General features: G+C 45.8%; 11 non-coding genes across 11 annotated transcripts; 5 read left to right on the top strand and 6 right to left on the bottom strand.

Moving 5' to 3' along the window:
* Positions 1-23,521: 23,521 nt before the first annotated feature.
* On the bottom strand, positions 23,522-23,603 carry trnas-uga (transfer RNA serine (anticodon UGA)). Its single transcript has one exon. It is a non-coding gene; the product is annotated as a tRNA-Ser (tRNA).
* Positions 23,604-26,842: 3,239 nt separating this feature from the next.
* trnas-uga (transfer RNA serine (anticodon UGA)) lies at positions 26,843-26,924 on the bottom strand. The gene has a single exon. It is a non-coding gene; the product is annotated as a tRNA-Ser (tRNA).
* Positions 26,925-28,884: 1,960 nt separating this feature from the next.
* Positions 28,885-28,958, top strand: trnat-agu (transfer RNA threonine (anticodon AGU)). Its single transcript has one exon. It is a non-coding gene; the product is annotated as a tRNA-Thr (tRNA).
* Positions 28,959-30,164: 1,206 nt separating this feature from the next.
* trnas-uga (transfer RNA serine (anticodon UGA)) lies at positions 30,165-30,246 on the bottom strand. The gene has a single exon. It is a non-coding gene; the product is annotated as a tRNA-Ser (tRNA).
* A 1,940-nt stretch (positions 30,247-32,186) lies between these two features.
* On the top strand, positions 32,187-32,260 carry trnat-agu (transfer RNA threonine (anticodon AGU)). The gene has a single exon. It is a non-coding gene; the product is annotated as a tRNA-Thr (tRNA).
* A 1,206-nt stretch (positions 32,261-33,466) lies between these two features.
* trnas-uga (transfer RNA serine (anticodon UGA)) lies at positions 33,467-33,548 on the bottom strand. Its single transcript has one exon. It is a non-coding gene; the product is annotated as a tRNA-Ser (tRNA).
* A 1,909-nt stretch (positions 33,549-35,457) lies between these two features.
* trnat-agu (transfer RNA threonine (anticodon AGU)) lies at positions 35,458-35,531 on the top strand. Its single transcript has one exon. It is a non-coding gene; the product is annotated as a tRNA-Thr (tRNA).
* A 1,207-nt stretch (positions 35,532-36,738) lies between these two features.
* On the bottom strand, positions 36,739-36,820 carry trnas-uga (transfer RNA serine (anticodon UGA)). The gene has a single exon. It is a non-coding gene; the product is annotated as a tRNA-Ser (tRNA).
* Positions 36,821-38,769: 1,949 nt separating this feature from the next.
* On the top strand, positions 38,770-38,843 carry trnat-agu (transfer RNA threonine (anticodon AGU)). The gene has a single exon. It is a non-coding gene; the product is annotated as a tRNA-Thr (tRNA).
* Positions 38,844-40,049: 1,206 nt separating this feature from the next.
* trnas-gga (transfer RNA serine (anticodon GGA)) lies at positions 40,050-40,131 on the bottom strand. Its single transcript has one exon. It is a non-coding gene; the product is annotated as a tRNA-Ser (tRNA).
* A 1,960-nt stretch (positions 40,132-42,091) lies between these two features.
* Positions 42,092-42,165, top strand: trnat-cgu (transfer RNA threonine (anticodon CGU)). The gene has a single exon. It is a non-coding gene; the product is annotated as a tRNA-Thr (tRNA).
* The last annotated feature ends 29,300 nt before the right edge of the window (positions 42,166-71,465 follow it).

Below are 71,465 nucleotides of genomic sequence, written 5' to 3'. Positions count from 1 at the left end.
TGCAGTTTTCTGATTTGTAACACGTCTGTACATTTTATTTCTGTTAAACTGTATTCCTGCCCCCGCTCTTCATAAAGAACAGAGGGTCCCGCGCCATGGGCATTCAAAAACATTTCAATTATGGCCAACCTCCTGTAATTGCTGGTTTCACCCACTAGTGCTCTTTCCATTTAACCTCTATTTGTTTCAATCGCACACTTCAAAGGAACTGTTAAGAGTAAGACGAAGCACTTCCGATCCAACTGAACCGTAACAGCGGGCGACTAGTTCACATTTAAACCCTCATTGGCAGCTAGGTAGCGCTCCCTGTCACTCACGCACTACAACAGTTTTGGGAACAGCACGAACCAGCATTAAAATAAATCTCAGTTCTTCAGTTAACAAGATTCTCCAAGGAAATTTCGTGAACAATCCGGCCGCTGTCCATCTGAAGTTCAGTCCTGCTTTCACAGTGATTATCTGTCGATCTCTCACACAGATCTAAATGTATCGACTGGTTGTACATTGGTGCGAATGGGACATGTACCCCCATGAGCCGCGGTGGTAGCAGAGAGAACTTAATCACGTAAGCACATGAAAGTGAATGCTAGATTAAGTTAATACCGCAGGCAAGTGACAATGAAATGGAAGGAGGGAAGTATAGAATGGCTACTGATTGTGGAAGAGTTAAAACCTGGGAGAAGAGGTGGGTTTGAATTATGGAGCATCAAGCTCAGGCTTGTGAGAGCGCGGGGTTTTAAAGGAGTAAAAAGGTTTTCACCGCCAACAAAACATAATTTTTCATGTCATAAAGATTGATTTTTCTGTCAGTTCCATTGGCAGGTGCCGCAGAGGACAGAAGATAAAAAGCGAGCTGTGACATGATTTAAGTTTGAGCCGAGGTTACTGCGGCCACAATGCAGCGCACTAACCATGATATGATCAATGATCACAGCGCCACACCTCAGCTTCGCGTATTTTTTCTGGCTACAGCATAGTTGCGCACGGCACGGATATTTTTGCTGTTAACTATGAATAAAATGCGACGTATGTTTGCAGCTGTAGATGTTTCTGTCCTGTTACTTTCATAAGAAGATAGAAACATCACAAGGCCATTCAGGCCCTCGAGCCTGCTCCGCAATTCAATTAGATCATGGCAGATCTGTAGCTGAACTCCATCTACTTGCAATGATTCCATAAACCTTCACATCCTCGCCGAACACAAATCTATCGATCTCATTTGGAAATTGTCAATTGAAGCCCAGCCTGAACAGCTGTTTCTGGAAGCGAGTTCCAGATTCCCACTACCCTCTGTGTGAAGAACAGCTTCCTTATATCATCCCTGAACGTGGTAGCTCTAATTTTACCGTTAGGCCCCGTTGTGCTGGACACTCCCAACAGAGCAAATAGATTCTCTCTCTCTTACACCTATTTGTTTGCAGCTCTAACGGAAGTTCACACCCCAGAACATTAATTGTCACTCAGATCCTGTCCTGCTAATTTGGATTTTGAGTTCATGCCTCTTTCCCTGATTGTTATTTGCGCCCTGTCTCTGCAATTGGATTTGTTGCAGATTACTGGCAGCAGGCAGCAGAAGCAAGCGGGATATGGGCGCTGATAGGGAATGTTGCTTCTCATGGCTGTCTCACACCCCGCGGGAGCTGGCGGGGGTTTGAAAGCCTTCACGTGCAACACAGTTAGAATTGATGACGTTGTGTCTCAAAGTACGACCCTATAATGGAAGAGCCTGTATATGGGGATATTTGAGACGCACACAGGATTTCGGGAAACTGCCTAACTCCAGATTATAAGACCGCCTGTTCGAATGACGCCCAGATCACGGCTACTTTTATACCAGATGTGCGTCTGAATAAATCTAAACCGCTCACAATAAACACTGAACTTTCAATATTTAGCGGACGAGTTTCTCCGAGCGATCAATCTGATCCTCTCATTAATTCTTTTCTACAAACTTTGGGAACAGACGGAAGTGGAAATGATTTACAGGGAAATCACGTAAACATATCTTCAAGTCTCCCAGTCACCCACAAAGAAGCTCAAACTCACGGATTCAGCACCCTCCGATGTAATCGGCTTTGTTGCGCAATGAATAGCGCGTTGAACTTCGAAGTGTTAAGAGTTGGAAAAGTTATTCAAAGGCTGTGGGTTCGAGTCCCACCAGAGTCGCTGTTCAGTCAGGTTTCGATGATGAACTTCTGAAGCAAAACCACTTTGATGTCCTTCATAGGACTGAGAATAACCAATGAGGTCGTTTCGAATTGTGAACAATTAACATGTCAGCAATCTGCGCACTTTCTGCAACTGTAAAAAGACATCATTTGAACCTGAGAACCACTCCCATATCAATCAATGGAAACCCCCCAAGCGAGAATCAAACCGGAGAACCAATGAGTCGCTGGCAATGACGCCATAACATTTCATTCAGACCGCTTCTGTCCGTCCAATATTGCTTTCCTTAAAATGTACAGCAATATCTGCGGTACACTAAACATTTCAAGTCAAAATATCATCCTCACCTCACCAGGTTCTGTTTGAAAGTTCGAATTTCACTTTACTTAATTACTTACCCTGCCGTCTCAGTCACTATTTCTTTCTTAACCGTTTCCTGCTGGTGTGGCAGGTTCGATCAGACTTGGCAGTTCAAGAAAGCCTGAGACGTCTAGCTGTGGAAAACACAGAGAGGCAAGATAGAGAGACGGAAACATTGAGAGATGGTGTCTACCGGTATGATTCTCGCACAGAAAAATCCACTGACTTAAATGCCAGAGACGAGGACCCAAATCGCGGATGAGCCCCGTTCTTTAGACGAAAATCCCCAAATCCCTCAGTTTGGCGACATTGCAGAAGATTTAAAATAATAACTGGCAAAAATGCTGCACCGAGCTTGTGTCCAGTACACGCAAAAAACCCGCGATTTTGTTATTAAAAGCAGGAATTCAGTCTCAGGTGTACAGAAACTGTATAATGTTAACCCGCTTGTTTACAGAAGCCTGCTCCACATTTTCCACACTGTCAATCTGGGAGCGCGAGCAGGACATATCTACAAGCCAGCAGCACAAACTCATGGATTCAGCAACAACTCATAGATGGAGAATGAAAGATAAACACAACCAGAGAAAACTGCAATACATTTAGCTCAGGAAAAATGCTTTGGCACAAAAGCAAAAGACTGCGGATGCTGGAAATCTGAAATAAAAACAGGAAATGCTGGAAATACTCAGCAGGTCAGGCAGCATCTGTGGAGAGAGAAAGGGAGTTAACGTTTCAGGTCAATGACCCTTCGTCGACCTGAAAAGTTACCTCTCTTAAAATTCCGTGGCTCAGTTGGTTAAAGTGCCTGTTCAGTAAACACGTGTTTCTGGCTTGCACTCCCAGCTTTGTTTTATAATTAGTGAAATTAAGCAACAAAATAACTCTGTATCTGAAAACCACACAGACCAGAGCGTGGAAATATCAATTTTAATAAAATGACCTGCAATTTTTTCAATGATTGGTGCGAAACATTAGATCGGAGGAGAGCTCATCGACCTGAAACGTTAACCCTGTGTTTCCATCTCCACAGATGATCCCGGACCTGCGGAGTGTTTACAGCATTTTCTGAATAATTTCATTTCCAGACTCTGCAATATTTTGCTTTGTGTTTTATTCTTTCATTAAAAGAATCAGGACCGTAACAACAGAATTGAATACTAGGCTCTGTTGGTCCAGAGGTAGAATTCTCGCCTGCCATGCGGGTTCCATTTCCGGCCAATGCAAAGTTTAAATTCTGACTGAAGTATGTCGGTAATCCTTTAAAATTAAAGAAGATTCATGAAACGCACTACAAAGTATACAATTTTAAAAATATGGATCAAACTTTCCGTCATTCTTCAGTTAAAGAAGGTAAATCCATCCTCTCACATCCGTGGGACAAATCTCAGGCAAAGAGCTCCGAGCTTCCTTAAGAATTTCTTCACTCAGAGGGTTGTGAATGTTTGGAATTCTCTGCCCCAGAGGGCTGTGAATGCTGAGTCTTTGAGTATATTCAAGGCTGAGATAGATAGGTTTTTGGACACTAGGGGAATCAATGGATATGGAGATCACGCAGGAAAGTGGAGTATAGGTCGATGATCAGCCATGATCTTACTGAATGGCGGAGCTGGCTCGAGGGGCCGAGTGGCCCTCTCCTGCTCCTAATTAGTATGTTCGTACAGATAACCCGTGAGTTTACACATCTTCTCGATTGTGCCAAATTCTTAGTCACTGCGTTGAAATCAAATCTATTTCCTGCACATTATACTTTGCCTGATAGTTGCTGCTTTAAGAGTTAAAACTGGCCCCACTTTCGTCCTGTCAATAAGTAACACTGAAGGGCTCCTTTAAAACTCGCATCCGTTATTGCAACACGGTGGGCCTGAGGAAGCTAAGTGCCTACGTGAAACAGCTAATAAGGAGAAAGCTTCCGCAAACACCAATTGTACCATCAGCTCCGGTAGAAATATCACACCGCAAAAGCATTGGCTGCTGCAAGTGAGGCTCGAAATCACAACGCCGGCATTTCCAGAACCTCTACTCTCATAGAAATATGGCACGCTAAACGATTGCACCACTAGAGACGTGCACTGTGGGTTGGAGTTATCCATGCTCATTTACTTAACTTTTCAGATTGCTTAATAGTGCGGGGGGCTGCGGCACTGGTTACTGTTGTTTAATTGAGGAGCATTGGCTGGGGTTATATGACAGAGTGCAGCAGGAGTTACTCTGATGTGTTCGCGAGCTGATGAATTTACCAAAGGCTGCACCAGATTCCTGGCGTCATAAACATAGAACATTTTTACTCAACTCCTAAAAGTGCAGTCTATAAAATGAGAACGGATGTAAATTTATCACATGCATAACACAACATTTATTTTAAAGTTTTGCCTATGACTCGTTAACCATGTGTGTATTTCGATCAGTCCGAAACAGAAAGTTATCGGTTGATTACTGGCGATTACCAGAAACGTTTTGCACAGTTTAATGAGTTTTGCTTAATTAATAAATTAGCAGTTTTCGAAAAGTTAATGGAACCCATGTCGCACGAATAAGAGCATTTATAGATGACAGTTCTCTTCTGAGTTGTGCCTACAATTATTTAGAGAGCAGCGGTTTCCAAATTGCAGCGATTGCAGCCTCAGAGAGCGTAAACTGCCCATCGCTGCGAAACAAGCTATCACTGAAGCGGGCGCTTGGAGGGAACCGGACGGACAGGCGGCCTGAACGTTGCTGCTGTCGCGGCCTCACTCACTCCAGGAGCTGGGGAACAGTAAACCAACACAATGGGTTTGTTGCCGGGCCTCAAATGCGGCTCCGAACTGTTGCTATTGACCGAGGCAGCGCTGCAGGATCCGGTAATGATCTCCCACACTGTCGGTGTCTCTGTAGAGTTTGAGTGTGTACAGAACTGTATAGAGAAAAGGAGAATACTGCGCGGCTGTTCATGTATTTTATTGATCTCTGCCTACAAGTGACGATTGAACCGGGGACCTGTTGTACTTGGGACGAAAGTTACACTTCAGAAACCGCTGCTCTCTAAATAATGAGAGGAACAGCCCAGAACAGCAACTGTTCATCTATAAATCTCTTATCCATGCGACGATGGTTCCATTCCACGTCGAAGAATTAACTTTCAGAAAACTGTTTATTTTATTAATTACACAAAACTCAATAAACTGTGTGAAAAGTTTGTTTTAATCGCCATTAATCAACCGCTAACTTTCTGTTTCCGACTCAGCGAAATACTCACATGGTTAACGAGTCATAGGCAAAACTTTAAAAAGATATTGTGTTCTGCACGTGATGTATTTTCATCCGTTCTCATTTTACAGACTATATATTAGGAGTTGGGTAAAAATGTTCAGTGCTTAGGACACCAGGAATCTGGTGCAGCCTTTGGTAAATTCACCACCTCGTGAATACATGAGAGTAACTCCTGCTGCATTCTAGCATATAACCCCAGCCAATGCTCCTCAATTAAACAACATGGTGGTGCAATAAAGCATGAGAGTTTTAAAGGAGCCCTTCAGTATTGCTTATTGACAGGAGGGAAGGTGGGGTCAGTTTTAACTGTTAAACCAGCAACTATCAGACAAAGAAAAATATACAGGAATTAGATTCGATTTCAACGCAGTGAGTAAGCCATTGACACAAAGGAGAAGATGTGTAAACTCACGGGTTATCTTTACATGTTTCCTACATCATTTTGAACACAAACAACGATTCACCTGAACACGTTGTTCAGGATTATAACGACGCAAGTTGCGTACAGAGAATCGCCCAAACCCCATATCCACAATTATAGATTCATTTAACTGCCGAACTTCAACATTGATGGAGCGAGATCGTCCATACAGGATGTTCAATTACCATTGCCCTGATGGACAGTATCACACACATAATTGGCGTCAAACATCCGACAAAATCTGAGCTCAATTTCAGAGTAGGACCGAGGGGTTTCGTTATCTGGAGAGTACATCGGGCTCTCGGTGGCGCTCAACAACAATAAAAACAACAACTTGTATTTACATAGCGCCTTTAAAGTAGGAAAACGTCCCAAGGCGTTGCACAGGAGTGTTTTAAGTCAAAAAATTTGAAACCGATCCACACAAGGATAAATTAGGGCAGTTGGTCAAAGAGATATGTTTCAAGGACCGTCTTAAAGGAGGAAGGTGGGATAGCGAGGCGGAAAGGTTTAGGCAGGGAATTCCAGAGCTTAGGGCGGCAACAGAAGGCTCAGCCAGCAAAGATGGAGCGATTATAATCAGGGATCCTCAAGAGGGCAGAATTAGAGGAGCGCAGATATCTCGGGTGTTGTGGGGCTGGAGGAGATTACAGAGATAGGGAGGGGCGAGGCCTTGGAGAGATTTGAAAACAAGGATGAGAATTATGAAATCGAGGCACTGCTTAACCGGGAGCCAATGTAGGTCAGCGAGCATAGGACTGATGGGCGAACGGGACTTGGAGCGAGTTTGGACACGGGCAGCCGAGTTTTGGATGATCTCAAGTTTATGTAGGGTGGAATCTTGGAGGCCAGCCAGGAGTGCGTTGGTATACTCAAGTCTAGAGGTAACAAAGACATGGATGAGGGTTTTAGCAGGGCATGAGCAAAACAAGGGGTGTATACAGGCGATGTTACAGAGGTGGAAGTAGGTGGCCATCGTTTTCCCGCGGATATGTGGTCAGAAGATCAGTTCAAGGTCAATTATGACACCAAGGTTGCGAACAGTGATGTTCAGCCTCAAAAGATTCTTTGGGAGAGGGATGGAGTCAATGGCTAGGGAACAGAGTTCGTGATGGTGACCGAAAACAATGGCTTCATTCTTCGCTCCTGGAGGTTCTTCTGGAGCAAGTTCCAAATAATGTTTCCACCCGGGATCGAACCAGGGACATTTCGCGTGTAGAGGTGAACGTGATAATCACAACACGATGGAAACCTCTGCTCCGTTTATTATCGGCAAGTCAGATGACGTGTTCAGGGACAGGGTGAATCGCTGAATTAGAGGGCGGGGATCCTGCGCTGTTGTTGAGGCGGTCTGGCTGTTGCTGCTTCCACCTCTCGCACTCGGAGAGCCTGAGCCACAGTCCGTACTGATCTCACTCCTATAGATCCCAACTTTACTCCGTTCACTGTGGTGCAATGGTATCGCAGTCTGAAGCCAGTTCATGAAAGCTGCGTGTTCAAAATCATGCGCAGTTACAGAAACCGCTCCTAAATTGATAAAAAGAAACAGTTTGCAAGCTGGGAAACTCAGTGTTTTTCAGAATTGTGCTCTTTTTCTGTTACTTCCCAGTTACACATTCAGTTTTTATTTGGCAATTTTTATTTTATATCGGAACAATGTTTAGGGGATGTGATGTATTCATTGTTGGTACAGTAACTCTGTCACCCAGTGTGAGAAGTGAAACACAAACCGCCCAGCCTGGGGCTCGCACCCATTCGAGGTGAGTCTTTCTGTCCGTCAGCTCAGTTGGTTAGAGGCGGTGTTAATAACGCCTTTACAAAATAATACAGAATGTCAGGGGAATTTATTTTCAATAACATCCATTGCACCTTTGCACTGGGGTGGAGTAACACATCTTTTTGTTTATTTGTGTTTCTTCGGTTTGCTGAAAAACGTTTAACTGGCCGTCTGTTCCCGTTAATGGTCACAAGCATTAACAGACAGACAGAGCGTGTCGGACCGCCCGAGATGTGCAAAAGGCATCAGTTTAGGACAAATGCATCAAATCAAATGTTCACCCGGTACCGAGAGAGAAAAAACCAGAGAAAATGGCAGAAGTAGATCGAGAAATAAAAACTAAATACAGAGGATATAAATATGTCCCACTCTAGATGTCACTCAACCATCATAACAAAAACAGATGATCTGGTCATTGCCCCATTGCTGTTTGTGGGAGCTTGCTGTGCGCAATTGGCTGTCGCGTTTCCGACATTTCAACAGTGACTCCACTTCTGTAAAGTGCTTTGATTGGTCCGGTGGTCATGAAATGCAAAATAGAAATGCAAGTCTTTTTTTCTTTATTGATTCAAACCCAACCCTTCAGTTCCGGATAAAGAATTTCAGAGTAAATCATTCAGTTCGAGATTCAGACCAAAGAAAGTGACAGGAAATACCATAAAACTGCCAAAACCAGAGAATGAATCAGGAACCTTTAGATCTTTTTCAGTCTAACGCTCTCCCAACTGAGCTATTTCGGCCTCACAGCAAATTGCGCTTAGTGTCATTCATTGGAAAAAAATATCTCCCCGGATGGAATTGCCCCGAACCTGCAACACCAGCAGAAAAGAGTAAAGAAAGAAATAATGACTGAGACGGCAAGGAAAGTAATTCAGAAAAGTAAAATTCGCACTTTCCAACCGAATCTGGTGAATTGAGACTAATATTGTTGACTTGGAATATTTAGTGAACCGCTTGATATTGTTGAACATTGTGTAAGAAAACGGATTGGATGGACAGAAGCGCTCTGAAACGATGGCTGATCAGCAGTGGGTGGTAGCGAAATCTTACGGCTTCGTTTCCAGCGGCTCGTTGGACTTGGGGTTTGATTCACGCTCGGGGGGTTTCAGTGATTGATATGGGAGAGATTCCCAGGCTCAAATGATGTCTTTGTACCGTTCCAGAAGGTCGGATTGTCTTTTCTCCAGAGAATGTTTGAGCTCCAGAGGACAGAATGCACAGGGTTTGTCCACACAACACACGTGGAGTAAAGAAAATATTGCCAGGAGGTGCGCAGATTGAAGCTGACATGTTAATTAATCACAATTCAAGCGGCCTCATTGGCGATTCCCAGTTCTTGAAACATAGAAACATGGAAGATAGGAGCAGGAGTAGGCCATTCGGCCCCTCGAGCCTGTTCCGCCATTTAATGAGATCGTGGCAGATCATCCAAATTCAGTACCCTGTCCATGCTTTCTCCGCATATCCCTTAATCCCTTTGGCCTTAAGAAATATATCTAACTCTTTGAAAATATTTAATGAATTGTCCTCAACTGCCTTCTGTGGTACAGAATTCTACAGGTTCACCACTCTCTGGGTGAAGAAATTCCTCCTCATCTCAGTCCTAAATGGCTTACCCTTTATCCTTAGACTATGACCCCTGTTTCTGGACCCCCGCCATCGGGAACATCATTCCTGCATCTAGTCTGTCTAGTCCTGCTAGAATTTAACACGTTTCAATGAGATCCCCTCTCATTCTTCTAACTTCTAGCGAATATAAGCCTCGTCGACCCAATCTCTCTTCGTACGTCATTCCTGCCTTCCCAGGTATCAGTCTGGTGAATCTTCGCTGCATTCGCCCCATGGCTAGAAGATCCTTCCTCAGATAAAGTGACCAAAACTGCACACAATACTCAAGGTGTGGCCTCATCAAGGCCCTGTACAATTGCAGCAAGACATCCTTGCTCCTGTACTCGAAACCTTTCGCTCTCAAGGCCAACATACCATTTGCCTTCTTAACTGCCAGCTGCACCTGCATGCTTACTTTCAGCGACTGTTGCACAAAGCACCCAGATATCGCTGCACTTCCCCTTGTCCCAATGTATTGCCGTTCAGATTATAACCTGTCTTTCTGTTTTTTCCACCAGAGTGGATAACCTCGCATTTATCCACATTATACTGCAGCTGCCATGCATCTGCCCAATCACCCAACCTGTCCAAATCATACTGGAGTTTCTCTGCATCCTCCTCAGAACACACATGCCCACCTTGCTTTGTGTCGTCTGCAAACTTGGAGATATTACATCTAGTTCACTCATCTAGATCATTAATATATATTGTGAATAGCTGGGGTCCTAGCACCGATCCCTGCAGTACCCAACTAGTCATTGCCTGCCACTCGGAAAAAGACCCGGTTTTTCCAAATCACAGAAACCTCACAGTGCAGATAGAGGCCATTTCGGCCCATCGAGCCTGCACCGGCACATATCCCACCCGATCCCCGTAACCCCTACACCAACACATAGCCCACCCTATCCCCGTAACCCCACGTATTTAATCCCCCTAACACTAAGGGTCAATTTTATCATAGCCAATCAACCTAACCTGCATATCTTTGGACTGTGGGAGGAAACCGGAGCACCCGGAGGAAACCCACGCAAACACGGGGAGAATGTGCAAACTCCACACAGACAGTCACCCGAGGCTGGATTCGAACCCGGGTCCCTGGCGCTGTGAGGCAACAGTGCTAACCACTATGCAAATCTTTGCTTACTGTCTGCCAACCAGTTCTCTATCCAAGTCAGTACATTACCCCAATCCCATGTACTTTAACTTTGCACGCAAATCTCTTGAAGGACATCAGTGAACGAGTTGTGGTGTTGCTGCAAAATGTCGTCACCAAAAACCTGAGTAAGCAACGACTCTGATGGGACTTGAAGCCACCACTTTTGAATGTTTTGTTCCAATAATTAACTAGACGTGCAATGCGCTATCCAATGCGCCGTGGAGCCTACTATATATTACATTTCTGAATCCGTGAGTTTGTGCTTCTCTGTGGGTTACGCGAGCCTTGAAGGTAAGTTTAAATGATTTCCCTGTAAATTATTTCCAACTCCGTCTTTTCCCGAACTTTGTACAAACGCATAAATGAGAGGATCACACACATCGCTCCGAGAATCTCGTCCGCTAAACTGTGAAAGGTGAGAGTGTTTATTGTGAGTAGATTCCATTTATTGAGACACACATGTGATGTAAAAGTAGCAACAGGAGGCCTTATGATCTGGAGTGAGACTGGTTCCTGAAAGCCAGTTGTGTCTTAAACATTTAGATTTTATTCAATATATGGTCATATTCTGAAGCACCGCTTCACACATTCTGACTTTGTGACACATGAAGATTTTCAACCCCCCATCAGCTCCTGTCGCTTCTGCCGCCTGCTGCCAGTGATCTACAACAAATCAAATTGCAGGGGCAGGGCGCAAAGAATTATCAGGGAAAGAGGCATGGGCTCAAAATCCAAATTAGAGGGACAGGGTCAGAAGGACAGTTAATGTTCTGGAGTGTGGACTTCGGTCAGAACTGCAAACAAATAGGTGCAAGAGAGAGAGAACCTATTTCCTCTGGTAGGAGGGTCCAGCACAATGGGGCGAAGCAGTAAAGTTAGAGCTCCCCCGTTCAGGGATAATGTAAGGAATCTCTTCTTCACACAGAGGGCAGTGGAAATCTGGAATTCTATTCCCAAAACAACTGGTCAGGCTGGGGTCAATTGACAATTTCAAAATGAGATCGATAAATTTATGTTCGGCGAGGATGTGAAGGATTATGGAATCATCGCAGGTAGATGGAGTTAAGATACAGATCTGCCACGATCTAATTGAATAGCGGAGCAGGCTCGAGGTCCTAAATGGCCTCCTCCTATTTCTCTGCTCCTATGACAGTAACAGGAGAGAAACCTCAACCGCTGCAAACATACGGCACATTTTATTCATATTTAACAGCAAAAATATCCGTGCCGTGTGCAACTATGCTGTGGTCAGAAAAAATACGCGAAGCTGACGTGTGGTGCTGTGATCATATCATGGTTAGTGCCCTGCATTGTGGCCGCAGTAACCTCGGTTCAAATTTAAATCACATCACAGCTCGCTTTATATCTGCTGTCCTCTGCGGCACCTGCTAATGGAACAGACTGATAAATCAAATCTTACCACATGAAAAAGATGTTTTTTTGGAGGTGAAAACCTATTTACTCATTTAAAACCCCGCACTCTCACATGCCTGAGCCTGATACTCCATAATTCAAACCCACCTCTTCTCCCAGCTTTTTCTTCTTCCACAATCAGTAGCAATTCTTTACTTCACTCCTTACATTTCATTGTCACTTGCCTGCCGTATTACCTTAATCTAACATTCACTTCATGTGCTTGCGTGGTTAAGTTCTCTCTGCTACCACCGCTGTTCATTGGGGCACATGCTCCATTTGCACCAGTGTACAACCAGTCGATACATTTAGATCTGTTTGACCGCTTGACAGATAAACGCTGCAAAAGCATGACTGGACTTTAGAAGAACAGCGGCCGAATTGTTCACGAAATTTCATTGGAGAATCTTGTGATATCTTGTTAACTGAAGAACTGGGTTTTGTTTTGATGCTGGTTGGCACTTTTCCGAAAACTCTTGCAGTGCGTGAGCGACGGGCAGCGCTACCAAGCTGCCAATGGGGGTTTAACTGTGAACTATTGGCCCGCTGTTATGGTGCAGTTAGATCGGAAGTGTTCCGTCTTAATCTTAAGGGTTCTGTTGAAATGTGTGATTGAAACAAATATAGGATACATGGAAAGAGTTGAAATGTCTTTGAATGCCCGTGGCGCAAGGCCCTGTGTTCTTTATGAAGAGCGGCAGCAGGAATAAAGTTTTACAGAAATAAAATGTACAGACTTGGTGCGAATGAGTAAACTGCGCTGGTCTAAGATAGATAAAAGTTTGAAATTAAATTCATTTCCAAAGGATAAAGTTAACCCTTTCTGCCAGCTCCCTCGTCATTTCCTTTTTCAGTTAATATTTCAAACGGTGTAAGAACATAAGAAATTGGAGCAGGAGTAGGCCATTCGGCCCTTCGAGCCTGCTCAGCCATTCAATGAGATCAGGGCTGATGTTCTGCCTCAACTCCATTCACCGGCCCTATCACCATATCCCTTGATGCCCTTACTCGTCAGAAATCTATCGACTTCTATTTTGAATATACCCAACGACTGAGCCTCCACAGCCCTCTGGGGTAGAGAATTCCAAATATTCACCACCCTCTGTGTGAAGAAATGTCTTCTCATCTCAGTCCTGAATGGCCTATCCTTTATCCTGAGACGGTGGCCACTGGTTCTAGACTCCCCAGCCTAGGGAATCATCCACCCAGCATCCACTTTATCAAGCTCTGAAATAATTCTGTATGCTTCAATGAGATCCCCTCTCATTCTTCTGAATTCAAGAGAATAGAGGTCTAGTTTACTCAATCTCTTCCCATAGGACAGTCCCGCTATCCCAGTAATCAATCTCGTGAACCTTCGTTGCACCCCCTCTATGGCAAGTATATCCTTCCTTCGGAAAGGAGACCAAAATTGTACACAGTACTCCAGGTGTGGCCTCACCAATGCCCTATATACTTGGAGTAAGACTTCTTTACTCCTATACACAAATCCTCTTGTAATGAAGGCCAGCATACCATTTGCCAACCGAATGGCTTGCTGCACCTACGCATTCACTTTCAGTGACTCATATACAAGGACACCCATGTCCCTTTGAGCATCTGCATTCCCCAATTTTTCACCATTCAGGAAATACTCTGCCTTCCTGTTTTTTCTACCAAAGTGGATAACTTCACATTTATCCACATCATATTCCACCTGCCATGTTCTCGCCCAGTCACTGAGCCTGTCCAGATTCCCTTGAAGCCTCTTCACATCCTCTTCACAACTGACACTGCCACCTAGCATTGTATCTTGAGCAAATTTGGAAATGTTACATTTAGTCCCCTCATCTAAATCATTGATATAGATTGTGAATAGCTGGGGCCCAAGCACGATCATTGAGTGACCACACTAGTTACAGCCTGCCATCCTGAAAAAGACCCGTTTATCCCTACTCTTTGTTGTCTGTCTCTTAACCAGTGTAAAGCCCGTGTAGATTGGAGTTCGCTCTCAGTTTTCCCATCGATGTGAAAATGAAACACGAGGTGGCGAGGATTGCCCCGAACAGCAGAGCTGGGCACTGACTCGATTTCTATTGCTGCAGGAGTTGTTCTGTTCCTGTAAATATTTCCCTCAACATTAAAAGGCCTGTTTTAACTCACAGCGTTTAAATGGGCGATTTTATTATATGTTAGAGAGTTTCCATCAAATAGATTTTAATAAATCTGCAGAAAGATGAGGTTAGGACTGGAACTGGTATGATGACGATACACAGAGTTAACATCAAATTCAGGCTCATTTTGCAATGGGGCAGGAAATCGCAAACAGTTGCTGATATGTGGCACCGTGATCGTATAGTTGTTCGTACTCTGCGTTGTGGCCGCAGCAACTTCGCTTCGAATCCGAGTCATAATACAGGTTTTTCTTCCTTCCACAATCAATAGCCCTCCTTTACTTTCCTCCTTCAATTTCGTTGTAACTTTCCTGTGGTATTACCTTAATCTAACATTCACTTTCACCTACTCGTACCGCTAAGTGTGCTCTGCTCCCACCGCTATTCCTGGGGCACATGTCCCATTCGCCCCAAACTCAAGTCGATACCTTTAGACCTGAGGGACCGCTCGACAGACAAGCTGTAGGAATGCAGCTTCGGCCTTTGGAACCAAAGCAGCCCGATTTTACAAGTAAACTCCTTGGGGAATGAAGTGAACTGGGGAGGTTAACTGAAGAACTGTTTTGTTTTTTAGCTGGTAGTTGGCGCTTTTCCCTTGACAGTTGAGGAGCGTGAGCGATGGGAAGCAGTACATGGCTGCGGATGAAGGGTGAAATGTGAAATATGCAATTTTTGCAAACTGGTTATCAAAATGCATAATGCACGCTCAGTAGGGAACAAAGAGAGGAAGGGACGCTCCGGATGTAACAGACAGGGTAAGGGACGCTACGGATGTAACAGACAGGGTAAGGGACGCTCCAAATGTGCCAGACAGTTTAAGGGACTCTCCAGATTTACCAGACAGTGTAAGGGACGCTCCGGATGTACCAAACAGGGTAAAGGACTCTGCGAATGTATCACACAGAGTAAGGACGCTCCGGATAGATCAGACAGTGTAAGGCATGCTCCTGATGTAACAGACAGCGTAAGGGACGCTCCGGATGTATCAGATAGGGTAAGGGACGTTCCGGATGTACCAGCCAGGGTAAAGGACGCTCCGGATGTATCATACAGATTAAGGGACGCTCCCGATGTACCAGAGAGGGCAAGGGACGCTCTTGATGTACCAGACAGGGCAAGGGACGCTCCAGATGTACCAGACATTCTAAAGGACACTGCGGAATTACCAGACAGGGTAAGAGATGCTCAGGGGGTTCTAGAGCGGTTAGGGTGCACTCAGGACCTATCAGACAGAATAAGGGACGGTAAAGAGGTATCAGAGAGGCTGATGGATGCAGAGTTATTACTTTCTAAACCTCACATTTTCTAATTATCAATAAAAGCAAAAGTTGAATCCGAATGTAACAGGTGGTCTGCCGTCTCCCACGTGGGGGCAATAAGACCGTAGAAAGGGGCCGGCCTGGACAATTGTAGCGCTGAGAAATAGATTTATAACTTACACTGATTCCCCCACCCAATACATTAATAAATAATACAGATATGTCTAAATATATTTGTAATGAACAGAGGTGCAAAAGCATTTACATCTAACACAATAGCAACTCACAAATACATTTGTATCTAACATGAACATACACAAATATACTTACATCCATCACAGGTGATTGATTGCTAAAAGTACTGTAATTGTTTGTCTTTATGTGTCCCAGAAATTCGGGTCGGGGGCTTCCCGTGGGTGCAAGCCCCCGACCTACACTTACCTTGCGCGCCGGCAGTTGAGCTTTAGGGCTCCGTGGATTTCCTCTCTGTGGCCCGGTCCAGCTCCTGGCGCGCTGTGCTTGCGTGTTCCAGCGGCATAGTTAGTGCGATGCGTCCCCTTGCCATGGGCAGCCAATCCGAGGAGGGAAAAGCCCATTCATAAGATTGACAGAAAGACCTGTCAAACTTATGAATACTCCGGTCCCCAAAACAGTAGTTAACCTTCAAATAAATTTTAACAAATCATCACACTTTTTAAATAAACTTTAAATTACATTAAATAACTATTTTAAAAATAATTTAAATTTTTGAAAAAAATAATTTTATAAAAAAACGGGGCTAAAAATAAACTTACCTTACTTTAAAGTATTTAAAAATAATAAACCTCTGGAAAAAATGTTTTCATTTCAATTAATTGACCACTTACGTTTAAAAAGCAGGCCTTACGCCTGCTTTTCAAATGTGTAAATCCTACAGGCTTACCCTTGCGTGAAAACCTGTAAAAAAAAACTATGTTCAAAGCGCACGCGCCGCCTCCCCTGCGCGCGCGTTCCACCTCTGAACCACTTCGTTCAGAGGATCGGAAGTGCCGGTTTCCCGCGCATGCGCGGTGCATGCAAGATATCGGCCCTTCCATCGCATCTACGCGTGAGTACCCCTTGCATACTCACGCGTTGGGACCCGAATCTCTGGGCCTACAATGGGCCAGAAATTCGGGTCGGAGGCTTCCCGTGCGTGGAAGCCCCCGACCTGCAGTTACCTAGCGCGCCTGCCGTTGTGCTGTGGACCCGCGTGGGATTCTGATCCTGGGCCTGCTCCAGCTGCTGGCGCGCAGTGCTTGCAAGTCCCAGTGGCGCCATTAGTTCGAAGAGTCCCCTGGGATCACGTGGGCAATGGAGAGCCAATCGTAGCACGGAATCTTTATTATCAGATTTGACAGGAAGACCTGTCAAATCAATGAATAGAGATCTGCCCGAAAACCTAACTAAAACTTCAACATTTTTTTAGAAAACATCACAATTTTAAAATAACTATAAATTACATAAAATAACTATTTAAAAAAAAAATTAAATTTTGAAAAAAATAATTTCTGTTTTTAACGCGGCTTAAAATAAACTTACCTTTCATTTAAGTATTTAAAAATAATAAACGTGTGGAAAAAAGTTTTAATTTTATTTAATTCACCATTTACCATGTTAAAAGCAGGCCTGGCACTGATTGTTTAATCTCGGCAATGAGAATTTCACATACATAAAGCAGATATTTTAGATCAGATACAGCGTTAAATCTCATTGCTCTAATGCATGTGTGTGAATATGACATTAAATGTGTTTCAATACATAAGAAATAGGAGCAGGAGTAGGCCATACGGCCCCTCGGGCCTGCTCTGCCATTCAATAGGGTCATGGCTGATCTGAATGTAGACTCGCGTCCACTTCCCTGCCCTCTCCCCGTAACCCCTAATTCCCTTATCTGCTAGGAAAATGTCTATCTCCATTTTAAATTTATTTAATGTTGCAGCTTCCACAGCTCTCTGGGATAGCAAATTCCATAGATTTACTACCCTCTGAGTGAAGAAGTTTCTCCTCATCTCAGTTTTGAAAGGGCAGCAACTTATTCTAAGATTATGCCCCCTAGTCCTAGTCGCACCCATCAGTGGAAACATCCTCACCGCATCCACCCGATCAAGTCCCCTCACAATCTTATATGTTTCGATAAGATCGCCTCTCATTCTTCTGAACTCCAATGAGTAGAGTCCCAACCTACTCAACCTTTCCTCATACATCAACCTCCTCATCTCTGGAATCAACCGAGTGAACCTTCTCTGAACCGCCTCGAGAGCAAGTATATCTTTTCTTAAATATGGAAACCAAAACTGCACGCAGTATTCCAGGTGTGGCCTCACCAATACCCTGTGTAACTGCAGCAAGACTTCCCTGTTTTTTACTCCATCCCCCTTGCAATAAAAGCCAAGATTTCATTGGCCTTCCTGATCACCTGCTGCACCTGCATACTAACTTTTTGTGTTTCATGCACCAGGACCCCCAGATCCCTTTGTACTGTAGCACTTTGCAGTTTCTCTCCATTTAGATAATAACTTGCTCTTTGATTTTTTCGGCCAAAGTGCATAACCTCACAGTTTCCAACATTATGTTGCATCTGCCAAATCTCTGCCAACTCACTTAGCCTGTCTACGTCCTTTTGTAGGTTTTTTATGCCCTCCTCACTCAATGCTTTCCCTCCCATCTTTGTATCGTCGGCAAACTTGGATATGTTGCACTCGGTCCCTTCCTCCAAATCGTTAATATAGATTGTAAAGAGTTGGGGTCCCAGCACTGACCCCTGCGGAACACCACTAGTTACTGATTGCGAGCCGGAGAACGAACCATTTATACCAACTCTTTGTTTTCTGTTAGATAGCAAATCTTCCACCCATGCCAGTATATTACCCCCAACCCCGTGATTTTTTTATCTTGATCAGTAATCTTTTGTGTGGAACCTTGTCAAGTGCCTTTTGGAAGTCCAAATACACTACATCCACTGGTTCCGCTTTATCCACCCTGTATGTTACATCCTCAAAGAATTCGAGCAAATTGCTCAAACATGACTTCCGCTTCGTAAAACCATGCTGACTCTGTCCTATTAAATTATGTTTATGCAAATGCTCTGTTACTGTTTCCTTAATAACGGACTCCAACATTTTGCCAACCACAGATGTTAGGCTAACTGGTCTATAGTTTCCAGCTTTTTGTCTACTTCCCTTCTTAAATAAGGGTGTTACATTAGCAGTTTTCTAATCTGCTGGGGCCTTTCCTGAGTCCAGGGAGATCTGGAAAATAATCACCGATACATCCACAATCCCTACCGCCACTTCTCTCAAGACCCTAGGATGTAGGCCATCAGGTCCGGGGGATTTATCCGCCTTAAGTCCCATTATTTTACTGAGTACTATCTCCTTAGTGATTTTAATCGTGTTTAGCTCCTCCCCCCCCCCCCATTGCCCCCTGTTTGTCCAGTGTTGGGATATTTTTAGTGTCCTCTACTGTAAAGACTGATACAAAATACAGTAGGGGGATTTAAAGCAGATTCGGAGCCAATGGTTTCTAAGGTGATCTTACCTGTGGCTCGTTAGTTCAGTATTTCTGTTTCCAAATGGTAGAAACAACCTTTAATAAAGTCCCCTTTACCGCATGTCCTGCCGAGCTCCCAGATTGACAATGTGGAAAATATGGAGCAGGCTTCTGGAAACAAACGGACTTACACATTGACCTCACAGTTTCAGCACTTCTGGGACGGAATTCCTGCTTTAAAGAATAAAATTGCCGTTTTATTGCGATGTACTGAACACAAGCTGTTTTTCTGGCAGTTATTATTTGAAGATTTGTGGAATGTCTCCAGGCCGAGGAAAGTGGTTCTATTAAAATGTTGGGGCGCGTCCAGAATTTGGACCCGGTACCTCTTGCATTTTAATTGATGTGAATTCCCAAAATGATAACCACACCCCTAGACCAAAGAACCACTAACCTTGCACTGATTGTTTAATCTCGGCAATGAGAATTTCACATACATAAAGCAGATATTTTAGATCAGAGACAGCGTTAAATCTCAATGCATGAATGTGTGAATATGACATTAAATGTGTTTCAATACAGTAGGGGGATTTAAAGCAGATTCTGTGCCAATGGTTTCTAAGGTGATCTTACCTGTGGCTCGTTATTTCACTCTCCCCTTCCTCCCACACGCTGACGGTTTTTAAACCTTGTTTTATTTCTGCTTCTCTGGGCCAGAGCATTCCACAGTCCCACAAGCCTTTTTACAAATACCCTTTCACTGCTTGACTTCTCTGTTTATTAGTTATGAAGCACCTTGAGGTGCAATGGTGGCGTTTCTGACGTCAAATTAAAAGGCGGCGATTTGGAAACACGTTGGGGTCACAGTTTCTTTTGCACAGAATTGAACCGGAATCTTTCAAGATGGACTATTGTATTTGCTGCATCACAATAAAACATATCTTGTTATAAAGGCTGGCTCATTAGCTCCCCAGTGTCAGAGGAAGGATGGTCTGATCTCCTCATTTATTTCATGTAAGACACAAACACAGGGTAATCATTCAGAATCACCTCACAGATTGACACAGATATAAACAAAGCGGTAGATACAGATAGCAATGAGACACATGGCGAAACGGACAAGAGTTCTGTACACAATTAAACTCTACAGAGATACCGACAGTGTGAGAGATCATTACAGGATCCTGCAACGATGCCTCGGTCAATAGCAACAGTTAGGAGCTGCATTTCAGATGCAGCCTATTACCATCTCGTCTAGCTTCTAATCTCTTTTACTTCTTTTGGTTCTTTTATTCTTTTGTCCGATCGCAGCCCTGCCTTCGATCTAGTTCCTTTTCTCTCCAGTTTTGAAGAAGGGTCAAACCCGAAACGTCAACTCAAATTTCTCTCCACGGATGTTGCCTGACCTGCTGAGTTTTTCCAGCATTTTCTGTTGTTATTTCGGATTTCCAACATCTGCAGTATTTTGCTATCATCCCCATGAGTTTGTTTGCTGTTCCCCAGCTCCCAGAGTGAGTGTGACCGCGACAGCAGCAACATTCAGGCCGCCTGTCCGGCCCCGCTCTCTCCAAGCGCCCTCTGCTGGTGGAAAGCAGCAATTGCAACCTCAGAGAGCGTAAACTGCCCATCGCTGCGTAACAAGATATCATTGAAGCAGAGGAGCGCAGAGGTTTACATCTGTAGCGTGTAGGTAATATGACCGACTCATTGTTTTGGAACAGCTGAACCTGAATCGTTCTCTGGCAGATGTTGCAGATTTACGTATGAAAAGTGCCCTCGAGGTACAATCGACAAATTTGGAGATGACGTGCAGTGGGACAAGTTAAAGGATCAGCACAGTTAATGCCGAGAACAAATTAAACAATAGCTCAAGCTGATGAATCTTACACTGGTGAAAATCATCAGCGGAAATTTAGAGGAAGCGACATTGAGAAGGGCTGTACTGCGATTCTAACACTTCTCCAAGCACATTCCGGGCAAATCATTGACAGTAAAAAGACGGTTTGGAATGGAAAAGGAACTGCGGGCACGCGTGACAGAGCATTGGTATTGGGAATGCAAAACTGCTGTCTCCAATACTCTGCTTACCTGAATCAGTCAAAATGCAATGGACAATACATGACAAACCTATTTGAATATACATTTGATAATCAGTTGATTCGGTCTGTATTCCAGACAGAGTGACACTTCAGTGAATGGGTATGAATCTCGCTTGAGGGATTGTAGATTGAAATTTGCGAAAGGTCCCGCGTGAGCCCCTTTTTAACGTTGGCGTCGTACTTCTGCTCCCACATGACACAGATCAGCCACAGCCTCTGCTCACTGCCCGCCGGCTGCAGAAACATTGTCTCCAGATTACAAACTGATTCTAGGTCGGAGATCAATATTCAGGGTAGAGCCTAAACACAGCGGGTGGGATCAAATAATAAAGCATTTATTTTAGACCAGAGGCAGCGATAAATGTCCTATATTGCTCACATGCATCAATTTGTGAATCTGACATTAAATGGGTTGAAATACAGTGCGGGGATTTAAATTAGATTCGGGGCCAATAGTTTCCAAGTTGATCTTTCCTGTGTCTCTCTTGCCTCTCTGCCCCCTTCCTCCCACAGGCTGCCGGTTTTTAAACCTTGTTTTAAATCTGCTGCTTGCTGGGCCAGTGCATTCCACAGTCTCACAGCCCTTTCTACAAATACCCTTTCAGTGCTTGACTTCTCTGTTTATTAGTTATGAATCACCTTGAGGTGCAATGGTGGCGTTTGTGACGTCAGATTAAAAGGCAGGCTATTGGAAACACGTTGGAGTCACAGTTTCTTTTGCACAGAATTGAAACTGAAACTTTTGAGATGGAATATTGTATTTGCTGCATCACAGTAAACAATATCGTGTTATAACTGTTGGCTTATTTGTTCCCCAGTGTCAGAGGAAGAGTTGTCTGATCCCCCCATTTATTTCATATAAGACACAAACATAGGGTAATCATTCAGAATCACCTCACAGATTGACACTGAGATAAATTAAGCGGGAGATACAGAGAGCAATGGGACATATGGCGGAATGGACAAGAGAGCTGGAGAAATAAGAAACGGCCTGAGAGTCCAGAAGACAGTGACCGGAAGCTGATAGACATCAGTGTGTGGGGGCGAGAAATTATGCCAGCATTCGGTCCCGTGGCTTAGCTGGTCAAAGCGTCTGTCTAGTTAACGGGAAGATTCTGGGTTCGATTCCCAACTGGGCCTATATTTAAAGAATCTCCAGGGGTGAGTTTCTTCTCGTGTGAAAAAGCTACAATTCCTTTAAATGTAACTGTGCCTGCATCAGTTCCCATTTTGGATGAAGGCTCCAGTGGCTGACGAGGCCTGCGTTGAATTTCACCGCTTCTGTATTTCTGGCGGTGCTGATTTTGGTCTCTTCACCAAAAATCCATGGTTCCTTAGCAGTGCCATGCGATACTTTGCAGAGCTCCAGTTGTTGATGTGTGGTGCCGTGCTCGTATAGTGATTAATAATCTGCATTCTGGCCGCAGCAACCTCGGCTCCAAACCGAAACATAACGCAGACTTTTCTTCCTTCCACAATCAATAGCTCTCCTTTACTTTCCCCCTTCAATTTCATTATAATTTTCCTGCGGTATTTCCTTAATCTAACATTCACTTTCAGCCACTTAAACTGCGAAGTGTGCTCTGCTATCACCACTCTTCCTGGGCCACATGTCCCATACGCCCCAATCTGAGTTGGTGCTTTCAAACCAGTCGATACATTTCGACCTGCGGGACCTCCCGACAGTCAAGCTCTGCGAAAGCAGAGCCGGCCTTCGGAACCAATGCAGCCCGATTCAGAAAATTCCTTGGGAAATGAAGCTTCAAACTTTTCAAACAATTCGTTTTATTGACATAATAATACAAGTTTTACAGAGAGATACTTGGACAACCTCAGTGGTGCAACTCAGAACTCAGAATGTTCAATTCTTCTGCTTCGGGAGAGGGAGAGATGAATTATGAGTTGGTGTCCTCCTTGTTTTTTTTCTGGTCAGTCTTCCAGATCTCCACTCCGTTTTCCTGTCTCCTGGCCTGTCTCCTGGAATGTGTTCTGCTTTTCACTTTAGAATGGCTGCTCTTGTAACATTGCTGCTGACAGAAACATGCCTTCCAGTGACTTTCCATTCTCTCTCTCCCATGGTTTCACAGACTGATGCTACCGGACAGCAGCGAGTGTATGGGAAGGTACCTCAGAGACTGTCGAGGCCTCCTTATTGGGAGCTTCCAGACAATCTGCTGATAACTTTTGGAATTCGGTCAGCAAACCTTCTTGATGTAAGTGATCCAGTTGTCTCGGCAATCCTTTAGTTTCCTTAAAACCGGCATTGAAAATTCCAAAATCCTCCAAGAGGGAGCAGATGGAAGAAAATAAATTATTTGAAGTAGTTAATTATCATAATTAGAGAGCCCACTGCGAGCAGGGCTCGAACCTGCGCGGGGAAACCCCAGTGGATTTCAAGTCCAACGCCTTAACCACTCGGCCATCGCAGCCGCGAAAATGTCGGCTCCAAGATACTAAATCTTCAAATCGCTGACCCTGTTTATTGTTGGCGATGACGGTTTCGTGATATATAATTTGCTGCAAATTCAGCAAGTCCAGAAGAATCGCAGCGATCATTACAATAAAAGAAAACTTCCGATATTTAACGGTATGTATGATGTTGAGAACAGTATGGAATATTCTGCAGGGTAATGAAAATAAACAGCAGAAACATTGTGTTCTGCTCCCACATGACACAGATCAGCCACAGCCTCTGCTCCCTGCCCGCCGGCTGCAGAAACCTTGTCTCCAGATTACAAACTGATTCTAGGTCGGAGATAAATATTCAGGGTAGAGCCTAAACGCAGCGGGTGGGATCAAATAATAAAGCAGTTATTTTAGACCAGAGACAGCGATAAATGTCCTATATTGCTCGCATGCATCAATTTGTGAATCTGACATTAAATGGGTTTAAATACAGTGGGGGGATTTAAAGTAGATTCGGGGTCAATAGTTTCCAAGTTGATCTTTCCTGTGTCTCTCTTGCCTCTCTGCCCCCTTCCTCCCACAGGCTGCCGGTTTTTAAACCTTGTTTTAAATCTGCTGCTTGATGGACCAGTGCATTCCACAGTCTCACAACCCTTTCTACAAATATCCTTTCAGTGCTTCACTTCTCTGCTTATTAGTTATGAATCACCTTGAGATGCAATGGTGGCGATTGTGACGTCAGATTAAAAGGCAGGCTATTGGAAACACGTTGGAGTCACAGTTTCTTTTGCACAGAATTGAAACTGAAACTTTTAAGCTGGAATATTGTATTTGCTGCATCACAGTAAACAATATCGTGGTATAACTGTTGGCTTATTTGTTCCCCAGTGTCAGAGGAAGAGTTGTCTGATCCCCCCATTTATTTCATACTAGCTGGGGAGCCCGGCGTTGCCGGGGCTGTTTTGGGGCAGGCGGTTTAAATCGAGTGCCAGGCTTTGGGGCCCTGTCTGTGTCCCTTTGTGAATCTGGTGCTGGGCAACATTTTAAATCGAGTGGCAGGCTTTAGGGCCCTGTGTGTGTCCCTGTCTGTCTACCTTTTAAAAGCTTGCAAAATGAAAGTGAAACTACTTATGGCTTTGGGGCCCTGTCTGTGTCCCTTTGTGAATCTGGTGCTGGGCAACATTTTAAATCGAGTGGCAGGCTTAGGGCCCTGTCTGTGTCCCTGTATGTCTACCTTTTAAAAGGTTGAAAAATGAAAGTGAAAGTACTTATAAAACGTTTTTGGTAAATCTTATGTTACTTTTAAAAGAGATACTAACTTTGAAAGTCGTTATAGCTGGAAGCTGAAGTCATTTGAGCTGGAAGCTTAGTGAAAGAATGGCTGCCACATCCCCGAGATGAAAACGAATAGTCCCGCCCACACACACACCGATTGGCCAACCATCAGGGGACCGTACTGTAGGATTGGTCAATCGTGACGGAACAGGATTGGTGGAACCTTGATGTCAGTCAATCAATGCTAGCAGATAATGAGTTTAATTTTGAAGGTTTTTTGCTGAAGGTTTTTTGCATAAGGCGCGAACACTTTTCCTCCGACTGAAAAGTAAATACGCTTAAAACCGTCTCTGAAGCGTAAGCTTTCTTTGGAGGTAACGCGCGCGTAGGTACGCCCTGTAACTTTCGAGCGCATAGCCCGACAGACGCACAGGCGATGACAGAATGACAGACAGAATGACAGACAGAATGACAGACAGAAGTACCGATTTATATATATAGATAAGACACAAACATAGGGTAATCATTCAGAATCACCTCACAGATTGACACTGAGATAAATTAAGCGGGAGATACAGAGAGCAATGGGACATATGGCGGAATGGACAAGAGAGCTGGAGAAATAAGAAACGGCCTGAGAGTCCAAAGACAGTGACCGGAAGCTGATAGACATCAGTGAGTGGGGGCGAGAAATTGTGCCAGCATTCGATCCCATGGCTTAGCTGGTCAAAGCGTCTGTCTAGTAAACAGGAAATCCTGGGTTCGATTCCCAGCGGGGCCTATTTTTATAGAATCTCCAGGGGTGAGTTTCTTCTCGTGTGAAAAGGCTACAATTCTTTTAAATGTAACTGTGCCTGCACCAGTTCCCATTCTGGATGAAGGCTCCAGTGGCTGCGAGGCCTCCGTTGAATTTCACCGCTTCTGTATTTCTGGCGGTGCTGATTTTGGACTCTTCATCAAAAATCCATGTTTCCTAAGCAGTGCCATGCGATACTTTGCAGAGCTCCAGTTGTTGATGTGTGGTGCCGTGCTCGTATAGTGATTAATAATCTGCATTCTGGCCGCAGCAACTTCGGCTCCAAACCGAAACATAACGCAGACTTTTCTTCCTTCCACAATCAATAGCTCTCCTTTACTTTCCCCCTTCAATTTCATTATAATTTTCCTGCGGTATTTCCTTAATCTAACATTCACTTTCAGCCACTTAAACTGCTAAGTGTGCTCTGCTACCACCACTCTTCCTGGGCCACATGTCCCATACGCCCCAATCTGAGTTGGTGCTTTGAAACCAGTCGATACATTTAGAACTGCGAGACCTCCCGACAGTCAAGCTCTGCAAAAGCAGAGCCGGCCTTCGGAACCAATGCAGCCCGATTCAGAAAATTCCTTGGGAAATGAAGCTTCAAACTTTTCAAACAAATCGTTTTATTGACATAATAATACAAGTTTTACAGAGAGAGACTTGTATAACCTCAGTGGTGCAACTCAAAACTCAGAATGTTCAATTCTTCTGCTTCGGGAGAGGGAGAGATGAATTATGAGTTGGTGTCCTCCTTGTTTTTTTTCTGGTCAGTCTTCCAGATCTCCACTCCGTTTGCCTGTCTCCTGGACTGTCTCCTGGAATGTGTTCTGCTTTTCACTTTAGAATGGCTGCTCTTGTACCATTGCTGCTGACAGAAACAAGCCTTCCAGTGACTTTCCATTCTCTCTCTCCCACGGTTAAACAGACTGATGCTACCGGACAGCAGCGAGTGTATGGGAAGGTACCTCAGAGACTGTCGAGGCCTCCTTATCTGGAGCTTCCAGACAATCTGCAGATAACTTTTGGAATTCGGTCAGCAAACCTTCTTGAAGTAAGTGATCCAGTTGTCTCGGCAATCCTTTAGTTTCCTTAAAACCGGCATTGAAAATTCCAAAATCCTCCAAGAGGGAGCAGATTGAAGAAAATAAATTATTTGAAGTAGTTAATTATCATAATGAGATAGCCCGCTGCGAGCAGGGCTCGAACCTGCGCGGGGAAACCCCATTGGATTTCAAGCCCAAAGCCTTAACCACTCGGCCATCGCTGCCGCGAAAATATCGACTCCAAGATAGTAAGTTCTCAAATCGCTGACCCTGTTTATTGTTGGCGATGACGGTTTCGTGATATTTAATTTGCTGCAAATTCAGCAAGTCCAGAAGAATCGCAGCGATCATTACAAGAAAAGAAAACTTCCGATATTTAACGGTATGTAAGATGTTGAGAACAGTATGGAATATTCTGCAGGGTAATGAAAATAAACAGCAGAAACATTGTGTTCTGCTCCCACATGACACAGATCAGCCACAGCCTCTGCTCCCTGCCCGCCGGCTGCAGAAACCTTGTCTCCAGATTACAAACTGATTCTAGGTCGGAGATAAATATTCAGGGTAGAGCCTAAACGCAGCGGGTGGGATCAAATAATAAAGCAGTTATTTTAGACCAGAGACAGCGATAAATGTCCTATATTGCTCACATGCATCAATTTGTGAATCTGACATTAAATGGGTTTAAATACAGTGGGGGGATTTAAAGTAGATTCGGGGTCAATAGTTTCCAAGTTGATCTTTCCTGTGTCTCTCTTGCCTCTCTGCCCCCTTCCTCCCACAGGCTGCCGGTTTTTAAACCTTGTTTTAAATCTGCTGCTTGCTGGACCAGTGCATTCCACAGTCTCACAACCCTTTCTACAAATACCCTTTCAGTGCTTGATTTCTCTGCTTATTAGTTATGAATCACCTTGAGGTGCAATGGTGGCGATTGTAACGTCAGATTAAAAGGCAGGCTATTGGAAACACGTTGGAGTCACAGTTTCTTTTGCACAGAATTGAAACTGAAACTTTTAAGCTGGAATATTGTATTTGCTGCATCACAGTAAACAATATCGTGGTATAACTGTTGGCTTATTTGCTCCCCAGTGTCAGAGGAAGAGTTGTCTGATCCCCCCATTTATTTCATACTAGCTGGGGAGCCCGGCGTTGCCGGGGCTGTTTTGGGGCAGGCGGTTTAAATCGAGTGCCAGGCTTTGGGGCCCTGTCTGTGTCCCTTTGTGAATCTGGTGCTGGGCAACATATTAAATCGAGTGGCAGGCTTTAGGGCCCTGTGTGTGTCCCTGTCTGTCTACCTTTTGAAAGCTTGCAAAATGAAAGTGAAACTACTTATGGCTTTGGGGCCCTGTCTGTGTCCCTTTGTGAATCTGGTGCTGGGCAACATTTTAAATCGAGTGGCAGGCTTAGGGCCCTGTCTGTGTCCCTGTATGTCTACCTTTTAAAAGGTTGAAAAATGAAAGTGAAAGTACTTATAAAACGTTTTTGGTAAATCTTATGTTACTTTTAAAAGAGATACTAACTTTGAAAGTCGTTATAGCTGGAAGCTGAAGTCATTTGAGCTGGAAGCTTAGTGAAAGAATGGCTGCCACATCCCCGAGATGAAAACGAATAGTCCCGCCCACACACACACCGATTGGCCAACCATCAGGGGACCGTACTGTAGGATTGGTCAATCGTGACGGAACAGGATTGGTGGAACCTTGATGTCAGTCAATCAATGCTAGCAGATAATGAGTTTAATTTTGAAGGTTTTTTGCTGAAGGTTTTTTGCATAAGGCGCGAACACTTTTCCTCCGACTGAAAAGTAAATACGCTTAAAACCGTCTCTGAAGCGTAAGCTTTCTTTGGAGGTAACGCGCGCGTAGGTACGCCCTGTAACTTTCGAGCGCATAGCCCGACAGACGCACAGGCGATGACAGAATGACAGACAGAATGACAGACAGAATGACAGACAGAAGTACCGATTTAGATATATAGATAAGACACAAACATAGGGTAATCATTCAGAATCACCTCACAGATTGACACTGAGATAAATTAAGCGGGAGATACAGAGAGCAATGGGACATATGGCGGAATGGACAAGAGAGCTGGAGAAATAAGAAACGGCCTGAGAGTCCAGAAGACAGTGACCAGAAGCTGATAGACATCAGTGAGTGGGGGCGAGAAATTGTGCCAGCATTCGGTCCCGTGGCTTAGCTGGTCAAAGCGTCTGTCTAGTAAACAGGAGATCCTGGGTTCGATTCCCAGCGGGGCCTATTTTTATAGAATCTCCAGGGGTGAGTTTCTTCTCGTGTGAAAAGGCTACAATTCTTTTAAATGTAACTGTGCCTGCACCAGTTCCCATTCTGGATGAAGGCTCCAGTGGCGGCGAGGCCTCCGTTGAATTTCACCGCTTCTGTATTTCTGGCGGTGCTGATTTTGGACTCTTCATCAAAAATCCATGTTTCCTAAGCAGTGCCATGCGATACTTTGCAGAGCTCCAGTTGTTGATGTGTGGTGCCGTGCTCGTATAGTGATTAATCATCTGCATTCTGGCCGAAGCAACTTCGGCTCCAAACCGAAACATAACGCAGACTTTTCTTCCTTCCACAATCAATAGCTCTCCTTTACTTTCCCCCTTCAATTTCATTATAATTTTCCTGCGGTATTTCCTTAATCTAACATTCACTTTCAGCCACTTAAACTGCTAAGTGTGCTCTGCTACCACCACTCTTCCTGGGCCACATGTCCCATTCGCCCCAATCTGAGTTGGTGCTTTGAAACCAGTCGATACATTTAGACCTGCGAGACCTCCCGACAGTCAAGCTCTGCGAAAGCAGAGCCGGCCTTCGGAACCAATGCAGCCCGATTCAGAAAATTCCTTGGGAAATGAAGCTTCAAACTTTTCAAACAAATTGTTTTATTGACATAATAATACAAGTTTTACAGAGAGAGACTTGTACAACCTCAGCTGTGCAACTCAAAACTCAGAATGTTCAATTCTTCTGCTTCGGGAGAGGGAGAGATGAATTATGAGTTGGTGTCCTCCTTGTTTTTTTTCTGGTCAGTCTTCCAGATCTCCACTCCGTTTGTCTGTCTCCTGGACTGTCTCCTGGAATGTGTTCTGCTTTTCACTTTAGAATGGCTGCTCTTGTACCATTGCTGCTGACAGAAACAAGCCTTCCAGTGACTTTCCATTCTCTCTCTCCCACGGTTACACAGACTGATGCTACCGGACAGCAGCGAGTGTATGGGAAGGTACCTCAGAGACTGTCGAGGCCTCCTTATCTGGAGCTTCCAGACAATCTGCAGATAACTTTTGGAATTCGGTCAGCAAACCTTCTTGAAGTAAGTGATCCAGTTGTCTCGGCAATCCTTTAGTTTCCTTAAAACCGGCATTGAAAATTCCAAAATCCTCCAAGAGGGAGCAGATTGAAGAAAATAAATTATTTGAAGTAGTTAATTATCATAATGAGATAGCCCGCTGCGAGCAGGGCTCGAACCTGCGCGGGGAAACCCCATTGGATTTCAAGTCCAACGCCTTAACCACTCGGCCATCGCAGCCGCGAAAATGTCGGCTCCAAGATACTAAGTTCTCAAATCGCTGACCCTGTTTATTGTTGGCGATGACGGTTTCGTGATATTTAATTTGCTGCAAATTCAGCAAGTCCAGAAGAATCGCAGCGATCATTACAAGAAAAGAAAACTTCCGATATTTAACGGTATGTAAGATGTTGAGAACAGTATGGAATATTCTGCAGGGTAATGAAAATAAACAGCAGAAACATTGTGTTCTGCTCCCACATGACACAGATCAGCCACAGCCTCTGCTCCCTGCCCGCCGGCTGCAGAAACCTTGTCTCCAGATTACAAACTGATTCTAGGTCGGAGATAAATATTCAGGGTAGAGCCTAAACGCAGCGGGTGGGATCAAATAATAAAGCAGTTATTTTAGACCAGAGACAGCGATAAATGTCCTATATTGCTCACATGCATCAATTTGTGAATCTGACATTAAATGGGTTTAAATACAGTGGGGGGATTTAAAGTAGATTCGGGGTCAATAGTTTCCAAGTTGATCTTTCCTGTGTCTCTCTTGCCTCTCTGCCCCCTTCCTCCCACAGGCTGCCGGTTTTTAAACCTTGTTTTAAATCTGCTGCTTGCTGGACCAGTGCATTCCACAGTCTCACAACCCTTTCTACAAATACCCTTTCAGTGCTTGACTTCTCTGCTTATTAGTTATGAATCACCTTGAGGTGCAATGGTGGCGATTGTGACGTCAGATTAAAAGGCAGGCTATTGGAAACACGTTGGAGTCACAGTTTCTTTTGCACAGAATTGAAACTGAAACTTCTAAGCTGGAATATTGTATTTGCTGCATCACAGTAAACAATATCGTGGTATAACTGTTGGCTTATTTGTTCCCCAGTGTCAGAGGAAGAGTTGTCTGATCCCCCCATTTATTTCATACTAGCTGGGGAGCCCGGCGTTGCCGGGGCTGTTTTGGGGCAGGCGGTTTAAATCGAGTGCCAGGCTTTGGGGCCCTGTCTGTGTCCCTTTGTGAATCTGGTGCTGGGCAACATTTTAAATCGAGTGGCAGGCTTTAGGGCCCTGTGTGTGTCCCTGTCTGTCTACCTTTTAAAAGCTTGCAAAATGAAAGTGAAACTACTTATGGCTTTGGGGCCCTGTCTGTATCCCTTTGTGAATCTGGTGCTGGGCAACATTTTAAATCGAGTGGCAGGCTTAGGGCCCTGTCTGTGTCCCTGTATGTCTACCTTTTAAAAGGTTGAAAAATGAAAGTGAAAGTACTTATAAAACGTTTTTGGTAAATCTTATGTTACTTTTAAAAGAGATACTAACTTTGAAAGTCGTTATAGCTGGAAGCTGAAGTCATTTGAGCTGGAAGCTTAGTGAAAGAATGGCTGCCACATCCCCGAGATGAAAACGAATAGTCCCGCCAACCATCAGGGGACCGTACTGTAGGATTGGTCAATCGTGACGGAACAGGATTGGTGGAACCTTGATGTCAGTCAATCAATGCTAGCAGATAATGAGTTTAATTTTGAAGGTTTTTTGCTGAAGGTTTTTTGCATAAGGCGCGAACACTTTTCGTCCGACTGAAAAGTAAATACGCTTAAAACCGTCTCTGAAGCGTAAGCTTTCTTTGGAGGTAACGCGCGCGTAGGTACGCCCTGTAACTTTCGAGCGCATAGCCCGACAGACGCACAGGCGATGACAGAATGACAGACAGAATGACAGACAGAATGACAGACAGAAGTACCGATTTAGATATATAGATAAGACACAAACATAGGGTAATCATTCAGAATCACCTCACAGATTGACACTGAGATAAATTAAGCGGGAGATACAGAGAGCAATGGGACATATGGCGGAATGGACAAGAGAGCTGGAGAAATAAGAAACGGCCTGAGAGTCCAGAAGACAGTGACCGGAAGCTGATAGACATCAGTGAGTGGGGGCGAGAAATTGTGCCAGCATTCGGTCCCGTGGCTTAGCTGGTCAAAGCGTCTGTCTAGTAAACAGGAGATCCTGGGTTCGATTCCCAGCGGGGCCTATTTTTATAGAATCTCCAGGGGTGAGTTTCTTCTCGTGTGAAAAGGCTACAATTCTTTTAAATGTAACTGTGCCTGCACCAGTTCCCATTCTGGATGAAGGCTCCAGTGGCGGCGAGGCCTCCGTTGAATTTCACCGCTTCTGTATTTCTGGCGGTGCTGATTTTGGACTCTTCATCAAAAATCCATGTTTCCTAAGCAGTGCCATGCGATACTTTGCAGAGCTCCAGTTGTTGATGTGTGGTGCCGTGCTCGTATAGTGATTAATCATCTGCATTCTGGCCGCAGCAACTTCGGCTCCAAACCGAAACATAACGCAGACTTTTCCTCCTTCCACAATCAATAGCTCTCCTTTACTTTCCCCCTTCAATTTCATTATAATTTTCCTGCGGTATTTCCTTAATCTAACATTCAATTTCAGCCACTTAAACTGCTAAGTGTGCTCTGCTACCACCACTCTTCCTGGGCCACATGTCCCATACGCCCCAATCTGAGTTGGTGCTTTGAAACCAGTCGATACATTTAGACCTGCGAGACCTCCCGACAGTCAAGCTCTGCGAAAGCAGAGCCGGCCTTCGGAACCAATGCAGCCGGATTCAGAAAATTCCTTGGGAAATGAAGCTTCAAACTTTTCAAACAAATCGTTTTATTGACATAATAATACAAGTTTTACAGAGAGAGACTTGTACAACCTCAGTGGTGCAACTCAAAACTCAGAATGTTCAATTCTTCTGCTTCGGGAGAGGGAGAGATGAATTATGAGTTGGTGTCCTCCTTGTTTTTTTTCTGGTCAGTCTTCCAGATCTCCACTCCGTTTGTCTGTCTCCTGGACTGTCTCCTGGAATGTGTTCTGCTTTTCACTTTAGAATGGCTGCTCTTGTACCATTGCTGCTGACAGAAACAAGCCTTCCAGTGACTTTCCATTCTCTCTCTCCCACGGTTACACAGACTGATGCTACCGGACAGCAGCGAGTGTATGGGAAGGTACCTCAGAGACTGTCGAGGCCTCCTTATCTGGAGCTTCCAGACAATCTGCAGATAACTTTTGGAATTCGGTCAGCAAACCTTCTTGAAGTAAGTGATCCAGTTGTCTCGGCAATCCTTTAGTTTCCTTAAAACCGGCATTGAAAATTCCAAAATCCTCCAAGAGGGAGCAGATTGAAGAAAATAAATTATTTGAAGTAGTTAATTATCATAATGAGATAACCCGCTGCGAGCAGGGCTCGAACCTGCGCGGGGAAACCCCATTGGATTTCAAGTCCAACGCCTTAACCACTCGGCCATCGCAGCCGCGAAAATATCGGCTCCAAGATACTAAGTTCTCAAATCGCTGACCCTGTTTATTGTTGGCGATGACGGTTTCGTGATATTTAATTTGCTGCAAATTCAGCAAGTCCAGAAGAATCGCAGCGATCATTACAATAAAAGAAAACTTCCGATATTTAACGGTATGTAAGATGTTGAGAACAGTATGGAATATTCTGCAGGGTAATGAAAATAAACAGCAGAAACATTGTGTTCTGCTCCCACATGACACAGATCAGCCACAGCCTCTGCTCCCTGCCCGCCGGCTGCAGAAACCTTGTCTCCAGATTACAAACTGATTCTAGGTCGGAGATAAATATTCAGGTTAGAGCCTAAACGCAGCGGGTGGGATCAAATAATAAAGCAGTTATTTTAGACCAGAGACAGCGATAAATGTCCTATATTGCTCACATGCATCAATTTGTGAATCTGACATTAAATGGGTTTAAATACAGTGGGGGGATTTAAAGTAGATTCGGGGTCAATAGTTTCCAAGTTGATCTTTCCTGTGTCTCTCTTGCCTCTCTGCCCCCTTCCTCCCACAGGCTGCCGGTTTTTAAACCTTGTTTTAAATCTGCTGCTTGCTGGACCAGCGCATTCCACAGTCTCACAACCCTTTCTACAAATACCCTTTCAGTGCTTGACTTCTCTGCTTATTAGTTATGAATCACCTTGAGGTGCAATGGTGGCGATTGTGACGTCAGATTAAAAGGCAGGCTATTGGAAACACGTTGGAGTCACAGTTTCTTTTGCACAGAATTGAAACTGAAACTTCTAAGCTGGAATATTGTATTTGCTGCATCACAGTAAACAATATCGTGGTATAACTGTTGGCTTATTTGTTCCCCAGTGTCAGAGGAAGAGTTGTCTGATCCCCCCATTTATTTCATACTAGCTGGGGAGCCCGGCGTTGCCGGGGCTGTTTTGGGGCAGGCGGTTTAAATCGAGTGCCAGGCTTTGGGGCCCTGTCTGTGTCCCTTTGTGAATCTGGTGCTGGGCAACATTTTAAATCGAGTGGCAGGCTTTAGGGCCCTGTGTGTGTCCCTGTCTGTCTACCTTTTAAAAGCTTGCAAAATGAAAGTGAAACTACTTATGGCTTTGGGGCCCTGTCTGTATCCCTTTGTGAATCTGGTGCTGGGCAACATTTTAAATCGAGTGGCAGGCTTAGGGCCCTGTCTGTGTCCCTGTATGTCTCCCTTTTAAAAGGTTGAAAAATGAAAGTGAAAGTACTTATAAAACGTTTTTGGTAAATCTTATGTTACTTTTAAAAGAGATACTAACTTTGAAAGTCGTTATAGCTGGAAGCTGAAGTCATTTGAGCTGGAAGCTTAGTGAAAGAATGGCTGCCACATCCCCGAGATGAAAACGAATAGTCCCGCCCACACACACACCGATTGGCCAACCATCAGGGGACCGTACTGTAGGATTGGTCAATCGTGACGGAACAGGATAATGAGTTTAATTTTGAAGGTTTTTTGCTGAAGGTTTTTTGCATAAGGCGCGAACACTTTTCGTCCGACTGAAAAGTAAATATGCTTAAAACCGTCTCTGAAGCGTAAGCTTTCTTTGGAGGTAACGCGCGCGTAGGTACGCCCTGTAACTTTCGAGCGCATAGCCCGACAGACGCACAGGCGATGACAGAATGACAGACAGAATGACAGACAGAAGTACCGATTTATATATATAGATAAGACACAAACATAGGGTAATCATTCAGAATCACCTCACAGATTGACACTGAGGTAAATTAAGCGGGAGATACAGAGAGCAATGGGACATATGGCGGAATGGACAAGAGAGCTGGAGAAATAAGAAACGGCCTGAGAGTCCAGAAGACAGTGACCGGAAGCTGATAGACATCAGTGAGTGGGGGCGAGAAATTGCGCCAGCATTCGGTCCCGTGGCTTAGCTGGTCAAAGCGTCTGTCTAGTAAACAGGAGATCCTGGGTTCGATTCCCAGCGGGGCCTATTTTTATAGAATCTCCAGGGGTGAGTTTCTTCTCGTGTGAAAAGGCTACAATTCTTTTAAATGTAACTGTGCCTGCACCAGTTCCCATTCTGGATGAAGGCTCCAGTGGCTGCGAGGCCTCCGTTGAATTTCACCGCTTCTGTATTTCTGGCGGTGCTGATTTTGGACTCTTCATCAAAAATCCATGTTTCCTAAGCAGTGCCATGCGATACTTTGCAGAGCTCCAGTTGTTGATGTGTGGTGCCGTGCTCGTATAGTGATTAATAATCTGCATTCTGGCCGCAGCAACTTCGGCTCCAAACCGAAACATAACGCAGACTTTTCTTCCTTCCACAATCAATAGCTCTCCTTTACTTTCCCCCTTCAATTTCATTATAATTTTCCTGCGGTATTTCCTTAATCTAACATTCACTTTCAGCCACTTAAACTGCTAAGTGTGCTCTGCTACCACCACTCTTCCTGGGCCACATGTCCCATACGCCCCAATCTGAGTTGGTGCTTTGAAACCAGTCGATACATTTAGACCTGCGAGACCTCCCGACAGTCAAGCTCTGCGAAAGCAGAGCCGGCCTTCGGAACCAATGCAGCCCGATTCAGAAAATTCCTTGGGAAATGAAGCTTCAAACTTTTCAAACAAATCGTTTTATTGACATAATAATACAAGTTTTACAGACAGAGACTTGTACAACCTCAGTGGTGCAACTCAAAACTCAGAATGTTCAATTCTTCTGCTTCGGGAGAGGGAGAGATGAATTATGAGTTGGTGTCCTCCTTGTTTTTTTTTCTGATCTGTCTTCCAGATCTCCACTCCGTTTGTTTGTCTCCTGGACTGTCTCCTGGAATGTGTTCTGCTTTTCACTTTAGAATGGCTGCTCTTGTACCATTGCTGCTGACAGAAACAAGCCTTCCAGTGACTTTCCATTCTCTCTCTCCCACGGTTACACAGACTGATGCTACCGGACAGCAGCGAGTGTATGGGAAGGTACCTCAGAGACTGTCGAGGCCTCCTTATCTGGAGCTTCCAGACAATCTGCAGATAACTTTTGGAATTCGGTCAGCAAACCTTCTTGAAGTAAGTGATCCAGTTGTCTCGGCAATCCTTTAGTTTCCTTAAAACCGGCATTGAAAATTCCAAAATCCTCCAAGAGGGAGCAGATTGAAGAAAATAAATTATTTGAAGTAGTTAATTATCATAATGAGATAGCCCGCTGCGAGCAGGGCTCGAACCTGCGCGGGGAAACCCCATTGGATTTCAAATCCAACGCCTTAACCACTCGACCATCGCAGCCGCGAAAATGTCGGCTCCAAGATCCTAAATTCTCAAATCGCTGACCCTGTTTATTGTTGGCGATGACGGTTTCGTGATATTTAATTTGCTGCAAATTCAGCAAGTCCAGAAGAATCGCAGCGATCATTACAATAAAAGAAAACTTCCGATATTTAACGGTATGTAAGGTGTTGAGAACAGTATGGAATATTCTGCAGGGTAATGAAAATAAACAGCAGAAACATTGTGTTCTGCTCCCACATGACACAGATCAGCCACAGCCTCTGCTCCCTGCCCGCCGGCTGCAGAAACCTTGTCTCCAGATTACAAACTGATTCTAGGTCGGAGATAAATATTCAGGGTAGAGCCTAAACGCAGCGGGTGGGATCAAATAATAAAGCAGTTATTTTAGACCAGAGACAGCGATAAATGTCCTATATTGCTCACATGCATCAATTTGTGAATCTGACATTAAATGGGTTTAAATACAGTGGGGGGATTTAAAGTAGATTCGGGGTCAATAGTTTCCAAGTTGATGTTTCCTGTGTCTCTCTTGCCTCTCTGCCTCCCTTCCTCCCACAGGCTGCCGGTTTTTAAACCTTGTTTTAAATCTGCTGCTTGCTGGACCAGTGCATTCCACAGTCTCACAACCCTTTCTACAAATACCCTTTCAGTCCTTGACTTCTCTGCTTATTAGTTATGAATCACCTTGAGGTGCAATGGTGGCGATTCTGACGTCAGATTAAAAGGCAGGCTATTGGAAACACGTTGGAGTCACAGTTTCTTTTGCACAGAATTGAAACTGAAACTTTTAAGCTGGAATATTGTATTTGCTACATCACAGTAAACAATATCGTGGTATAACTGTTGGCTTATTTGTTCCCCAGTGTCAGAGGAAGAGTTGTCTGATCCCCCCATTTATTTCATACTAGCTGGGGAGCCCGGCGTTGCCGGGGCTGTTTTGGGGCAGGCGGTTTAAATCGAGTGCCAGGCTTTGGGGCCCTGTCTCTGTCCCTTTGTGAATCTGGTGCTGGGCAACATTTTAAATCGAGTGGCAGGCTTTAGGGCCCTGTGTGTGTCCCTGTCTGTCTACCTTTTAAAAGCTTGCAAAATGAAAGTGAAACTACTTATGGCTTTGGGGCCCTGTCTGTGTCCCTTTGTGAATCTGGTGCTGGGCAACATTTTAAATCGAGTGGCAGGCTTAGGGCCCTGTCTGTGTCCCTGTATGTCTACCTTTTAAAAGGTTGAAAAATGAAAGTGAAAGTACTTATAAAACGTTTTTGGTAAATCTTATGTTACTTTTAAAAGAGATACTAACTTTGAAAGTCGTTATAGCTGGAAGCCGAAGTCATTTGAGCTGGAAGCTTAGTGAAAGAATGGCTGCCACATCCCCGAGATGAAAATGAATAGTCCCGCCCACACACACACCGATTGGCCAACCATCAGGGGACCGTACTGTAGGATTGGTCAATCGTGACCGAACAGGATTGGTGGAACCTTGATGTCAGTCAATCAATGCTAGCAGATAATGAGTTTAATTTTGAAGGTTTTTTGCTGAAGGTTTTTTGCATAAGGCGCGAACACTTTTCGTCCGACTGAAAAGTAAATACGCTTAAAACCGTCTCTGAAGCGTAAGCTTTCTTTGGAGGTAACGCGCGCGTAGGTACGCCCTGTAACTTTCGAGCGCATAGCCCGACAGATGCACAGGCGATGACAGAATGACAGACAGAATGACAGACAGAAGTACCGATTTATATATATAGATAAGACACAAAAATAGGGTAATCATTCAGAATCACCTCACAGATTGACACTGAGATAAATTAAGCGGGAGATACAGAGAGCAATGGGACATATGGCGGAATGGACAAGAGAGCTGGAGAAATAAGAAACGGCCTGAGAGTCCAGAAGACAGTGACCGGAAGCTGATAGACATCAGTGAGTGGGGGCGAGAAATTGCGCCAGCATTCGGTCCCGTGGCTTAGCTGGTCAAAGCGTCTGTCTAGTAAACAGGAGATCCTGGGTTCGATTCCCAGCGGGGCCTATTTTTATAGAATCTCCAGGGGTGAGTTTCTTCTCGTGTGAAAAGGCTACAATTCTTTTAAATGTAACTGTGCCTGCACCAGTTCCCATTCTGGTTAAAGGTTCCAGTGGCTGCGAGGCCTCCGTTGAATTTCACCGCTTCTGTATTTCTGGCGGTGCTGATTTTGGACTCTTCATCAAAAATCCATGTTTCCTAAGCAGTGCCATGCGATACTTTGCAGAGCTCCAGTTGTTGATGTGTGGTGCCGTGCTCGTATAGTGATTAATAATCTGCATTCTGGCCGCAGCAACTTCGGCTCCAAACCGAAACATAACGCAGACTTTTCTTCCTTCCACAATCAATAGCTCTCCTTTACTTTCCCCCTTCAATTTCATTATAATTTTCCTGCGGTATTTCCTTAATCTAACATTCACTTTCAGCCACTTAAACTGCTAAGTGTGCTCTGCTGCCACCACTCTTCCTGGGCCACATGTCCCATACGCCCCAATCTGAGTTGGTGCTTTGAAACCAGTCGATACATTTAGAGCTGCGAGACCTCCCGACAGTCAAGCTCTGCGAAAGCAGAGCCGGCCTTCGGAACCAATGCAGCCCGATTCAGAAAATTCCTTGGGAAATGAAGCTTCAAACTTTTCAAACAAATCGTTTTATTGACATAATAATACAAGTTTTACAGAGAGAGACTTGTACAACCTCAGTGGTGCAACTCAAAACTCAGAATGTTCAATTCTTCTGCTTCGGGAGAGGGAGAGATGAATTATGAGTTGGTGTCCTCCTTGTTTTTTTTCTGGTCAGTCTTCCAGATCTCCACTCCGTTTGTCTGTCTCCTGGACTGTCTCCTGGAATGTGTTCTGCTTTTCACTTTAGAATGGCGGCTCTTGTACCATTGCTGCTGACAGAAACAAGCCTTCCAGTGACTTTCCATTCTCTCTCTCCCACGGTTACACAGACTGATGCTACCGGACAGCAGCGAGTGTATGGGAAGGTACCTCAGAGACTGTCGAGGCCTCCTTATCTGGAGCTTCCAGACAATCTGCAGATAACTTTTGGAATTCGGTCAGCAAACCTTCTTGAAGTAAGTGATCCAGTTGTCTCGGCAATCCTTTAGTTTCCTTAAAACCGGCATTGAAAATTCCAAAATCCTCCAAGAGGGAGCAGATTGAAGAAAATAAATTATTTGAAGTAGTTAATTATCATAATGAGATAGCCCGCTGCAAGCAGGGCTCGAACCTGCGCGAGGAAACCCCATTGGATTTCCAGTCCAACGCCTTAACCACTTGGCCATCGCAGCCGCAAAAATATCGGCTCCAAGATACTAAGTTCTCAAATCGCTGACCCTGTTTATTGTTGGCGATGACGGTTTCGTGATATTTAATTTGCTGCAAATTCAGCTAGTCCAGAAGAATCGCAGCGATCATTACAATAAAAGAAAACTTCCGATATTTAACGGTATGTAAGATGTTGAGAACAGTATGGAATATTCTGCAGAGTAATGAAAATAAACAGCAGAAACATTGTGTTCTGCTCCCACATGAAACAGATCAGCCACAGCCTCTGCTCCCTGCCCGCCGGCTGCAGAAACCTTGTCTCCAGATTACAAACTGATTCTAGGTCGGAGATAAATATTCAGGGTAGAGCCTAAACGCAGCGGGTGGGATCAAATAATAAAGCAGTTATTTTAGACCAGAGACAGCGATAAATGTCCTATATTGCTCACATGCATCAATTTGTGAATCTGACATTAAATGGGTTTAAATACAGTGGGGGGATTTAAAGTAGATTCGGGGTCAATAGTTTCCAAGTTGATCTTTCCTGTGTCTCTCTTGCCTCTCTGCCCCCTTCCTCCCACAGGCTGCCGGTTTTTAAACCTTGTTTTAAATCTGCTGCTTGCTGGACCAGTGCATTCCACAGTCTCACAACCCTTTCTACAAATACCCTTTCAGTGCTTGACTTCTCTGCTTATTAGTTATGAATCACCTTGAGGTGCAATGGTGGCGATTGTGACGTCAGATTAAAAGGCAGGCTATTGGAAACACGTTGGAGTCACAGTTTCTTTTGCACAGAATTGAAACTGAAACTTTTAAGCTGGAATATTGTATTTGCTGCATCACAGTAAACAATATCGTGGTATAACTGTTGGCTTATTTGTTCCCCAGTGTCAGAGGAAGAGTTGTCTGATCCCCCCATTTATTTCATACTAGCTGGGGAGCCCGGCGTTGCCGGGGCTGTTTTGGGGCAGGCGGTTTAAATCGAGTGCCAGGCTTTGGGGCCCTGTCTGTGTCCCTTTGTGAATCTGGTGCTGGGCAACATTTTAAATCGAGTGGCAGGCTTTAGGGCCCTGTGTGTGTCCCTGTCTGTCTACCTTTTAAAAGCTTGCAAAATGAAAGTGAAACTACTTTTGGCTTTGGGGCCCTGTCTGTGTCCCTTTGTGAATCTGGTGCTGGGCAACATTTTAAATCGAGTGGCAGGCTTAGGGCCCTGTCTGTGTCCCTGTATGTCTACCTTTTAAAAGGTTGAAAAATGAAAGTGAAAGTACTTATAAAACGTTTTTGGTAAATCTTATGTTACTTTTAAAAGAGATACTAACTTTGAAAGTCGTTATAGCTGGAAGCTGAAGTCATTTGAGCTGGAAGCTTAGTGAAAGAATGGCTGCCACATCCCCGAGATGAAAACGAATAGTCCCGCCCACACACACACCGATTGGCCAACCATCAGGGGACCGTACTGTAGGATTGGTCAATCGTGACGGAACAGGATTGGTGGAACCTTGATGTCAGTCAATCAATGCTAGCAGATAATGAGTTTAATTTTGAAGGTTTTTTGCTGAAGGTTTTTTGCATAAGGCGCGAACACTTTTCGTCCGACTGAAAAGTAAATACGCTTAAAACCGTCTCTGAAGCGTAAGCTTTCTTTGGAGGTAACGCGTGCGTAGGTACGCCCTGTAACTTTCGAGCGCATAGCCCGACAGACGCACAGGCGATGACAGAATGACAGACAGAATGACAGACAGAATGACAGACAGAAGTACCGATTTATATATACAGATAAGACACAAACATAGGGTAATCATTCAGAATCACCTCACAGATTGACACTGAGATAAATTAAGCGGGAGATACAGAGAGCAATGGGACATATGGCGGAATGGACAAGAGAGCTGGAGAAATAAGAGACGGCCTGAGAGTCCAGAAGACAGTGACCGGAAGCTGATAGACATCAGTGAGTGGGGGCGAGAAATTGTGCCAGCTTTCGGTCCCGTGGCTTAGCTGGTCAAAGCGTCTGTCTCGTAAAGAGGAGATCCTGGGTTCGATTCCCAGCGGGGCCTATTTTTATAGAATCTCCAGGGGTGAGTTTCTTCTCGTGTGAAAAGGCTACAATTCTTTTAAATGTAACTGTGCCTGCACCAGTTCCCATTCTGGATGAAGGCTCCAGTGGCGGCGAGGCCTCCGTTGAATTTCACCGCTTCTGTATTTCTGGCGGTGCTGATTTTGGACTCTTCATCAAAAATCCATGTTTCCTAAGCAGTGCCATGCGATACTTTGCAGAGCTCCAGTTGTTGATGTGTGGTGCCGTGCTCGTATAGTGATTAATAATCTGCATTCTGGCCGCAGCAACTTCGGCTCCAAACCGAAACATAACGCAGACTTTTCTTCCTTCCACAATCAATAGCTCTCCTTTACTTTCCCCCTTCAATTTCATTATAATTTTCCTGCGGTATTTCCTTAATCTAACATTCACTTTCAGCCACTTAAACTGCTAAGTGTGCTCTGCTACCACCACTCTTCCTGGGCCACATGTCCCATACGCCCCAATCTGAGTTGGTGCTTTGAAACCAGTCGATACATTTAGACCTGCGAGACCTCCCGACAGTCAAGCTCTGCGAAAGCAGAGCCGGCCTTCGGAACCAATGCAGCCCGATTCAGAAAATTCCTTGGGAAATGAAGCTTCAAACTTTTCAAACAAATCGTTTTATTGACATAATAATACAGGTTTTACAGAGAGAGACTTGTACAACCTCAGTGGTGCAACTCAAAACTCAGAATGTTCAATTCTTCTGCTTCGGGAGAGGGAGAGATGAATTATGAGTTGGTGTCCTCCTTGTTTTTTTTCTGGTCAGTCTTCCAGATCTCCACTCCGTTTGTCTGTCTCCTGGACTGTCTTCTGGAATGTGTTCTGCTTTTCACTTTAGAATGGCTCCTCTTGTACCATTGCTGCTGACAGAAACAAGCCTTCCAGTGACTTTCCATTCTCTCTCTCCCATGGTTACACAGACTGATGCTACCGGACAGCACCGAGTGTTTGGAAAGGTACCTCAGAGACTGTCGAGGCCTCCTTATCTGGAGCTTCCAGACAATCTGCAGAAAACTTTTGGAATTCTTTCAGCAAACCTTGTTGAAGAAAGTGATCCAGTTCTCTCGGCAATCCTTTAGTTTCCTTAAAACCGGCATTGAAAATTCCAAAATCCTCCCAGAGGGAGCAGATTGAAGAAAATAATTTATTTGAAGTAATTAATTATCATAATGAGAAAACCCGCTGGGAGCAGGGCTCGAACCTACGCGGGGAAACCGCATAGGGATTTCAAGTCCAACGCCTTAACCACTCGTCCATCGCAGCCGCAAAAATATCGGCTCCAAGATACTAAATTCTCAAATCGCTGACCCTGTTTATTGTTGGCGATGACGGTTTCGTGATATTTAATTTGCTGCAAATTCAGGAAGTCCAGAAGAATCGCAGCGATCATTACAATAAAAGAAAACTTCCGATATTTAACGGTATGTAAGATGTTGAGAACAGTATGGAATATTCTGCAGGGTAATGAAAATAAACAGCAGAAACATTGTGTTCTGCTCCCACATGACACAGATCAGCCACAGCCTATGCTACCTGCCCGCCGGCTGCAGAAACCTTGCCTCCAGATTACAAACTGATTCTAGGTCGGAGATAAATGTTCAGGGTAGAGCCTAAACACAGCTGGCGGGATCAAATAATAAAGCAGTTATTTTAGACCAGAGACAGCGATAAATGTCCTATACTGCTCACATGCATCAATTTGTGAATCTGACATTAAATGGGTTGAAATACAGTGGGGGGATTTAAAGTAGATTCGGGGCCAATAGTTTCCAAGTTGATCTTTCCTGTGTCTCTCTTGCCTCTCTGCCCCCTTCCTCCCACATGCTGCCGGTTTTTAAACCTTGTTTTAAATCTGCTGCTTGCTGGGCCAGTGCATTCCACAGTCTCACAACCCTTTCTACAAATACCCTTTCAGTGCTTGACTTCTCTGTTTATTAGTTATGAATCACCTTGAGGTGCAATGGTGGCGTTTGTGACGTCAGATTAAAAGGCAGCCTATTGGAAACACGTTGGAGTCACAGTTTCTTTTGCACAGAATCGAAACTGAAACTTTTTAGATGGAATATTGTATTTGCTGCATCACAGTAAACAATATCGTGTTATAACTGTTGCCTTATTTGTTCCCCAGTGTCAGAGGAAGAGTTGTCTGATCCTCCCATTTCTTTCATATAAGACACAAACATAGGGTAATCATTCAGAATCACCTCACAGATTGACACTGAGATAAATTAAGCGGGAGATACGGAGAGCAATGGGACATATGGTGGAATGGACAAGAGAGCTGGAGAAATAAGAAACGGCCTGAGAGTCCAGAAAACAGTGACCGGAAGCTGATAGACATCAGTGAGTGGGGGCGAGGAATTGCGTCAGCATTCGGTCCCGTGGCTTAGCTGGTCAAAGCGTTTGTCTAGTGAACATGACATTCTGGGGTCGATTCCCAGCGAGGTAATCTTTTAAAGAATCTCCAGGGGTGAGTTTCTTCTCGTGTAAAAAGGCTACAATTCTTTTAAATGTAACTGTGCCTGCAACAGTTCCCATTCTGGATGAAGGCTCCAGTGGCTGCGAGGCCTGCGTTGAATTTCACCGCTTCTGTATTTATCGCGGTGCTGATTTTGGACTCTTCACCAAAAATCCATGTTTCCTATGCAGTGCCATGCGATACTTTGCAGAGCTCCAGTTGTTGATGTGTGGTGCCGTGCTCGTACAGAGATTAATAATCCTCGTATAGTGATTAATTATCTGCATTCTGGCCGCAGCATCTTCGGCTCCAAACCGAAACAAAACGCAGACTTTTCTTCCTTCCACAATCAATACCTCTCCTTTACTTTCCCCCTTCAATTTCATTATAATTTTCATGCGGTATTTCCTTAATCTAACATTCACTTTCAGCCACTTAAACTGCTAAGTGTGCTCTGCTACCACCACTCTTCCTGGGCCACATGTCCCATACGCCCCAATCTGAGTTGGTGCTTTGAAACCAGTCGATACATTTAGACCTGCGGGACCTCCCGACAGTCAAGCTCTGCGAAAGCAGAGCCGGCCTTCGGAACCAATGCAGCCCGATTCAGAAAATTCCATGGGAAATGAAGCTTCAAACTTTTCAAACAAATCGTTTTATTGACATAATAATACAAGTGTTACAGAGAGAGACTTGTACAACCTCAGTGGTGCAACTCAAAACTCAGAATGTTCAATTCTTCTGCTTCGGGAGAGGGAGAGATGAATTATGAGTTGGTGTCCTCCTTGTTTTTTTTCTGGTCAGTCTTCCAGATCTCCACTCCGTTTGTCTGTCTCCTGGCCTGTCTCCTGGAATGTGTTCTGCTTTTCACTTTAGAATGGCTGCTCTTGTACCATTGCTGCTGACAGAAACAAGCCTTCCAGTGACTTTCCATTCTCTCTCTCCCATGGTTACACAGACTGATGCTACCGGACAGCACCGAGTGTATGTGAAGGTAACTCAGAGACTGTCGAGGCCTCCTTATCTGGCGCTTCCAGACAATCTGCAGAAAACGTTTGGAATTCGGTCAGCAAACCTTCTTGAAGCAAATGATCCAGTTGTTTCGGCAATCCTTTAGTTTCCTTAAAACCGGCATTGAAAATTCCAAAATCCTCCCAGAGGGAGCAGATTGAAGAAAATAATTTATTTGAAGTAATTAATTATCATAATGAGAAAACCCGCTGCGAGCAGGGTTCGAACCTGCGCGGAGAAACCCCATTGGATTTGAAGTCCACCGCCTTAACCACTCGGCCATCGCAGCCGCGAAAACGTCGGCTCCAAGATACTAAATTCTCAAATCGCTGACCCTGTTTATTGTTGGCGATGACGGTTTCGTGATATTTAATTTGCTGCAAATTCAGCAAGTCCAGAAGAATCGCAGCGATCATTACAATAAAAGGAAACTTCCGATATTTAACGGTATGTAAGATGTTGAGAACAGTATGGAATATTCTGCAGGGTAATGAAAATAAACAGCAGAAACATTGTGTTCTGCTCCCACATGACACAGATCAGCCGCAGCCTCTGCTCCCTGCCCGCCGGCTGCAGAAACCTTGTCTCCAGATTACAAACTGATTCTAGGTCGGAGATAAATATTCAGGGTAGAGCCTAAACACAGCGGGTGGGATCAAATAATAAAGCAGTTATTTTAGACCAGAGACAGCGATAAATGTCCTATATTGCTCACATGCATCAATTTGTGAATCTGACATTAAATGGGTTTAAATACAGTGGGGGGATTTAAAGTGGATTCGGGGCCAATAGTTTCCAAGTTGATCTTTCCTGTGTCTCTCTTGCCTCTCTGCCCCCTTCCTCCCACAGGCTGCCGGTTTTTAAACCTTGTTTTAAATCTGCTGCTTGCTGGGCCATTGCATTCCACAGTCTCACAACGCTTTCTTCAAATACCCTTTCAGTGCTTGACTTCTCTGTTTATTAGTTACTAGCTGGGGGAGCCCGGCGGTGCCGAGGCTTTTTGAGGGCATGTTGTTGTTGTTTGAGGAGAGAGAGGGAGCGACTGGGGGGAAGAGAGAGAGGGAAGGAGAGAGAGAGAGAGAGAGGGAATGAGAGAGAGGGAAAGAGAGAGAGAGAGAGAGGGAAGGTGAGAGAGAGAGGGAAGGAGAGAGAGAAAGAGAGAGGGGGAAGGAGAGAGAGAGAGAGATGGAAGGAAAGAGAGAGAGAAATGGAAGGAGAGAGAGAGAGGGAGGGAGAGAGAGGGAAGGAGAGAGAGGGAAGGAGAGAGAAAGAGAGGGAAGGAGAGAGAGACAGAGAGAGAGAGGGAAGGAGAGAGAGAGAGGGAAGGAGAGAGAGAGAGAGAGAGATTGGGAGTGTGAGAGAGAGAGATTGGGAGTGTGAGAGAGAGAGATTGGGAGTGTGAGAGAGAGAGAGATTGGGAGTGAGAGAGAGAGAGAGTGAGAGACTGGGAGTGTGTGAGAGAGAGAGATTGGGAGTGAGAGAGAGAGAGATTGGGAGTGTGAGAGAGAATTTGGAAGTGTGAGAGAGAGAGATTGGGAGTGTGAGAGAGAGAGACTGGGAGTGAGAGAGAGAGAGATTGGGAGTGTGAGAGAGAGAGAGAGGTTGGGAGTGAGAGAGAGAGAGATTGGGAGTGTGAGAGAGAGAGATTGGGAGTGTGTGAGAGAGAGAGAGATTGGGAGTGAGAGAGAGAGAGAGACTGGGAGTGTGAGAGAGAGAGATTGGGAGTGTGAGAGAGAGAGAGATTGGGAGTGTGAGAGAGAGAGAGATTGGGAGTGTGAGAGACAGATTGTGAGTGTCAGAGAGAGAGATTGGGAGTGTGAGAGAGAGAGATTGGGAGTGTGAGAGAGAGAGATTGGGAGTGTGAGAGAGAGACTGGGAATGCGTGAGAGAGAGAGACTGGGAGTGTGAGAGAGAGAGAGAGATTGGGAGTGTGAGAGAGAGAGATTGGGAGTGTGAGAGAGAGAGAGATTGGGAGTGTGAGAGAGAGATTGGGAGTGTGAGAGAGAGATTGGGAGCGTGAGAGAGAGATTGGAAGTGTGAGGGAGAGAGAGATTGGGAGTGTGAGAGAGAGAGACTGGGAGTGAGAGAGAGAGAGATTGGGAGTGTGAGAGAGAGAGAGATTGTGAGTGTCAGAGAGAGAGATTGGGAGTGTGAGAGAGAGAGATTGGGAGTGTGAGAGAGATTGGGAGTGTGAGAGAGAGAGATTGGGAGTGTGAGAGAGAGAGACTGGGGGAGAGAGAGGAGAGAGACTGGGGAGAGAGAGAGAGAATGGGGAGATAGAGAGAGAGAATGGGGAGATAGAGAGAGAGAGAGAGAGAGACTGAGGGGGAGAGAGAGAGCGACTGAGGGGGAGAGAGGGAGACTGGAGGAAAGAGAGAGAGATGAGGGAGAGAAAGAGAGTAGAGAGACGGGGGCAGAGAGAGGAGAGAGACTGGGGAAAGAGAGAGAGAGAATGGGGAAAGAGAGAGAGAGAATGGGGAGAGAGAGAGAGAGAGAGACTGAGGGGGAGAGAGAGAGAGACTGGGGGAGAGAGACGGGGAGAGAGAGAGAGAGACTGGGGGAGAGAGAGAGAGATGGGCGAAGGGAGAGAGAGACTGGGGAGAGAGAGAGAGACTGGGGAGATAGAGAGAGCAAGAGAGCGACGGGGGGAGAGAGAGAGACCGGGTGGTGGGGGGAGAGAGAGAGAGAGACTGAGGGGAGAGAGAGAGAGATGGGGAGAGAGAGAGACTTGGGGGGAGAGGGAGAGAGTGGAGGGAGAGGGAGAGAGTGGGGGAGAGAGAGAGAGAGAGACTGGGGGGAGAGGGAGAGAGTTGGGGAGAGAGAGAGAGAGAGACTGGGGGAGAGAGAGACTGGGGGAGAGAAAGACTGGAGGTGAGAGAGAGAGAGACTGCGGGGAGAGAGAGACTGGGTGGAGAGAGAGAGACTGGGGGGAGAGAGAGAGACTGGGGGGAAAGAGAGACTGGGGGGGAGAGAGAGAGACTGGGGGGGAGAGACAGAGACTGGGGGGAGAGACAGAGACTGGGGGGAGAGAGAGAGACTGGGGGGAGAGAGAGAGACTGGGGGAGAGAGAGAGACTGGGGGGAGAGCGAGAGACTGGGGGGAGAGAGAGAGACTGGGGGGGAGAGAGAGACTGGGAGAGAGAGAGAGAAACTGGGGGAGAGAGAGAGAGAGACTGGGGGAGAGAGAGAGAGAGACTGGGGGACAGAGAGAGAAAGACTGGGGGAGAGAGAGAGAGAGACTGGGGGGAGGGAGAGAGAGAGACTGGGGGAGAGAGAGGAGAGAGACAGGGGAGAGAGAGAGACTGGGGGAGAGAGAGAGACTGGGGGAGAGAGATGGTAGAGAGAGAGAGAGAGAGACTGGGAGGCAGAGAGAGAGAGAGACTGGGGGGAGGGAGAGAGAGAGACTGGGGGAGAGAGAGGAGAGAGACAGGGGAGAGAGAGAGACTGGGGGAGAGAGAGAGACTGGGGGAGAGAGACGGGAGAGAGAGAGAGAGAGAGAGAGACTGGGAGGCAGAGAGAGAGAGAGAGCGACTGGGGGGAAAGAGAGAGGGACGGGGGAGAAGAGAGAGCGACTGGGGGGGAAGAGAGAGCGACTGGGGGGAAGAGAGAGCGACTGGGGGGGAAGAGAGAGCGACTGGGGGGAAAGAGAGAGCGACTGGGGGGGAAAGAGAGAGCGACTGGGGGGGGAAGAGAGAGCGACTGGCGGGGGGGAAGAGAGAGCGACGGGGGAGGGAAGAGAGAGCGACTGGGGGAGGGAAGAGAGAGCGACTGGGGGAGGGAAGAGAGAGCGACTGGGGGAGGGAAGAGAGAGCGACTGGGGGAGGGATGAGAGAGCGACTGGGGGGGAAGAGAGAGCGACTGGGGGGGAAGAGAGAGCGACTGGGGGGGAAGAGAGAGCGACTGGGGGGAAAGAGAGAGCGACTGGGGGGGAAAGAGAGAGCGACTGGGGGGGGAAGAGAAAGCGACTGGCGGGGGGGAAGAGAGAGCGACTGGGGGAGGGAAGAGAGAGCGACTGGGGGAGGGAAGAGAGAGCGACTGGGGAGGGAAGAGAGAGCGACTGGGGGAGGGAAGAGAGAGCGACTGGGGGAGGGATGAGAGAGCGACTGGGGGGGAAGAGAGAGCGACTGGGGGGGAAGAGAGAGCGACTGGGGGGGAAGAGAGAGCGCCTGGGGCGGAAGAGAGAGCGACTGGGGGTGAAGAGAGAGAGCGGGGGGGGGAAGAGAGAGAGCGGGGGGGGAAGAGAGAGTGTGGGGGGGAGAGAGAGAGAGCGGGGGGGAAGAGAGAGAGCGACTGGGGGGGAAGAGAGAGAGCGACTGGGGGGGAAGAGAGAGAGTGGCTGGGGGGGGAAGAGAGAGCGACTGGGGGGGAAGTTCACAATAACAAAAGCAAAATCTACGCATGCTTTATAGATTTCCAGAAGGCTTTCGACTCCATCTGGCATGACGGTTTATTCCTGAAACTTATCGAAAGCGGGGTAGGGGGAAAAACATATGATGTAATTAAATCAATGTATACAAACAACAAATGTGCAGTTAAAATTGGGGACAAACAAACAAAATACTTCCCACAGGGGCGGGGGGTGACGCAGGGCTCGCCAATCTCACCGACACTCTTTTATATTTACATAAATGAATTGGCAAAACTACTTGAACAATCTACAGCACCCGGCCTCACCCTATATGAATCCAAGGTTAAATTCCTCCTCTATGCAGACGACCTGGTTCTGCTGTCACCAACTAAGGAGGGTCTACAGCAGAACCTGGACCTGCTGGAGTCGTACTGCCAGACTTGGGCACTGACAATAAATCCCCAAAAAACCAAAGTCCTTGTGTTCCAGCAAAGATCCAAACATCAGGGACCCAAAACAAATTTCACACTAGGAACAACCAAAATTGAACAAACCACTAACTACACATACTTGGGCTTAAAAATCAGTTCTACGGGAAACTTCAAACTGGCTGTGAATGAACTGAAAGAGAAAGCAAGAAGGGCTTTCTATGCCATTAAAAAATCAATCCAAATAGATATCCCAATTAGCATTTGGCTAAAAATTTTCAAATCAGTAATTGAACCAATTGCACTCGATGGCAGTGAGGTATGGGGACCGCTAACACAACAAGAATTTGCAAAATGGGACAAACACCCAATTGAGATCCTACATGCAGAATTCTGTAAAAGTATCCTCCGGACTCAAAGGAAAACAGTAAACAATGCATGCAGGGTGGAACTAGGCCAATATCCATTAATAATCACTATCCAAAAAAGAGCCACCAAATTTTGGAATCACCTACAAATGAGCAACCCCCAATGCTATCACTACGACGCCCTGAAATGCCAAGAGCTGACCATAAAGAAGAATACCCTCAGTCAACTAGTCCTGGGGACTCAGTGAAGTAACTACTAACACTACTAACAATAACGAGCCCCAGGACAGTGACAGCGTAACACAAAGAATTCGACCCAACACAATCGTCGCTAAGCAAAAGGAAAAATATCTGACCTATTGGGCAGAAACAACAAAAACCCAAAGCAAACTCAATTGCTACCTGGCCCTAAACAGACAATACAACATAGCTGATTACCTGACCATGGTAAAGGATAACAAACTGAGAAGAACCTTGGCAAGGTACAGACTTAGCGAACATAGCCTAGCGATCGAAAAAGGCAGACACAGACAGACCAGGCTGCCAAGAGAGGACAGGATATGCTCTCACTGCAGTCAGGGAGTAGTGGAGACAGAGATGCACTTCCTCACAGCCTGTGGAAAATATCAGGGCATCAGGGAGAATTTCTACCAAAAATTCTCACAAATATGCCCTCAATTCAGAAACCTGAATGACAACCAAAAACTCCCATACCTACTGGGGGAGGAGAGAAGATGTATAACACTGGCGGCACACTATGTTACAGCTTGCCATGAACAGAGGGACAACCAGTAAACTAAGAAAAGAGTATATATAAATAATGCGAATGTATATTTATACACTCAGGGATATAACTGTTTATACACTGTATGAATAGAACTGCGTTTATGTGTTCAACCATAAATGTATTTTGATGCTTTGGCAACATAAGATGTACCTTATCATGCCAATAAAGCGATTTGAATTTGAATTTGAATTTGACTGGGGGGGAAGAGAGAGCGACTGGGGGAGAAGAGAGAGCGACTGGGGGCGGGAAGAGAGAGCGACTGGGGGGAAGAGAGAGCGACTGGGGGGAAGAGAGAGAGCGAATGGGGGGAAGAGAGAGAGTGACTGGGGGGAAGAGAGAGCGCAACTGGGGGGGAAGAGAGAGCGACTGGGGGTAAGAGAGAGAGCGGGGGGAAGAGAGAGCGACTGGGGGGGAAGAGAGAGCGACTGGGGGGGAAGAGAGAGCGACTGGGGGGGAGAGAGCGACTGGGGGGGAAGAGAGAGCGCGACGGGGGGGAGAGAGAGCGACTGGGGGGAGAGAGAGCGAATGTGGGGGGGAGAGAGAGCGACTGGGGGGAAGAGAACTCCCTCTCCCTCTCCCTCACACACCCCACTCACACTCCCCCCGTCTCCCTCACACTCCCCCCTCTCCCTCACACTCCCCCCTCCCTCACACTCCCCCCCTCTCCCTCACACTCCCCCCCTCTCCCTCACACTCCCCCCTCTCCCTCAAACTCCCCCCTCTCCCTCACACTCCCCCACCTCCCTCACACTCCCCCCTCCCTCACACTCCCCCCCTCTCCCTCACACTCCCCGTGAGTGGGGGGGAAGAGAGAGAGCGAGTGGGGGGGAGAGAGAGATCGAGTGGGGGGGGAAGAGAGAGAGCGAGTGGGGGGAAGAGAGAGAGCGACTGGGGGGAAGAGAGAGAGCGACTGGGGGGAAGAGAGAGAGCGACTGGGGGGAAGAGGGGGGGAAGACGGGGGAAGAAGGGGAGGGGGAAGAGGGGGGGAAGGGGAGGGGAAGGGGGGAAGGGGAGGGGGGGAAGAGGGGGAAGGGGGGGAGCGGAAGGGGAGGGGGGAAGGCGAGGGAGGGGGGAGGGGGAAGGGGGGGAGGGGGGGAGGGGAGGAGGGGGAGAGGAGGGGCTAGGGGGGAAGGGGAGGGGGGAGGGGGAGGGTGGGGGAGGGGAGGGGGAGGGCAGGGGGAGAGTCCCCGAGCCCCGCCCCCCCAATCACCCGAGGCCCGCCCCCCCATCTCCCGAGCCCCGCCTCCCCCGATCTCCCGAGCCCCGCCCCCCCCGATCGCCCGAGCACCGCCCCCCCTGATATCCCGAGCCCCGCCCCCCGATCTCCCGAGCCCCGCCCCCCCGATCTCCGTAGCCACGCCCCCCCGATCTCCGCAGCCCCGACCCCCCGAGCCCCGCCCCCGCCGATCTCCGGATCCCCGCCCCCCTCGATCTCCGGAGCCCCGCCCCCCCTGAGGGTGGCCCCCCCGATCTCCCGAGCCCCGCCCCCCCGATCTGTAGTCCGGGCCCGCGATCTCCCGATGTCCCGCCCCGCGATCTCCCGATGTCCCGCCCCCTGATCTCCCGCCCCCCCGATCTCCCAATGTCCCGCCCCCCGCCCCCCCGATGTCCCGAGCCCCGCCCCCCGCCCTCCCGAGCAGCGGCGTCCCACTCTCCGGAGCCCCGCCCTCCCGCTCTCCGGAGCCCCGCCCTCCAGATCGCCGATTGCGGCTGAGAGACCCGCCCGCCGCCCGAGCCGAGCGCGGAACAGAGAGACGTCGCGTCTCAGCTGCTCCTGCTGCGCGCGCACCCTGAACCTCGTGGCTGACGCCGTTGCCCCGGGTAACGTGACGGGGGGCCGGGGGGGCGGGTGGGGGGGTTGGTGAGGAGCTCAGCAGAACCCCTAGCTCGGGCCTGGCTGGGCAAGAAAGGCCCAGGCTTTCAGGCCTAACAAAAAAACGGGAATATGTAGGAAAAGGAATGTTCAGGTTCGAAAAAATATTTACAAATGAATGAAGTTTTTTTTACAACAATTTAATAAATTCAATTTTATTTTGCTGGAAATGTATATTTGAAAAGAAAGACGCAGAAAGCAGGAAAAAGAATGGAAGCAAGATGGCGGCCACTCACCTCGGTTCAGAACGATAAGGCCCGCCCACACACGCACCGATTGGTCGACCGTCAGGTCACCGAAGCGTAGGATTGGTCAATCGTCAAGTCACTCAACACGCAACTGTAGGATGGCACGCGCCAGGAAGCCGCCGTACGATTGGTCGACCTCGATGTCACATGGTCGCTAATGAGATGCTAATGAGCGGAACGCTGAACGTTTTTTGGATACTGCGGGCTCGTTTTTTGTCCGGCCGAAACGTAAATACGCCTATGACCGGTCCGGAATCGCAAGCTTTCTTTTGACGTGGCACGCGCGTCGGTACGCTCTGTAACTTTCAAACGTATAGAGAACGGACGGACAGACAGACAGACAGACATCGGGACAGACAGAAGAGCTCTTTTATATATATAGATGAATCACCTTGAGTGTAATGGTGGTGCCTGTGACGTCAAATTAAAAAGCGGCCGATTGGAAACACGTTGGGATCACAATTTTTTTGCTCAGAATTGAACCTATATAATGCAAAATGGAACAATGTAATTGGTGCATCACAATAAACAATATCTTGTTATAAATGTTGGCTCATTAGTTCCCCAGTGTCAGAGGAAGAATTGTCTGACCCCTCATTTATTTCATGTAAGACACAGACACAGCTATTCATTTAGAATCAACCCGCAGATTGAAACTGAGATAAACACAGTGAGATAAAGACAACATCGGAATACCTGGCGGAATAGACAGGAGAGATTAATCAATACAAAACAGCCTCAGGCTCCAAGAGGCAGTGACAGGTAGCTGATAGATATCAGTGAGAGGAGGTGGGTTAGTTGAGGTTTGATTTGGTTCCGTGTCTTAGCTGGGTACCTAGTAAATTCTGGGTTTGACTCCCATGAGGCTTTTTTGTCCTAATGAATCTCCAGGGGGTCGTTTCTTCTCTTGTGAAAGGGCTACAATCCTTTTAAATGTAACTGCGGTTGCACTAGTTCCCATTCTGGATTACGGCTCCAGTCGCTGTGGAACGTGGGTCAAATTTCACCGCTGTCAAAATTTCTGTCAGTACTGATTTTGGCATCTTCACCAAAAGTCTACCTTTTCTAAGCAGCACCATTCGTGAATTGGCTGTGGTTGGGGTAGCGCTGAAGCAGTTGATGTGTGACGCCAGGATCGTATAATGGTCTAGTACTCCGCAATGTGGCCATAGCAAACTCGGTTCAAATCCAAATCATGGTATAGCTCGCTTTATATATGCTGTTCTCTGTGGCGCCTGCTGATAGAACACAGCGAAAAATCAATCTTCACTACATCAAACTGCATTTTTTTTATTGATGGTGAGAACCTATTTACTCCTTCAAACCCCGCGCTCTCACACGACTGAGCTTGATGCTCCATAATTCAAACCCGCCTCTTCTCCCAGCTTTTTCTTGCGTCCACAATCTATAGACCTTCTTTAGTTTCCTCCTTCCGTTTCTTTGTCACTTTCCTGCGGCATTACCTTAATCTAACATTCACTTTCACCTATTTACACTGTTAAGTTTGCTCTGCTACCACCACTGTCCCTGGCGGCACATGTCCCATTCGCAGCAATCTGAATTGATGCTTTGAAACCAGTCGATACATTTAGACCTGCGGGACCGCTCGACAGACAAGTATTTCGAAAGCAGGGCTGGCCTTTGGAAGCAAAATAACCTGATTGCACGAGACATTTTCTTGGCCTGATGGATAAGGCGTCTGACGTTGTTGCTAATCGTAATCAGGATTGCTGCCAGTCATGGATCATTCTATGTCTGTCTAAAACGGGTTTGCTCAGATTCTTGCTTTGGTGTTTTATAGTTGCGAGAAATCCCGGGTTCAAATCCCGGACGAGCCCCGCTAAATTTTAGTCAAAACTCAGCTTCTTACAGCCAATCGACATTGCAGAAAACAAAATTACTTTCGATTAAAAACATGCGATTTCTTGTCATTTTGCCCATATCTTTCGAAATCATAGAGCTTCACAGAAGCAACTGAAAACCAACCAACTGAGAAAAGTTAAAGTCTCCCAGGTGTATTCTGCTCGGTGTATCATTGGACGTCTTGGACTCCGTGTTCGATTCCGGCCAATGCAGGAACTTTACATTTTGCTTTCTGCACCCATGAGCTCGCCTGAATTGGGATAAACTTACATTCAGCGTCAATCTTCTTGAAACACCCTCTTACCTGAATATTAGTCAGTCCTGCTTTCTCTAGCGCTGAAAGGATGTGAGAAGCTGGCTGGTGAATTGGTCCTATGGGTGCTGAATTCAAACCGTACAGGGTTCTGTACTGGCCGGGAATCAAACCGGCTTGACCAGCCTTCCTGGTCTGACTAAAAGGGGTGCACACCTCATCTTTCGATCAGGGACATTACTGCCTTCCTGAAGATCGGAATGCATTTTGAATGCAGAAGCTGATTCTACATTTTCAGCATTGTCGATCTAGGTGCACGGGCAGGACAAGCAGTAAAGGGGACGTCCCTGTGGCGTGTTTCTGTTTGGATGCAAAAAGCAGGAAATGGAATGGCTGAGTTGATGTAGACGGGAGACGAGAGGTTAAGACGATGGAATTCTAATCCATTGTGCTTATTTATTGTGTTGAATGTTTGATGCTGATAAACCTTCCCAGCATTTGACTGAATCTTACATAAAATTAGCTTTCAATTCTAATCTCGTCCAAACCACTGGTCTTGGCCCCTTCATTGTTCATATCTTCTTTAAATTAACACGGACCATTGGAATTCTTCACCTTCTCGAATGAAGGTGAGACAGAGATCGTGAATCAGAGAGAGCACTTTTTCCTTCTTCCGTCAGTTCGTTCGACTGGAGTGAAATAACGGAGATAAAAAAAGATGACATCCAAACAGAAACAATGTGCACGTAAGTCCTCTTCACCGCAAGTCCTGCCCATTACACCCGGATCCACAACGTTGAAAAAGTACAGCCAGCTTCTGTGCACAAAATAAATTTAGATATTTCCGTTACATGATGTCAGTGATTGTTAGAAATGGTCAGATGTAAAACAGGTCCGATCCAGGTTGGAACCCAGTGTGCAAACCGACCGTGGAAGACTGGAAACTACAAATTTCTGATAACATTATAATACACATCAAAGTTAAACACCTTATCCATTATGTGATGCGATTATTATTATCTGATTTCTTATTGATCTTGAAATTCCCCTGAATTAACTGACTGGCAGAATCGCTTTAACTCGACGGGATCAGCTTGGCTCATCCTTGGGCTGAGTGGCGAGTGGTGCAATCAAATTCTGCAACTGAATCATTAATGTTCTTGAAGGATGGGAAACTGCCCCTACACTTCCTGTCACACAATCGGCCCCAGTCACATTCCACATTAATGATGCTTAATCCCCTCTGAGATGGACTGACGAAATATTTTCAAGAAGGAGGCTCATCGTCTGCTAAGCAGAAAAGTCAATCTGCTGGACGTCCAGCTCTGCCAGACTGCATGTTCTTTCAGACAGCTTTCCAACTGGACACAGGCATCCAACTGCCGTGCGAACATTGCTGACTAGTTCAAGTCAACAATATTAGACTCTCTTTACAAAACTAGTTTTGAATCTACGACTTATATTATCAAATAAGATATTGCAGAATTAATAGCTCAGCATTGTCGTCTGTCTCAGCATCCTGATATAATATACTCTGGAATAGTCAACTGTACTGAAAATGTTGCGTTATTTCACTGTGGCAGCGAAGAAGCATTTGAGTAGAGACATTGGCCACGAAGTTACACCATTCCTTGCCCTATATGCCTGGCTGGAGAGATGGTGCAGGAGGGAGGGGGATTAGATTCCTGAGGCATTGGCACCATTTCTGGAGAAGGTGGGATCTGTACAAGCTGAATGGGTTACACCTCGAGAGCCAGAACCAATATTCACGTGGGGTGGTTTGCTAGTGCTGTTGGGGAGTGTTTAATCTAGCTTGGCAGAGGGATGGGCACCAGAATATAGGAGTACAAAAGAGGAATAAGGTGCATAAAAATTGAGTGTGTTGGATAGTCCTAGAGATGAAAGTAGTACTAGAGGAGGAAGAAGTACAATTTTAGATAGGAGCCGACTAAGCAAGACTACGAAAAAGTTAAAAATTGGTTTAGAATGCATGTACATAAAAGCACAAAGTGTGGTGAATAAGGTTGGTGAATGCAAGCACAATTAGTCGTGTGGCAAAATGATGTTGCGGCAACAACCGAAACATGGCTTAAAAACGGTAAGGACTTGGCATTTAATATTCAAGGAGACAAGGTGTTCAGAAATAATATGGAAGGAAAAATGGGAGATGGGGTGACAGTGCTGATTAAGGAAGACATTGTAGTGTTGGAAAGGGAAGATGTTCTTGAGGGGCCAGGGACAGAATCCATTTGGTTAGAGTTGAGAAGCAAAATAGGTGTGATCACGGTATTGGTGTTATTCTACAGGCCCCCAAATAGTGAGAGGGAGGCAGAGGAGCAAATCTGCAGGGAAGTCGCAGAGATATGCAAGAGCTATAGAGTGGTGATATTGGGGGACTTTAATTACCAAAATATCGATTGGAATAATGCCAGAGTAAAGGGAAAGGAGGAGGAGGAAGTTCTGAAATGCGTTCAGGAGAATTTCCTTGACCAATATGTTCTTGGCCCAAGTAGGAAGGAGGCTTTGTTGGATCTGATGCTGGAGAATGAGGTGTGCCAGGTCGACCAAGTGTCTGTGGGAGAACAATTGTGTAGGAGTGATCATTGTATCATAAGATTTAGATTAGCAATGGAGAGGAGCAAGGAACAACCTAGAGTGGAACTTCTAAATTGGAATAGGGCAAACTTCAATGGGAAGCGAAAGGATCCAGCCAGATTAAAATTGAACCAAAGGATAACAGTAAAGCTGTAACGGAACAATGGGTGAACTTTAAGGAGGAGATGTTCCAAATACAGGTTAGATACATTCCAACAAGAGGGAAGGGTAAGGGAACCAAAGCAAGGGCTCCTTGGATGATGAAGGAGATAGAGAAGATGATGAAACAAAAAAAGAGTGTGTATGATGAATGTCAGGTGAATTCTTCAACGGTGAACCAGACCAAATACAATAAGTTGAGAGGGGAAATGAAGATGAAAATAAGGTTGGCAAAGAGAGAATATGAGAGTAGAATGGCGGTTAACATAAAAGCGAAATCCAAAATTCTTCTACCAGAATGTGAACAGTAAGCGGGTAGTAAGAGGCACGGTGGGGCCTATTAGGGACAATGAAGGTGATATATGCTTAGAGGTGCAGGGCAAGGCTAGAATACTCAATGAGTCATTTGTATCTGTGTTTGCTAAGGAGGTCGATGCTGACAAAATATCAGTAGAAGTGGAAAAGGTACAAGCAATGGAAGGGGTGAAAATTGATAAACAGGATGTACTAGATAGGCTGGGTCTTCTTACAGTGGATAAGTCGCCTGGTCCAGATGGCCTGCATGCCAGGTTGCTAAGGGAATTGGGGGAGGAGCTAGCGGAAGTGCTTGCCATAATTTTACAATCTTCCCTAGATGCGGTGGAAGTGCCAAAGGATTGGATATTGGCAAATGTGGCAGCATTGTTCAAGAAAAAGTCTAAGGACAAGCTTAACAACTACAGGCCGGCCACTTTAACATCAGTGGCGGGTAAAGCTTTAGAAACAATAATCCAGTCTAAAATTAACGGGCACATGGAGAGGTTTAAGCTAATTAAGGAGAGCCAACACGGATTTGTAAAGGGCAGATCGTGTTTGCGTAATCTAATTGAATTTTTTGATGAAGTAACAGGGAGGATTGGTGAAGGGAATGCAATGGATGTTGTCTACATTGATTTACAGAAGGCAATTGACAAAGTACCATATAGAAGGCTAGTTGACAAAATTGAGGCTCGTGGAATAGGTGGGTCGGTGACAGCTTGGATAAGAAATTGGCTATCTGCAGTTCTCTTCCATTTTTCTTCTTTTCCTCCATATAACTTGATTCCCTTCCCAGCAACACCGTGTAGATCTGTGAGGGTGCCAGTCAGTTCCTTTTTGTAACCTCTAGATGGCGCCTTCACTTGTTTTGTTCCTTTGTTAATTGTCCTAGTCTCTGGTGTTAATTGTTCCTAACCCTGTGTTAGTTTTTAAACAGCCTGTTAGCTGTTTATGGGTGGCACCTGGTTTTCTTGGTATATAAGTTCTGTTGTTATTTCACTCTTTGCTCAGTCCTCACTAGGGTGAACCAGGGAGTTAGTCTTGACAATGTTCCTTGTCTTGACTAGGTTCTCTGTGTGACTAGCCTTTCCTCTATGGCAGCTTGCCTTCACAAGCTGGCTGCCATAGTTCTCTTGAGCTATGTATCTAAGTCTGTGTTCTAGTTCTCTCGAGTTATGTATCTAAGTCTGTGCCATAGTTCTCTCGAGTTATGTATCTAAGTCTGTGTTCTAGTTCTCTCGAGCTATGTACCTAAGTCTGTGTTCTAGTTCTCTCGAGCTATGTATCTAAGTCTGTGTTCTTGTCTCTGGATTTAAGATGTATTTAAGTCTTGTTCTGTTGAGCTGCTTGTCTTGGTAAGGTGCTGTTTGGACTAGCGTGTTGCTATGTGGGAGCCGTTGGGATCTTGTCTTGAGCTTTGCATTGGTAAGCCGATTACCCTTGGGGTAGCTTGTCTGGAGTTTAGCCTCAGCAAGCCGGTTGCCCCTTGTGGTAGCTTGTCGCAAGCTCAGTATAGACAAGTGGGCTTCCTCATGGAAGCTGTCCTGAGTTCCTATCTTGACTAGCTGTCTTGTAACTTGTCTCTAGTTTTTATGTTTCTGTCTCGAGTTCTCTTGTCTCTAGTTCTTATGTATATTGCTGTGTCTCTTGTGTTAATCTGGTTATGTGTGAATTTAGTAAAGTTCAAACAAAGTACTGTATATTTGTCTTTTGTCTGGTTTCTGCACTTGGGTCCAGAACCTACCTCGCCCGGAGAGCACGGCCTCGTATTTATACGGCCCCGTGGCTCCCCAACCCCGACAGATCTCAGTCTTGGAAGCAACAATTGACCCCCAGCATCCAAAGCCTTTTCGGATAGGGAGTTCTGGATTTCTAAAACCTATGAGAGAGAAGTTGCTTTCGGATTTAATGTCTAAATGGCCCGGCTCTAATTTTGAGGTTATGACCCTTGTCTTTGATTCCACAACCAGAGGAAATAGTTGATCTCCATGTACCCTATTAATCCATTTAACATGTTAAACACCACAATCCGATCACCCCTCAATCTTTTAAACTCACGTGAACAAAAGGCAGCTTTATACAATCAATCCTCATAATTTAACGCTGTAAGTCTCGGTGTTAATCTGGGAAATCTGCGCTGCACAACTCCAAGGCCAATATATCCTTCCTGCATGCTGTGCCCAGAACAGAACACAATACTCCAGATGTGGGCCACCTAGAACTTTGTAAACTGGAGAATATCATCCTCCTCTTTAGTATTCCAGCCCTCTTGAGGTAAAGGCCAACCTGTTTTGGAAAGTGTGCAGAGGAAAACCACTAGACTAATTCCCAGTATAAAGCAGTTTAGTTGTCAAGATCGGCTGAACGAGTTGCGTGTCGACACTTTACAGAAGCCTAGACTGAGGGTTGATCTGATCGATGTTTATAAGATGATGAAGAGTAGCTTTAGTTCCAGTTCACAATTCGTTCCAATTAAATATTTGAGGGAGGACCAGTGTGACAATTTTAAGTTGTATAAGGCCAGATCTTGATCAGATGTCTGGAGGTGGTTCCTTTCCCAGAGAATAGTGGAACTCTGGAACAATCTGCCGGCTCGGGCAGTGGACACCGATTCGCTGAATTTCTTCAAGCGAGAGCTGGACCTGTTTCTGACTGGGGCAGATTCACCTCGTACAACAGCTCGGTACTGCGAGGAATACAGGGCCAGGGTGATTTCCTGGGCTAATTCCGCTCACCTAGATGGGTCAGAGAGGAATTTCCCCGAACAGAAACCGAGATGAAATGGACACAAGCTGTCTGAAAGGCCGGCTGATGGGGTGTTGGTGGCAGAGAAATTCTATAATGGCTGAACGACTACGGTGCCAGCGGCTCGTTGTTTTGGTGGTGTGATTCTCGCTATGGGGTTTCACTGATTGATATGTGAGAGGTCTCATGTACAAATCACGGACACGTGCAATATGTTCCCATTTGTCGTGAAAAACCATCAGTTTATAGTGCAGCGCAACACATCTCGCCTCGTGCTTGCTGGCACATTTATGTATTAATAATGACGCACGCCTTTAATGCATCATTATTTCCCAGCAATGTCAGGCTCCATAATCATAATTGATCATAAGCTGCCATTCAGCGATTATGTTTTTTTCTAAAGTTAGACTCAAAATGAAAAAGTCCTGGTTCGCTCCGGGTTTCAATAGCCTCCCACGAGCCTATAATGTCCGATTCTCCCAGTTATTCACACAGAAATTGTTGCCCTGCCAATCCAGGTCAGTAAGCGCAGGGGTGATGGCTGGACGGGACTTGGTGTGAGTAAGGAAACGGGCAGGCAGAATTACTTGAGTTTTCCGAAGGATAGAACGTAGAAGGCCGGCCAGGCGTCCATTGGAATCGTCAAGTTGGTTGTGTTCTCTTCTGGGTACCGTACGCAGGAAGGATATATTGGCCTTGGAATGGTGCAGCGCAGATTTACCAGATTAATACCGAGGCGTACAGGGTTCCATTATGATGATTAATTTGGCTTCTGTTCTCTTGAATTTAGAAGACTGATGTGTGATCAGATCATGGTGTTTTAAGTATTAAAAGGTTTAATAGTGTAGATAGAGTTAAACAACTTCCTCTGACGAGGAAAAAAGTACAAAGGGGAAAAACTTAAAACTACAGCCAGTCCATTCAAAAGTCAAATCCGATAGCATCTTTTCACATAAAGGTTTGTAGGAATCGGGAACTCTCTCCCCGATAAGTCCGTGGATGCTGAGGGTCAATTGTTGCTACCAAGACTGAGATCGACGCGTTGTTGTTCGGAAAGGGGATCAAGTTATATGTAGGTGTGGTGCAGATCAGCCATGATCTAATGTAATGTCGGAGCAGGTAGAAGGTTGAAAGGACTACTCGCGCTCTAAGGTCGTGAATCCTGTTCTCTTCCTTCTCAGATAACATTACCCTACATTAGCTGTCAGCAGACTGGATCAAGAAATCATCTTTCACTCCTATTCTGTAGGGTCGCTTCTCAGGAAGCAACTCCACCCTCCATTCTCCTCGCCCAGTTCTGGCACAGCTAGAAGCAGAGGAGGTCGAAGTTGTACCAGGTTCAACCGTACACAGCAATACTGCGCAGCAGCCAGCAGAGGGAGCAGGTGGTGCAATGCTGCACACCGGCCAGTGGAGGGAGCAGCAGTACAAGGTTGTAAAATACTGCACAGCGGCCAGAGGAGGCAGCAGCAGTACCAGACACACCTGGATACTGTAGAACAAACATACACGGGTGGAAAGATTTTAACCCTACTCGCTGGGAGTTATAATCGAAATTTTCAGCCTAGAACGGAGGCATCTGCGATTTGGTATTGCAGCGACCTACAAGAAAGTAACTCGTGTGGAATACCAGCTTACATTGCGGGAGAAATAACAAGGAGAAACTGCCTCAAAAGTGAAAGGGAACTTTTTTAGGACTGATATCAGGAGAATGATCAACTCTTAGAATGGACTCCAGCAGAGCGGTGGTGGTGAAAACCACTGAATGATTTTGGAGAAAACTGGATTAAGCAATGAGGTGAAGACTACAGTTGCTCTGGAGGGCTGTATTAGAATGGGCTGAATGGCCTTCCTCAAGGAGCTTGTGATCATTGTGGGTAGGTGTGAAAACGGTGTCCTTCCCAGGCTCAATCATTATTTATCTTAATGACTGTCTGTATACTGAATAAACCTGGGACATCAATCATTCTGGCCAATTTTTATACCTCAATCAACATAACAAAAAATAGCAGATGATCTGGTCATTATCACATTGCTGTTTGTGGGAGCTCGATGTGTGCAAATTGGCTACCATGTTTCCTAAATTACAACAGTGATGTACAACAGTACTTCATTGGCTGTAAAGTGCTTGGGACGTCCGGTGGTGGGAAAAGGCGCCCAATAAATTCAAGTCTTTCGTTCATTTATCTACTTCAGTGAGATGAAAATCCAGAACTGGTTGAATATCGCATTCAACTTCCAGAAAAAAAACTCGTTGATAGAAAGTGTAGGCCGTAGAGATTGCCTTTGATCCGGAATATTTGCACTAACCCACTTCCTAGACGGACACAGGCAGCTCCTACCCTGACACAGAGAGCACCAGCACAAGCACAGACTTTCCTGTGTAGACCCAGTCAGCTCCTATCTTTCCATGTAGGAAAGTCTGTGCCTGTGGTGGTGCTTCATGTGTCAGGGTAGGAGCTGCCTGCGTCCGTGTAGGAAAGTCTGTGCCTGTGGTGGTGCTTCATGTGTCAGGGTAGGAGCTGCCTGGGTCCGTGTAGGAAAGTCTGTGCCTGTGCTGGTGCTTCATGTGTCAGGGTAGGAGCTGCCTGGGTCCGTGTAGGAAAGTCTGCCTGTGGTGGTACTTCATGTGTCAGGGTAGGAGCTGCCTGTGTCCGTCTAGGAAAGTCTGTGCCTTTGCTGGTGCTCCCTGTGTCAGGGTAGGAGCTGTCTGGGCCCGTCTAGGAAAGCCTGTGCCTGTGAGGGCGCACCATCAATGGCACAGACGTTCCTACGCAGACACAGATAGCTCCTACCCCGATTCAGGGAGTATCTGTACAGATCCAAGAAATCCTGCACTGATTCATTCGCTCCTACATAGACGCAGACAATTCCTACAATAACACAGCCAGCATCTATACATGAGCCCCATGTACAGCCATGGACATTTCCTGCAGGGAACGGACAGTTCCAAGAAAGGCACAGAATGTTCCTACACGGGCCCAGATATTCCTACACAGACCCAGACAGCTTCTACACAGACCCAGACATTCATACAAAAATCCAGACAGCTCCTGCACAGACCCAGACATTCCTACACAGACCCAGACATCTTCTTCATAGAAACCAAAGCAAAATGCTGCTGATGCTGGAAATCTGAAATAAAAGCAGTAAATGCTGGATATACTGAGCAGGTCTTGCAGCATCTGTGGAGAGAGAAACAGTTAATGTTGCTGGTTGACTGCCTTTCACCAGCTTCTTCATAAGCCCTGGTTGTTTCTACACAAACCTAGAAAGAAATTACACTGATTCAGATAAAAGATACAGAGCCAGACAGCTCCTCCCCTGACAGAGACAGCTCGTACACAGACTCAGATATAACGCACAGTCACAGACAGCTCCTACCCTGACACAGACAGCGCTTACACAGACCTAGATATAACATACAGACGAGACAGCTCCTTCCCTGACACAGACAGCTCTTACATAGACCCAGATATAACATACAGACCCAGACAGCTCCTACCCTGACACAGACATCACTTACAGAGACCCAGATATAACATACAGACCAGACAGCTCCTGCCCTGACACAGACAGCTCTTACACAGACCCAGATATAATATACAGAACCTGACAGCTCCTACTCCGGCACAGACAGCTCCCACCCTGAAATAAACCGCTCTTACACAGACTCAAATACAACATACAGGCCCAGACAGCTCCTACCCTGACACATACAGCTGTTACACAGACCCAGGTAGCTCCAGCACAAACCCAGTAATATCTTACACAGGCCCAGGTAGCTTCTACAAAGACCTGAACAACTCCTGCACAGACCATGACCTACTACTCGGACAGTTGCCCAACACAGGCCCAGACAGCAGATGAGGTCAGTGAATTCAGCTTAGACCAGAGATGAAGCCTGGATCTTTCCTCTTCTTTAGGCTCAGTAACTCACCAAATAAGATCAGCGAACGCACCACAAGCCGTGGAATGATCCTGGGCCTATCCTGGTCTGTTTGGGGCTCGGTACCACAGCGGGTGATATATGCTAACTCAGCACAAACCGGGGATGTATACAGAGAGTTTACTGAATTGGATGGCTCACTAGCACACATCATGAGATGATCTAACACACCACAGGCCGATGATGAATCCTGGGCCCATCCTGCTTTGTGCGGCTCAATATGATGCCGGGTGAGATCAGCTGATGAAGCACAGGCCAGTGTAGGAACATCGGCCCTTCCTACATTCTGTGGAGCCCGGCAGCACACTGGGTGAGATAATCGATCTCAGTGCAGGCAGAAATGAAGCCTGGGACTTTCCATCGCGCCTGTGCTGCCACTTTGTTGGAACTCTCCATTAGTTCCAATACCCTGATATTTTTCTATTGCCATGTAAATATTTCCCTTCCAGTATTAATCCAATTTCCTTTTGAAAGTTATTATTGAATCTGCTTCCACCATCCTTTCAGACAGTGCATTCCAGATCACAACAACTCGCCGTATGAAGCAATGGTCCGTTATGTCACCTCTGGTTCTATTACCAATGAGATTCAATTTGTAGTTTCTGGTTACCGACCCTTCTGCCACTGGAAACAGTTTCTCCTTATTTACGATTTCAAAATCGTTCATGATTTTGAACACCTCTGTCAAATCTCCTCGTAGCCGTCTCTGCTCTAAACAACCCCACCTTCTCCAGTCTCTCCACATAACTTAAGTCCCTCATCCCTGGAACCATTCCAGTAAATCTCTTCTGTTCATTTCTTCCCTCTCATAAATAATTACAATGAAATGTTTACAAAGAAAAGCAGAAACAGCATAAAAAGGAAAGCGAAATAAATACTGAGCAAAATGGATGTGAATGTTTGGAAGGTGAAAAGAGCAGAAAATCTGAGTTTTATTGTCGATCAGTGAGAGGAATCCATCGCTCTCTCGGGCTTGTGTGGGTCAGTTTACTGATAAACCTGGGAATTGAGAGGAAGCTGGTTCATGGTTTGTAGATCAAGACGGGCCCCTGGGGCGGAGCCAACAGCTGCCGCTCTGCAATAACAGGCAGAGAGTGTGAAATAGTGTGTGGGCCCGGCTTGCTCAGTCGGTAGTGCATGAGAGTCTTAATCTCAGGGTCGTGGGTCCGAGCCCCACGTTGGGCGAGTGTATTATTTTATTTATTAGGCTGATTTCACAGGCGGTCCCCAGCTCTGAATTCCTGCAGTGAGTTCAGGGAGTGTTTGACATAAATGAAATTCAGCAGCGGTATCAGAAAATTTCTCCCTGATTCGGGACTCTTATCTCTCCAGCATCTCGCTGCTGAACATTGAACTTCATATAATTTCCCCTGCAGCTCGGGGTTAGTGTGCTCTGTAAATGTTACAAAAAAAACTTCAGTGTATTCCACTCCGTGCCCAACACTGTGAGGTCTCCACTGGTGTGTCAGTTTTCTGTGTTTATAAATGCTTCAGCAGATCATTAACATTACCTGAGCTCCGAGATCTGGTCGGGTCCCATTCCCCCGGAGTGAGGAATGAGCGGCGTCCACCCGGGGTTAGATTTTCTTCTGAAAGATTGACACAAAGCTTCATTACCGAGGGGCCAGAATACCTCAATTGGGAGAGCGTTCGACTGAATACCCTAAGGTCCCTGGTTTCGGCCATTTTTAGTTATTTTGTGTCTTTTTCTTTGTTCCGATTCTCGAACTGAGCAATGTACACTGAAGTTATTTATCCGCCACTGGAGTATTGGGTTGTAATAGAGAGAAATCAAGGATGGGAAATATTTATATTTTCTGTATTTAGATTTGTTTCCCTATCTCCTTCTACCCTTTTCTCTGTTTTTATTTCTCTCTGTGACGGGTGAACATTTGATTTGATGCATTTGTCCTAAACTGATGCTATAGAGCTATAAAGTGGTGATATTGGGGGGCGTTAATTACCCAAATACCGATTGGGATAATGCTAGGGTAAAGGGAAAGGAGGGGGAGGAATTTCTGAAACGTGTTCAGGAGAATTTCCTTGACCAATATGTTCTTGGCTCAATTAGGAGGGAAGCATTTCTGGATCTGGTGCTGGGGAATGAAATGGAGCAGGTCGACCAAGTGTCTGTGGGAGGACACTTGGGTATGAGTGATCATCGGATCATAAGATCTAGATTAGCAATGGAGAGGAGCAAGGAACAATCTAGAGTGGATTTTCTAAAGTGGAATTGGGTTAACTTCAATGGGATGCGAAAGGATCCAGCCAGGATAAAATGGAACCAAAGACAGACAGGAAAATCTGTAATGGAACAATGGGTGATCTTTAAGGAGGAAATTTTCCAAGTACAAGCTAGATACATTCCAACAAGAGGGAAGGGTAAGGGAACCGAAGCAAGGGCCCCTTGGATGAAGAGGGAGATAGAGAAGATGATGAAACAGAAAAGAGGGTTTATGATGTATGACAGGTGAATTCTGCAACGGAGAGCCAGAACAAATACAATAAGTTGAGAGGGGAACTGAAGATGGAAATGAGATTGGCAAAGAGAACATGAGAGTAGAATGGCGGTTAACATAAAAGGGAACTCAAAAATCTTCTACCGGCATGTACACAGTATGTCGGTAGTAAGAGGAGGGGTGGGGCCTGTTAGGGAAATAGAAGGTGATGTATGCTTAGAGGCGCAGGGCAAGGCTAGAATACTCAATGAGTACTTTGTATTGGTGTTTACTAAGCAGGTGGAAGCTGACAAACTATCAGTAGAAGCGGAAAACTTTTTTATGCAACGAGTGGTGATGACCTGGAATTCGCTGCCGGCACAAGCGGTGGAAGCAGAGATACTCAACGTTTTCAATGGGAGACTGGATAGGCACCTGAGGGAAATTAACTTGCAGGCTACGGGGATAGAGTGGGGGAATGGGATGGACTGGATTGCTCTACAGAGAGCCGGCACCAACTCTATGAGCCGATTGGCCTCCTGCTGTGCCGTTATGACTCTATGATGCCTTTGGCACATCTCGGGGCGGTCAGACACGCTGTGTCTATCTGTTCCTGCTTGTGACCATTAACGAGAACAGGCCGCAAGATAAACGTTTATCAGCAAACGGAGGAAAGACACATAAATGTAAAGATGTGTTGCAAGGTGCAATGGATGTTATTCAAAATAAATTCCCCGTGGCATTTTGTGTGGATTTAATTTTGTAAAGTTTGGATTTTGCATGTTACGAATATTATAACAAACCGTAATACAACAACAACTTGAATATGTATAGCGCCTTTCACAGAATCATAGACTGGAATGGTTACAGCGCGGAAGAAGGCCATTCGGCACATCGAGCCCGTGCCGGCTCTCAGCAAGAGCACTTCAGCTACTCCCATGCTCCCGCCCTTTCCCCGGAGCCCGGCATTTTTTTCCTTCAGTTACTTATCCAATTCCCTTTTGAAAGCTGTGATGGAATCTGCCTCCACCAACTTTTCAGGCAGTGCATTCCACATCCTAACAACTCGCTGCATAAAAAAAGTTTGTTCTTATGTCGCCTTTGATTCTTTTGCCAATCTTATGTGCCCTCTGGTTCTCGACATTTCTGGCAATGGGAACAGTTTCTCTCTATCTACTTTGTCCAGACCTTCATGATGTTGAACACCTTTATCAAATCTCCACTCAATCTTCTCTGCTCCAAAGAGAACAACCTCAGCTTCGCCAGACTATCCACGTAACTGAAGTCTCTCCATCCCTGGAATCATTCTTGTAAATCTTTTTCTGTACCATTACTAAGGCCTTCACATCCTTCCTAAATTGTGGTGCCCACAATTGGACACAATACTCCAGTTGGCGCAGAACCAGTGTTTTATACAGGAGCATCATAATTTCCACGCTTTTGTACACTATACCTCTATTTAGGAAGCCCGGGATCCTGTAAGTTTTTTTCAACTGCTTTCTCCACCTGCCCTGCCACCTTCAACGATTTGTGCACATACACCCACTGGTCTCTCTGTTCATGCACTCCCTTTAGGATTGTACCCTTTAGTTTACATTTCCTCTCCTCATTATTTCTACCAAAATGTATCAATCGCAATTTTCAATGTTAAATTTCACCTGCCACGTGTCCGCCTATTCCCCCAGCCTGTCTATGACCTCTTGAACTCTATCACTATCCTCCTCACTGTTCACTATACTTCCATGTTTTGCATCAGCTGCAACTTTTGAAATTGTGACCTGAACACCCACGCCCAAGTCATTAATATATATCAAGAAAAGCAGTGGTCCTAGAACCGACCCCAGGGGAACACCACTGTACACCTTCCTCAAGTCCGATAAACAACAGTTCACCTCAACTCTCTGTTTCCTGCACTTAGCCAATTTCGTATTCAAGCTGCCACTGTCCCTTTTATTCCATGGGCTTTAACTTTGTTGGCAAGCCTATTATGTGACACATAGTCAAACGCCTTTTGGAAGTTCATGTACACCACGTCAACCGCATTGCCCTCATCAACCCTCTCTGTTACCGCATCAGTAAACTCTATCAAGTGGGAAAGAGTGTTATTCTACAATAAGTGAGCGCATCACATCCTTTAAACATTGTTCCGATATAAAATTTAAAAAACACTCTCGAACAGAAAAACTGAGAGTTTAATCAAAAGTAACAGAAAAAGCGCATTTAATTCTGAAAATAATTATTGCCCCAAAACTGGACATTAAATACTTCAAACGCTTCTCTGATATAAACTGAGGACCAAACACTGTGAAAGCTCAGTGATCCCGCAGTGATTCAAACAAACAGCATTTTACTGCAAATGCAGATACGCGGCCGTTCCGCCACTAGGTCCACAGTTTGCAAGAGACACCGGGTCCAGAGAAGGGAGATCGGTGTGGACCGCCGCCCGGGCTCTCGGAGTGCGAGAGGCGGAGGCAGCAGCAGCCGGACCACCTCAACAACAGCGCAGGATCCCCGCTCTCTAATCCAGCCGCTGCTGCCCCCGGCCTGAGCCGTGTCTGGGAACCGCTGAACATTGTGGCTACAAGAGCAGGTCAGAGTCTAGGTATTCTGTGGCGAATGTCGCACATCCTCACTCCCTAAAGCCTTTCCACCATCTACAAGGCACAAGTCATGTGTGTGAGGGTATACTCTCCACTTGCCTGGATGAGTGCACCTCCAACAACAATGAAGAAGCTCGACAACAGTACAAAGCAGCCAGGTTGACTGGCACCCCATTTACCACCTTATACATTCACTCCCTCCACCACCGGTGTACCGTGGCTGCAGTGTGTACCATCTGCAAGATTCACTGCAGCAACTCACCAAGGCTTCTTCGGCAGCACCCCTCAAACCCGTGAACTCTCCCACCTAGAAGGACAAGGACAGCAACAGCATGGGAACACCATCACTTTCAAGTTCCCCTCCAAGACACACACCATCCTCAGTTGGAAATGTAGCACCAATCCTTCATTGTCGCTGGGTCAAAATCCTGGAACATCCTCCCTAACAACACTGTGGGAGTGCCTTCACCACACGGACTGCTACGGTTGTCCGCAGGCGGTTAAGAAGGCAAATGGTATGTTGGCCTTCGTAGCAAGAGGGTTCGAGTACAGGAACAAGGATGTCTTGCTGCAGTTGTACAGGGCCTTGGTGAGACCGCACCTTGAGTATTGTGTGCAGTTTTGATCGCCTTACCTGAGGAAGGATGTTCTTGCCATGGAAGGAGTGCAGCGAAGATTCACCAGGCTGATACCTGGGATGGCAGGAATGACGTATGAGGAGAGATTGTGTCGATTGGGCTTATACTCACTGGAGCTTAGAAGATTGAGAGGGGATCTCATGGAACCCTATACAATTCTGTCAGGCCTGGACAGACGAGATACAGGAAGGATGTTTATGATGGCTGGGGAGTCCAG

This window comes from Somniosus microcephalus, unplaced genomic scaffold (genome assembly GCF_052327205.1).
Source record: "Somniosus microcephalus isolate GS21.2 unplaced genomic scaffold, FLI_Smic_1.0 unresolved_chr1, whole genome shotgun sequence".
NCBI classification, from domain to species: Eukaryota; Metazoa; Chordata; class Chondrichthyes; order Squaliformes; family Somniosidae; genus Somniosus; species Somniosus microcephalus.
Note: the sequence above shows the minus strand (reverse complement) of the source record. Positions and strands in the feature narration are given on the sequence as shown.